At 46.3% G+C, this 65,546-nt stretch overlaps 3 protein-coding genes across 3 annotated transcripts; 1 reads left to right on the forward strand and 2 right to left on the reverse strand.

Annotated features, from left to right (window-relative positions):
- Positions 1–13,737: 13,737 nt before the first annotated feature.
- On the forward strand, positions 13,738–60,733 carry LOC140363557 (neural cell adhesion molecule L1.1-like). The gene is made up of 28 exons (XM_072450188.1): positions 13,738–13,900; positions 17,946–17,960; positions 19,214–19,316; positions 20,264–20,433; positions 20,618–20,740; positions 22,793–22,963; positions 23,937–24,051; positions 26,875–27,059; positions 28,315–28,446; positions 32,931–33,074; positions 34,130–34,241; positions 35,022–35,182; positions 35,366–35,528; positions 35,961–36,088; positions 36,194–36,298; positions 36,771–36,977; positions 37,451–37,521; positions 38,838–39,063; positions 40,322–40,428; positions 40,974–41,265; positions 42,132–42,254; positions 44,105–44,272; positions 45,187–45,300; positions 46,329–46,478; positions 47,347–47,478; positions 48,412–48,484; positions 57,720–60,519; positions 60,604–60,733. Exons 1-27 carry the CDS (start codon positions 13,774–13,776, stop codon positions 57,976–57,978), a joined length of 3,876 nt encoding a protein of 1,291 aa, XP_072306289.1. The 5' UTR covers positions 13,738–13,773; the 3' UTR covers positions 57,979–60,519; positions 60,604–60,733.
- On the reverse strand, positions 24,281–25,300 carry LOC140362536 (uncharacterized). Its single transcript, XM_072448623.1, has one exon. The coding sequence runs from the start codon at positions 25,292–25,294 to the stop codon at positions 24,281–24,283; it is 1,014 nt and encodes a 337-aa protein (XP_072304724.1). The 5' UTR covers positions 25,295–25,300.
- LOC140362537 (uncharacterized) lies at positions 51,417–53,153 on the reverse strand. The gene has a single exon (XM_072448624.1). The coding sequence runs from the start codon at positions 53,145–53,147 to the stop codon at positions 51,417–51,419; it is 1,731 nt and encodes a 576-aa protein (XP_072304725.1). The 5' UTR covers positions 53,148–53,153.
- Positions 60,734–65,546: the final 4,813 nt, after the last annotated feature.

A 65,546-nucleotide genomic window follows, 5' to 3' on the forward strand; every position in this document is an offset into this window, starting at 1 on the left:
GGGGAGGAGAGAGGGGGAGAGAGGGGGAGAGAGAGGGAGAGAGAGAGAGAGGAGAGAGGGGGAGAGAGAGAGGAGAGAGAGAGGAGAGAGGGGGAGAGAGGGAGGAGAGAGGGAGAGAGAGAGAGAGGAGAGAGGGAGAGAGAGAGAGAGAGGAGAGAGGGGGAGAGAGGGAGGAGAGGGGAGGAGAGAGAGAGGAGAGGGGGAGAGAGAGAGGAGAGAGAGGAGGAGGAGAGAGAGAGGAGAGGGGGAGGAGAGAGGAGTAGAGAGAGGAGGAGAGGGGGAGAGAGGGAGAGAGGGGGAGGAGAGAGGAAAGAGGGGAAGAGAGAGAGGAGAAAGGGGGAGAGAGAGAGAAAAGAGTGAAGAGAGAGAGAGAAGAGAGTGAGAAGAGAGGGAGAGCGGAAGGCCGAGGTCATTCTTTGAAACAGGCGGCGCTGACGACACGAGCCAGAAAACGTCATGTGTCACTTCCCGACAGCGCGAGAAGAACGATGACGGGCGACACCAGGCAATTAGACCAGAGCGTCCAGGCTGCTCGTCTCCATGGCGACAGCTCGAACTATCCGGGCAGAGCGATCACACGTGGCGACTACACCAAGACCAACACCCGGTCGTGTCCCTCTCGGTCGTGTCCCTCCAGGTCGTGTCCCTCCAGGTCGTGTCCCTCCAGCAGTCGTGTCCCTCCAGCAGTCGTGTCCCTCTCGGTCGTGTCCCTCCAGGTCGTGTCCCTCCAGGTCATGTCCCTCCAGGTCGTGTCCCTCTCGGTTGTGTCCCTCCAGGTCGTGTCCCTCTCGGTTGTGTCCCTCCAGGTCGTGTCCCTCCAGGTCGTGTCCCTCCAGGTCGTGTCCCTCCAGGTCGTGTCCTTCCAGGTCATGTCCCTCCAGCAGTCGTGTCCCTCTCGGTCGTGTCCCTCTCGGTTGTGTCCCTCCAGCAGTCGTGTCCCTCCCGCAGTCGTGTCCCTCCCGGTCGTGCCTCCCCCACAGTCGAGTCCCTCCCGGTCGTGTCCCTCCCGGTCGTGCCCCCCCCGCAGTCGCGTCCCTCCCGGTCGTGTCACTCCCGGTCGTGTCCCTCCATGTCGTGCCCCCCCCGCAGTCGTGTCCCTCCATGTCGTGCCCCACCAGCAGTCGTGTCCCTCCAGGTCGTGTCACTCCCGGTCGTGTCCCTCCATGTCGTGCCCCCCCCGCAGTCGTGTCCCTCCATGTCGTGCCCCACCAGCAGTCGTGTCCCTCCAGGTCGTGTCCCTCCAGGTCGTGTCCCTCCCGGTCGTGTCCCTCCCGCAGTCGTGTCCCTCCCGGTCGTGTCCTTCCCGGTCGTGTCCTTCCCGCCGTGCAACTCGCCGTCCAGTCGTGGAAACCCCAGAACTCATATTCACGAAACGGCGTGATCTACGGCGGCGGCGGCACTTTTGGGCCTGAACGGCGGAGAGTGCCCCTGGGCCGCGGCGCCGTCGCCGTCTGTGCGTCTGAGTGCGGAGGCGGGCGAAGGAAATGCAAGCTAATGAATAATGAAGCGGGAGTGGATTTAGGTCGAGCGGTCGACGTGGAGGTGCACGGAGGAAACTGCTCCTCCTCGTCTCGCTCCGGCTCGCCCTGAACTCCTCTTTGATCTTAAGTCCTTCTTTTATCTGAAATGACGCTGTTTCTACTGTTAGCGAAGTGTGCTAAGTGTGCGAAGTGTGCTAAGTGTGCGAAGTGTGCGAAGTGCTACATCCAACCAGGACATTCACTTCTGGCAGAGACGGGAACAATAACAATCGTTTACGTGCTGATTTTCTGTTGTGGTTGATTCCGGACCTTGACACAAAGTGGGTTTTTAGCCTTCCTGTCGCCGTGGAGATGTTGTTGTTTTGCCTGGAACGTCCCACATGAAGGCACAAAATGGCTCTTCTCTCTTTCTGCGGAAACAAGCAGACAACCTCACCAAACAAAGTCTTTTTCTGTACCTAAAACGATTGATAATGACTGAATAAAGGTGCATTTATGCCGTACTGCGGGACATTCCAGGCAAAGACAACATTGAGGGAGCCATTAAAACCCTGGTGTAAACCCTCCTCGTCCGTGCGAGTTGCGTCCTCAGCACTTTCTTTTGTCTGAACACACAGTCCTGCTCCTCCGTCTGGGCCTTTGCTTAATCTCCACATCCTCAAACGCCTCAATCCCATTCCGCAGATCGGAATCTATCAATGAATTAATTTCTCGCTCCGTCGGTCGCCGCGCATCAGCCGCTCGCACCTTAGCTCGGTTCCTCTGATCCGCTCGGCTTTGACCCCTCGGGACCAGCTGCCCCCAACCTGCCCTCAATCCACCCCCAACCTGCCCCGAACCGGCCCTTTATCTAGCCCAAACCTGCCTTTAATTTACCCCAAACCTGCCCCGAACCTGTCCCCAATTTACCCCCAACCTGCCCTCAATCTACCCCGAACCTGCATTTAATTTACCCCAAACTTGCCTCGAACCTGTCCCCAATTTACCCCAAATCTGCCCCGAAGCTGTCTCCAATTTACCCCCAACCTGCCCTCAATCTACCCCAAACCTGCTCTTTATCTATCCCAAACCTGCATTTAATTTACCCCAAACCTGCCCGAACCTGGCCCAAACCTGCCCTAAATCTACCCAAAACCTGACCTGGACCTGCCCCAAACAAGCCCAAAATAATGGTCAGTTGCCGTCCCGTCGGGGTTGTTGTTGCCAGCTCAGATTGCAGAATTTGCAGTCTTTACAGTCTTTACAGTCTTTACAGTCTTTGCAGACGGTTTACCATGTGCATTCTAACGTATAATGAATATTGCAAAACCTGCCAGAAATGTCCAATTATACATTTCCACATTCAGTCTGGAGGAGGCAGAGCATAAACACTGGCCCTTCCTCGAGGGTCTGTTCCCAGAGGACGGCCCCTTCAGCTCCAGGGTGAGATCTGTGGAACGGGGGCCAGTGTGGAGGAAATTGGCTGAGTGTGTTCAGTGTGAGCTCGGACAGAGCGGTCGCCTCGAGGCTTTAAGGACCTCCTCGCTTTAAGGATTTATCTGTTTCAATAACACTAGATCACTGCTGTATCGATCTTTAGTTATAAACTGTATCGTACAAGGACTTTCATAATCACAGTGGCACCGTGCCTCATTTAAAAAATGCCATTGGAAAATAACCTAATGATAGGACCAGGCGAAAGCAGCATGAGTCCTGGTTTTAGCCTGGTTTAGGTCTGATTACATCTGGTTTTGAGTCCTGATTTAGTCCTGCTTTACACCTGGTTTATACCTGATTTTGAATCCTGATTTTGGTCTTATTTACACCTGATTTATACATGATCTCAAGTCCTGATTTTGGTCTGATTTACACCTGGTTTACCCCTATCCGGTAATTTGGTCATGATTTTGGCCTGATTTGCAGCTTGTTCATGCATGATTTCGAGTCTGTGTTTTGTCCCAATTTAGTCCTGATTTACACATGATTTTGGGTCCTGGTTTATACATGATTTCAAGTCCTGGTTTAGTCCTGGTTTAGTCCTGGTTTAGTCCTGGTTTGGTCCGTGTTTAGTCTGTGTTTAGTCCTGGTTTACACCTGGTTTATACATGATTTTTAGTCCTGGTTTAGTCCTGGTTTAGTCTGTGTTTAGTCCTGGTTTAGTCCTGGTTTAGTCCGTGTTTAGTCCTGGTTTAGTCCTGGTTTAGTCCTGGTTTGCGCCTGGTTTAGTCCTGGTTTAGTCCTGGTTTAGTCCTGGTTTAGTCCTGGTTTAGACCTGGTTTAGACCTGGTTTAGTCCTGGTTTAGTCCTGGTTTGCGCCTGGTTTAGTCCTGGTTTAGTCCTGGTTTAGTCCTGGTTTAGTCCTGGTTTGCGCCTGGTTTAGTCCTGGTTTAGTCCTGGTTTAGTCCTGGTTTGCGCCTGGTTTAGTCCTGGTTTAGTCTTGGTTTGCGCCTGGTTTAGTCCTGGTTTAGTCCTGGTTTAGTCCTGGTTTGCGCCTGGTTTAGTCCTGGTTTAGTCCTGGTTTAGTCCTGGTTTGCGCCTGGTTTAGTCCTGGTTTAGTCCTGGTTTGCGCCTGGTTTAGTCCTGGTTTAGTCCTGGTTTGCGCCTGGTTTAGTCCTGGTTTAGTCCTGGTTTAGTCCTGGTTTAGTGCTGGTTTAGCCCTGGTTTAGTCCTGGTTTAGTCCTGGTTTAGTCCTGGTTTGCGCCTGGTTTAGTCCTGGTTTAGTCCTGGTTTAGTCCTGGTCGGTTCTCGGGTTCACAAAGTCTCTTAAAGTCATCACAGACTTGATCAAACTGAGCGTGACGAGTTTTGCCTCTTGAACGTCGCTTAACGAGTGTCGTTTAATTCAGTTCCTCTAACGAACGTGAAGCTCGTGTTTGTCGACCGTGGCACATGAACCAGAGCGTTTCCTGTGGCCGAGGTCAAGTACGTTTATCAAAGCGCCGCCACCATGAACCAAAGACCACCCTCCTCCTTCATATGTCCCAGATTAAGACTTAATTAGCTAACGAGCACCGGCCCACCTCCCCCTTTCACTCCCTCCTCCCCCTTTCACTCCACAGCAGGAGCTCATGAATATTTAAATGAAGCGAAGTCCGCGTGAATAAACTCTCCATTTTTACATCTTCACTGCAAAAAAGCCACGAGTCAACAAGACTTTAGAATCAAAAATTAAATCAAAGTTTTCAGAATATTTTGATATTTCCAGGCATAAAACCCAATAACAACGTTTGATTTTTAAATGAAGCAATTCTTTAGTTTTATCTGTTGTTTGTTCTTTTATTCTTTTTATGTTTATTTCAAGACAACATTTGCTATTTTGGGGAATTCATTTAGTTTTTATGACCAGGTAATTTGACTTGTTTAAAGGTGCACTATGTAAGGGTGTAAGGTCCAACAGCTGCTCGTCTCCATGGAGCTGTTATTGCTTTACTAGGAATGTTCCGCATTATGGCATTTAGCTTATCCATCTTAAAACTCTTTCTTACTTGTTTTTGTTTATTTCTTACTTTATCTTTATTTGTTCTTTGTTCTAAACTGGATTGATTTCGACCTCGTCTCTTTAGTTGCTTGTTCTTGACGTGCTGTTGGCGTGTTCTTGACGTGCTGTTGCCGTGTTGTTGCCGTGTTGTTTGCGTGTTCTTGACGTGTTGTTGACGTGCTGTTGAAGTGTTGTTGACGTGCTGTTGACGTGCTGTTGCCGTGTTGTTCGCGTGTTCTTGACGTGTTGTTGACGTGCTGTTGAAGTGTTGTTGACGTGCTGTTGGCGTGTTCTTGACATGCTGTTGACGTGTTGTTGACGTGCTGTTAACGTGTTGTTGGCGTGTTCTTGACGTGCTGTTGACGTGTTGTTGACGTGCTGTTAACATGTTGTTGGCGTGTTCTTGACGTGCTGTTGACGTGTTGTTGACGTGTTGTTAACGTGTTATTGACGTGCTGTTGACGTGTTGTTGACGTGCTGTTGACGTGCTGTTAACGTGTTGTTGACGTGCTGTTGACGTGCTGTTAACGTGTTGTTGGCGTGTTCTTGACGTGCTGTTGACGTGTTGTTGACGTGCTGTTAACCTGTTATTGACGTGCTGTTGACGTGTTGTTGACGTGCTGTTGACGTGCTGTTAACGTGTTGTTGACGTGCTGTTGACGTGCTGTTATCGTGCTGTTGCCGTGTTGCTGCCGTACTGTTGACGTGTTGTTGACGTGCTGTTGTCGTGCTGTTGCCGGGTTGCTGCCGTGCTGTTGACGTGTTGTTGACGTGCTGTTGACGTGTTGTTGACTTGTTGTTGACGTGCTGTTGACGTGTTGTTGACGTGCTGTTGACGTGTTGTTGACGTGTTATTGACGTGCTGTTACCGTGTTCTTGAAGTGGGTTGACGTGTTGTTGTAATGCTGTTGACGTGCTGTTGACGTGTTGTTGACGTGCTGTTGACGTGTTGTTGACGTGTTATTGACGTGCTGTTACTGTGTTCTTGAAGTGGGTTGACGTGTTCTTGACGTGTTGTTGTAATGCTGTTGACGTGCTGTTGACGTGCTGTTGACGTGCTGTTGACGTGTTGTTGACGTGCTGTTGACGTGTTGTTGACGTGTTATTGACGTGCTGTTACTGTGTTCTTGAAGTGGGTTGACGTGTTGTTGATGTGTTATTGTAATGCTGTTGTCGTGCTGTTGAAGTGCTGTTGAAGTGCTGTTGAAGTGCTGTTGACTTGTTGTTGACGTGTTATTGTAATGCTGTTGTCGTGCTGTTGAATTGCTGTTGTCGTGCTGTTGCCGTGTTGTTGATGTGTTATTGTAATGCTGTTGTCGTGCTGTTGAAGTGCTGTTGAAGTGCTGTTGACTTGTTGTTGACGTGTTATTGTAATGCTGTTGTCGTGCTGTTGAAGTGCTGTTGAAGTGCTGTTGAAGTGCTGTTGACTTGTTGTTGACGTGTTATTGTAATGCTGTTGTCGTGCTGTTGAAGTGCTGTTGTCGTGCTGTTGAAGTGTTGTTGACGTGCTGTTGCCGTGTTGTTGATGTGTTATTGTAATGCTGTTGTCGTGCTGTTGAAGTGCTGTTGAAGTGCTGTTGACTTGTTGTTGACGTGTTATTGTAATGCTGTTGTCGTGCTGTTGAAGTGCTGTTGTCGTGCTGTTGCCGTGTTGCTGCCGTGCCGTTGACTTGTTGTTGACGTGCTGTTGACGTGTTGTTGACGTGCTGTTGACGTGTTGTTGATGTGTTATTGTAATGCTGTTGTCGTGCTGTTGAAGTGCTGTTGAAGTGCTGTTGACGTGTTGTTGACGTGTTATTGTAATGCTGTTGTCGTGCTGTTGAAGTGCTGTTGAAGTGCTGTTGACGTGTTGTTGACGTGTTATTGTAATGCTGTTGTCGTGCTGTTGTCGTGCTGTTGAAGTGCTGTTGAAGTGCTGTTGAAGTGCTGTTGACGTGTTGTTGTCGTGCTGTTGTCGTGCTGTTGACGTGTTGTTGACGTGTTGTTGTCGTGCTGTTGTCGTGCTGTTGAAGTGCTGTTGACGTGTTGTTGTTGTGCTGTTGTCGTGCTGTTGAAGTGCTGTTGACGTCCTGTTGACGTGCGGTTACTGTGTTGTTGTCGTGCTGTTGTCGTGCTGTTGACGTGTTGTTGACGTGTTGTTGTCGTGCTGTTGTCGTGCTGTTGACGTGTTGTTGACGTGTTGTTGTTGTGCTGTTGTCGTGCTGTTGAAGTGCTGTTGACGTCCTGTTGACGTGCGGTTACTGTGTTGTTGTCGTGCTGTTGACGTACTGTTGCCATGACTTCACACAGAAACATGCGGTGCACACACATGTGCACACACTGTTAGCCATGCTGTTAGCATGTGGAGCGCAGTGATGCATGCTGGGACACTTTGCTCCATCATCTTTCATGTCTGGCGCATTCCCAGTGAAGGGTGGGCTCGGCGCGGCCCCCTGCTGGTGGTCGTTAGCGCCGCCTCCTGGTGCCGCCTTCTGTCCCGAGGCCGTTTCTGCGTCATTTATTTTGTAAATAAGCTCGAGCCGCGGGGGGCGGGGCCGCGGGGGCGGGGCCGCGATTGTGCAATTCCACGCTCGTAATTGACACGCGGGACGGGCGAGGGTCCGACCACAATGGGGAACAAATGGGGGTCGTGTAAGATGTTTTTACAAACGCAAACATTTGTCAAGCGAACGCAACGTCGCCCGGGGCAGAAAGTACACACAAAAGACAATAATACAACTTCATTATCAAGATGTTTACTATGTTCAGCTCAATTTAAAACTGTTATTTATAATATAAAGTATAATGTATAATATAAAGTATAATGTATAATATAATGTATTATGTATAATATAATGTATTATGTATAATATAACGTATTATGTATAATATAAAGTATTATGTATAATATAATGTATTATGTATAATATAATGTATTATGTATAATATAACGTATTATGTATAATATAAAGTATTATGTATAATATAATGTATTATGTATAATATAAAGTATTATGTACAATATAAAGTATTATGTATAATATGAAGTATTATGTACAATATAAAGTATTATGTATAATATGAAGTAATATGGTGCAGGACAAAAGGAATATCTTGTTAGTTTTTATTCAGACATATTAAGATCTTATGTCAATCCAACAGAAATGTGTAAAAACGTCTTTAAACGTGTTTGTCAAGGTTTAATTATCAAACAAATGTGAAATGTCTAAAATTCATTATAAAAGTGCAGAAATATCACCTTATACTTTTATTATCACAGCCTTTTTTTAATAAATAGACAAAATACTTCATATCAAATTTTGTTCAGAAACAATTTTCATTAAATCTTCTAAATATCGATATATTATAGTTCACTTTCACTCCACACTCATGAATAAAACACAAATACATGAATAACCCGTCAAACCAGTGTTAAACTTTTACTAAAATGACGTTTGACTTATTGTATCAAAAGTATCAAAAGCTATTTACGTATTGATTTTTAAATTAGCATCGAAAACAGAGAAGGATCTTTAGCTTCATCAAAACTAGTTTAAGTCGACACTGAAACACAAGAAAACAAGAATACTTTATGTTGAAATGTATATTTTATTGTCTTTTTCTGCTATCGTTATCGGTATTGAAACCGGTTTCAAGTATCAGGTCCACGGTATCAAAATCCAGTCTGAAACGATTATTTAAAAAAACTAAATGCATTGGAATTTCAACGTTCTCAATATTAGAGATAAAAACGTCCTTTTAAACCTTTAGTAGTTTAACTGTTCTCACATGTTCTGACGTGTTTAAAGTTATTGTGACGATTTAACCATCATTCATTTATTCGAAACAGTGTAATTTTCTTCAAGTTTGTGACCGACTTAAAATAAAGCTAAACTTGACAAAAACAGCCAAATACAATGAAGTTCTTTACATTAATGTCTATTTTTTGGGCTTTAAATTGGACAGAAAAGACTTAATCTTGCTTCTAAAATTGTCCCGATCATTCTTTTTTTTTGTTCTTGAGATTATATTGTGTGTTATCGATGAACCCAGTCACCTTGACGTCTCTACTTTGAACAGAATCTTATTGTTAAAACTAAATTAGAAGCATTTGAACTCTGATTTATGACACGTTTCTGTGGTTTCGCTCAAATGGATCCGTCACGTCGCGTTCTCGTATTGATATTCCGAGTGCGGCCCCGCGAGGACGGACTCAGCGGTCCCAGGTTGTGTAATAATTGGATGTGGGCGGGGCTCTGCGTTAGCCAGCTGTCCCCCCGGCGCCGGCCCCTCACCCGCTCGCCCCAGCTGAGCACGGCGCCTCGTAAACGGGTGAAATATGACGCGCTCTGACCTCCGTGCGCGCTCGATCCGGGAGAGCAAACCGCTGCATTCTTTGTGCGTCATTTACAGAAGTAAATGTTTATAAGACGTTAATAAGCTCTAGTTAACTGTTTATACGACGTTAATAAGCTCTAGTTAACTGTTTATACGACGTTAATAAGCTCTAGTTAACTGTTTATAAGACGTTAATAAGCTCTAGTTAACTGTTTATAAGACGTTAATAAGCACTAATACTAGTGCTTATTAACGTCTTATAAACAGTTAATATATTGTTTATAAGACGTTAATAAGCTCTAGTTAACTGTTTATAAGACGTTAATAAGCTCTAGTTAACTATTAATGAAACGTTAATAAGCTCTAGTTAACTGTTTATAAGACGTTAATAAGCTCTAGTTAACAGCTAAGCACTTACAAGTTTGTTTATAACCAATTATCTCTTGGTTATTTAAAAAGATTGAATGAACAGCTTATGAATGCATCTTGTACATGATTTATTAAAACACACTTAGTAAATGGCTTATTAACATTTATAGTGTAATAAACCATCTACAAATGCTATAAAATGCCTTATTAGTGCATAAACAAATAACGAGTGCTCATTAATGCATCACATACCTTATTTTAAAGCGTTACAGCATATTCTTTATTGTTTTTGTTGATATTTCACAAGCCTAACGTGTGCGTTTGTGGTTTGCGGGTGTTATTTTTGGCGAGCCACGCGTGTTCGCCGTCGTCACGGGTCAGCGCTCGAGTCAGCGGGCGAGGACAAAGAGGACGAGGAGGACGAGGAGGACGAGGAGGACGAGGAGGCGACAGGAACCCTCCCCAAACCTGATGTCTCTGTAACGCGATTAGAAGACGCTGTTTCCTGATCAGATCCGTCTCTATCTGTGACCTCATCCTCCGGGCGCGGCACAAAAGGACAAAAGCGCGGCTTGAATAAGACACTCGGGATTCGTCTTCATTAGAGGAGATCTGACGTTTGCAGTGTGTTATAATGTCGTTAATCATCAGACAAATGTGAAATGTCTGTGGGATTAATCACCCGAAAAAGCAGAAATATCAGTTTAAACTCAACTCTTTTTAGAGCATTTATTTTACTATAAACAAAACAAAACTCTAAATTTGACATATCTTAAACGCAGCATTTACAATATTATCTACCTTTATTATCTGCAAGAACATTTGATATATTTCCAGGTCTATTGTTCTTACTAATCTGCTAAAATAAATCACCTCATCAAAAGGATGGTAAATGAGACCTTTCCTGGACAGTTCTAGAACAATGTCATTCTATATATGATTATTATTATTATTTTATTATTCAGTGTTTTATGTTGCACCTTAACACCGATGTCGGAATGATCTCGAGCTTTATCAGAACCAGTGTAACCAAATGGTGACGGAGAAAGTGCTCTTATTTAGTGATGAAAATGACAATTTACTTTCTAAAATCAAATCAAAATCAGTGTCGAGAATCGAGCATTTTCAAGTGTCAAAGTCGAGTCAAAACGTGAAACAAGGAAAACTTTCAAAAGAGAATAAACATCGCACTGAAGACGGAAATCTGAAGTGTTTGTGGAAGTGACGTGATACGCTCTACTGCCATCTGGAGGACAAACGTTGCATGTTCACGGTGTCTACTGCCATCTGGAGGACAAACGCTGCATGTTCACGGTGTCTACTGCCATCTGGAGGACAAACGCTGCATGTTCACGGTGTCTACTGCCATCTGGAGGACAAACGCTGCATGTTCACGGTGTCTACTGCCATCTGGAGGACAAACGCTGCATGTTTACTGTGTCTACTGCCACCTGGAGGACAAACGCTGCATGTCCACTGTGTCTACTGCCATCTGGAGGACAAACGCGGCATGTTTACTGTGTCTACTGCCATCTGGAGGACAAATGCTGCATGTTCACTGTGTCTACTGCCATCTGGAGGACAAACGCTGCATGTCCACTGTGTCTACTGCCATCTGGAGGACAAACGCTGCATGTCCACTGTGTCTACTGCCATCTGGAGGACAAACGCTGCATGTTCACTGTGTCTACTGCCATCTGGAGGACAAACGCTGCATGTTCACTGTGTCTACTGCCATCTGGAGGACAAACGCTGCATGTCCACTGTGTCTACTGCCATCTGGAGGACAAACGCTGCATGTCCACTGTGTCTACTGCCATCTGGAGGACAAACGCTGCATGTCCACTGTGTCTACTGCCATCTGGAGGACAAACGCTGCATGTTCACTGTGTCTACTGCCATCTGGAGGACAAACGCGGCATGTTTACTGTGTCTACTGCCATCTGGAGGACAAATGCTGCATGTTCACTGTGTCTACTGCCATCTGGAGGACAAACGCTGCATGTCCACTGTGTCTACTGCCATCTGGAGGACAAACGCTGCATGTTCACTGTGTCTACTGCCATCTGGAGGACAAACGCTGCATGTTCACTGTGTCTACTGCCATCTGGAGGACAAACGCTGCATGTTCACTGTGGGCTGTTTCTCTTCTGTCACGCCCCCAAAGACCCCGTTTGTCCACAAATGTGTGACTGTGGTCAGGAGGGGCCAGTGGACTCACAGAGGTCGTTAGCAGCTCATGCTAATGCTAGTGGCTATGCTAATAAACGTTAGCCTACTGCAGACAGTTTTAAGGAGCCTCATTTCCAACTGTCCAAGAGTTATATTTTAGGATCAGACACAAGGTCCGTGCTCTTGACAGCTCAGAGGGCGTGTCCGGTGCAGAGGGCGTGTCCGGTGCAGAGGGCACTGAAACACATTTATAGTCATAATCACAGTCTTATTTTTTGATCATTGTATTCGTTCTCTGGACTAAACAGAGTCTAAAACACTAAAGACCTTTTAATAACAAAGACAGTGACATTATTAGACCAAAATGGTTTCAGATTTCCACCATAACTCACTTTATAAGATCTTTTTTCATGCTTGAGTTCATTAGCAGCAGGTCGCGCGGCCTCCTGCCAAGTCAATCTATAATGAATCTAAATCTGGCTCGTTATCATCTATTCTAATGAACCCCTTTCTTTTTGTGTGACGATGCTTGTCAAAGTGTCCCGGTCCGATCGTCTTACCCGCGACGTGATTGGCTGACGGCTGTGCACACATGACCCTGGAGTTAATTAGGTTTCTGTTTGATCTTTGACGCTTTAATTCGAAATAATTATTTGTCTGGCGATGTTTGATAAAGAAAACCAATATTATTGTTCTTTAATTGTCTCTGCTCTGCTAAGTCGATGTTTTTCCTTTTGTGTCACCGCATTATCAGCAGAACGAGTGATTTTATCGAGATTACGGCGATATTTAACATGAATACGTCTACTTTTTGGAACATAAATGACACTTCTTGACGACATATTTCACCTTTAAGTGTGCACGTTTGATTAATATAGTTGTTCCTGAAGTCATTATTTATATGCGTTATCAATATTATTGCGATATTTTAAAATGCTTTTCACAATAATTTCAGTTGTACTAACAAAAATTAAAACAAAATTAACAAAATTAAAAGCACATTTAATTTACTGGTCAAAAAAATAAAAAATAAAACTTTAATAGAGAAAAATTCAAGATTAATCAAGGCTAATTTGAGCCTTAACATTAAAAAACATGATTCAAACCTGTGTTTAAAAAAAAAAAAAAAATACTAAAATACTACAAACTATGATGGTTATTTTGTGTTTTTGTCAATTTTTTTTTAATTTATTTTTTTACATCGAATCTAGTAAAAATATTCATTATATATAAACATGATAAAACTTTTTTTTCATTTGATGTAGAAAAATAAATAAATGTCAAATAAAAAAAAATAAATTAAAACACAAAATAACATACAGTATATTGATGTATCTCGGATGTGAAACTCCTGCAATGGACTCGATGGATGGATCCGTGTGGAATGTTCTTTCCTCCAGTGACGAGGTGTTTGGACGATTATAAAGGACGGACACAAAAAGGACATAAGACTTTTTGTCATGTCGTTCTCTCTGTGTCTAGATTCTCATAGTTTTCTATTTGTTCTGTTTAACTATAAAGAAAAAACATAAAACTGTATATTTCTGTCAGAGCGAGGACCTTATACGATATATTTAGTTTGAGCGATACTTTTGTGATATATTTAGTTTGATCGATACTTTTGCGATATATTTGGTTTGATCGATACTTTTGCGATATACTTGGTTTTGACGATACTTTGGCGTGATACTTTTGCGATATACTTGGTTTTGACGATACTTTGGCGTGATACCTTTGCGATATACTTGCTTTTGGCGATACTTTGGCGTGATACTTTGGCGATATATCGTGCGTCCCTCGTCCACGTTGTTCCTGACCTCTTTTCTTCCTCTTTTTCCACAGATTCCTCGGAGAGAAACTGAACTTGTGAAGTATCGGAGCCTGAACTCGTATCTTCGGCCGTCTTCGGTCTCCGTGGCGACCGCACACACGAGGTGGAGAGGTCGCGTTTAGTCCTTTTGGATGGGACTTTGAGACATGGGTGCACCACAGCGCTGTGGGAGGAGCCACGGGAGCCACGCCTCCTTCCTCCTGCTCGTTCCTCTGTCGTTCCTCTGCTGCACGCCACAAGTCGCTCAGGGATCCCTCCACATTCCCCTGAACTGTGAGTCTAGAACACAAGCACGGTCTGTGAGTCTAGAACACAAGCACGGTCTGTGAGTCTAGAACACGAGCACGGTCTGTGAGTCTAGAACACAAGCAGGGTCTGTGAGTCTAGAAAACGAGCAGGGTCTGTGAGTCTAGAACAAGCACAAGCACGGTCTGTGAGTCTAGAACACGAGCAGGGTCTGTGAGTCTAGAACACGAGCAGGGTCTGTGAGTCTAGAACAAGCACAAGCACGGTCTGTGAGTCTAGAACACGAGCAGGGTCTGTGAGTCTAGAACACGAGCAGGGTCTGTGAGTCTAGAACAAGCACAAGCACGGTCTGTGAGTCTAGAACACAAGCACGGTCTGTAAGTCTAGAACACGAGCACGGTCTGTGAGTCTAGAACACAAGCACGGTCTGTGAGTCTAGAACACAAGCACGGTCTGTAAGTCTAGAACACGAGCACGGTCTGTGAGTCTAGAACACGAGCACGGTCTGTGAGTCTAGAACACGAGCACGGTCTGTGAGTCTAGAACACAAGCACGGTCTGTGAGTCTAGAACACGAGCAGGGTCTGTGAGTCTAGAACACGAGCACGGTCAGTGAGTCTAGAACACAAGCACGGTCTGTGAGTCTAGAACACGAGCACAAGCACGGTCTGTGAGTCTAGAACACGAGCACAAGCACGGTCTGTGAGTCTAGAACACGAGCACAAGCACGGTCTGTGAGTCTAGAACACGAGCACGGTCTGTGAGTCTAGAACACAAGCACGGTCTGTGAGTCTAGAACACAAGCACGGTCTGTGAGTCTAGAACACGAGCACAAGCACGGTCTGTGAGTCTAGAACACGAGCACGGTCTGTGAGTCTAGAACACAAGCACGGTCTGTGAGTCTAGAACACAAGCACGGTCTGTGAGTCTAGAACACAAGCACTGTCTTTGAGTCTAGAACACGAGCACAAGCACGGTCTGTGAGTCTAGAACACAAGCACGGTCTGTGAGTCTAGAACACAAGCACGGTCTGTGAGTCTAGAACATGAGCACGGTCTGTGAGTCTAGAACATGAGCACGGTCTGTGAGTCTAGAACACAAGCACAAGCACGGTCTGTGAGTCTAGAACACGAGCAGGGTCTGTGAGTCTAGAACACGAGCACGGTCTGTGAGTCTAGAACACGAGCAGGGTCTGTGAGTCTAGAACACGAGCACGGTCTGTGAGTCTAGAACACGAGCAGGGTCTGTGAGTCTAGAACACGAGCACGGTCTGTGAGTCTAGACGCTAAAGCTAATCCTAAAGCTAATGCTAATGCTAATGCTAAAGCTAAAGCTAATGCTAAAGCAGGACAAATAAGCTTAAAGGTGTTATGGACGATTTTTCGGCGATTTGAGAACTCAGGCGGAAGTGCACATGCCACTCCCCCGTGCACATGCCACTCCCCCGTGCACATGCCACTCCCCCGTGCACATGCCACTCCCCCTGCACATGCCACTCCCCCGTGCACATGCCACTCCCCCGTGCACATGCCACTCCCCCGTGCACATGCCACTCCCCCTGCACATGCCACTCCCCCGTGCACATGCCACTCCCCCGTGCACATGCCACTCCCCCTGCACATGCCACTCCCCCGTGCACATGCCACTCCCCCGTGCACATGCCACTCCCCCGTGCACATGCCACTCCCCCGTGCACATGCCACTCCGTGCAATGTGAAATAATGCTAGAAAGTTGGTAAAGCTATACAATAACTGATAATGTTGCATTGTTATTGTGCTAATGGCTTAGGCCAACAGGCTGTTAGCTTGCTCAAATCTTATAAAACGCATACACATGTCACATCAAATTAAAGATAGAATTATCTATCTTTAATTTGAATGGAGAGTTAGCTCAGTGTGTTAGCTTCAAGTTAGCTACACGTTAGCTACACGTTAGCTACAAGTTAGCCTAAGTAGCTAATGGTTAATGTTCTGAGTCGCCAAACGTTTACTCATTTAACGTCATAATCTTTGGTTTCCGTAAGTAAACTGAGGCGAGTCATGTTAAATTTAGCTCTGGTTACGGTATTTAATCTAGCTCTGTTTTATCATTTATTTATACGTTTAACCGCTAATGTTAGCTAGCTCTTATGTGTTTTTCTCCTGGTTTTGCTATAGTTAGGCTTGTTTTAAGAGTTAACTTTAATCCTGGTTTATGAGGTAGTCCTGGTTTAGTCCTGGTTTATGAGGTAGTCCTGGTTTAGTCCTGGTTTATGAGGTAGTCCTGTTTTAGTCCTGGTTTATGAGGTAGTCCTGGTTTAGTCCTGGTTTATGAGGTAGTCCTGTTTTAGTCCTGGTTTATGAGGTAGTCCTGTTTTAGTCTTGGTTTATGAGGTAGTCCTGGTTATGTCCTGGTTTATGAGGTAGTCCTGGTTTAGTCTTGGTTTATGAGGTAGTCCTGGTTATGTCCTGGTTTATTAGGTAGTCCTGGTTATGTCCTGGTTTATGAGGTAGTCCTGGTTTAGTCCTGGTTTATGAGGTAGTCCTGGTTAAATCCTGCTTTATGAGGTAGTTCTGGTTTAGTCCTGGTTTATGAGGTAGTCCTGTTTTAGTCCTGGTTTATGAGGTAGTCCTGGTTATGTCCTGGTTTATGAGGTAGTCCTGGTTTAGTCCTGGTTTATGAGGTAGTCCTGGTTAAATCCTGCTTTATGAGGTAGTTCTGGTTTAGTCCTGGTTTATGAGGTAGTCCTGGTTAAATCCTGCTTTATGAGGTAGTTCTGGTTTAGTCCTGGTTTACGAGGTAGTCCTGGTTATGTCCTGGTTTATGAGGTAGTCCTGGTTTAGTCCTGGTTTATGAGGTAGTCCTGGTTTAGTCCTGGTTTATGAGGTAGTCCTGGTTTAGCTAAACTTAGGCTTGTATATTTTTTGTCTGTGGTTTAGTTTGAATACTAGTTAGTATGTTAAGATAAGATAAGATATTCCTTTATTGTCCCACATGGGGAAATTTCATTGGTGCAACGCAGGTAGATACAGAGGTAGATCCAGAAGAACAGATCACTTATAGGAAGTCTGAAAAACACTTTCAGTAGAAGATCTCCTATAAATAAATAAAAAAATAAAAACTCCATTAGTTGCATTTTCTTTTCTGACTCCACAGTTTCCTTAATATTAAATAATCGAGTAAATCGTCGTCCAAGTTTAAGAGCTCATTTTGGACAAATAAACAGATTATCACGGCAGACACGTAAATGCACTCAGCTCAAATGAAGTTAGGCCGACCTTGACCCCGTGAGGTGAAGTTCAAAGGTCGTGAGTGTGTTTGGTTTGGTGACGTCCTGAAGGAGGAGACGGGGGAGGATGAGGAGGAGTCGTGTTTCATCATCTGACCTTCACAAGGATCTCCTGCTCCTCTGGGTGTGGCCCAGACCAGACGTGACCAGAGGGAGACAAACAGGGAGGGGGACACACAGGTTTAGTCCTGGTTTAGTCCTGGTTTAGTCCTGGTTTAGTCCTTGTTTAGCCCTTGTTTAGTCCTGGTGCTTACCTGGTTTAGTCTTGGTTTAGTCCTAGTTTAGCCCCGGTTTAGTCATAGTTTAGCCCTGGTTTAGTCCTGGTTTAATCCTGGTTTAGTCCTGGTTTAGTCCTGGTTTAGTCCTGGTTTAGTCCTAGTTTAGCCCTTGTTTAGTCCTGGTATAGCCCTTGTTTAGTCCTGGTTCTGACCTGGTTTAGTCTTGGTTTAGTCCTAGTTTAGCCCTGGTTTAGCCCTGGTTTAGTCCTGGTTTAATCCTGGTTTAGTCCTGATTTAGTCCTGGTTTAGTCCTGGTTCCGCCCTGGTTTAGCCCCTGGTTTAGTCTTGGTTTAGTCCTGGTTTAGTCCTGGTTTAGACCTGGTTTAGTCCTGCTTTAGTCCTGGTGTATTGAGTGGATGTAAATTGATCCTGTGTGTCTGATCCGGAGGCGGTGGATGTTGTGGGTCGGTTTAACTTTGCAAAAGGTTTTTAATCTGTTTTAGTCTGTTTTAGTCTGTTTTTACTGCATGCGCACTAACCTTTCTCTCTTCTCTGCTGTTTTCTCTGCCTTCGTTTGGACAATTAGACACATTTCGAGACAGTAAGTACAGTAACATCCTCTGTAGACGTGGCTCTGGTTTGAACCTGCTGTGTTTGTGCCCTTTGCCATCGCTAACGTCTTCAACCAACAACAAAGACGGATCAAACGTCTTCCGTTCAATGACTAAACTAAACTAAACTAAACACAACAACATCGTTAAGACATTTCATTAGACCCTTTCAAATGCTGTGTCATCAGGATGTTTAAAATTTCAGATCGAAGGCGACATCAGGCCAAATGAAGCAACATCAACATGCAAAAACAACAAAGCAACACGTTAGAGTTTCCAGGGTAGAAATGTCATTATTTGTTTAGAATTGTACTTGAGCTTCATAAAAACTGTGGTTGTGGTTAAGTATGTTATGTATCTGTCGACCAGAACTGAAATTTAGAATTTTGATCAAAAGTGCCACTAATCTCCTACTAAACAATATAAACTCCAGTGTTGGATGTGTGTGAACCTGATGTTACTTTCACTTTCTGAGGTGAATCCCAGTTTCACCAGTGAAATCACATTATGTTCTACTCAAACCTTTGCCTCTGTTATATTTGTACAAACCTTTAACGGGTCAATACCACAGGAATAATGAGAGATAGACCTGGTTCAGAGCCTGTTTTAGTCCTCGGTCAGTCCCTGATTCAGTTCCTGGTTTAGTCCCTGGTTCAGTGCCTGGTTCAGTCCCTGGTTCAGTGCCTGGTTCAGTGCCTGGTTCAGTGCCTGGTTCAGTCCCTGGTTCGATTCCTGGTTCAGTCCCTGGTTCAGTGCCTGGTTCAGTCCCTGGTTCGGTGCCTGGTTCAGTCCCTGGTTCGATTCCTGGTTCAGTCCCTAGTTTAGTCCCTGGTTCAGTCCCAGGTTCAGTCCCTGGTTTAGTCCCTGGTTCAGTCCCTGGTTCAGTCCCTGGTTCAGTCCCTGGTTCAGTCCCTGGTTTAGTCCCTGGTTCAGTCCCTGGTTCAGTTCCCGGGTCAGTTCCCGGTTTAGTCCCTGGTTTAGTCCCAGGTTCAGTCCCTGGTTTAGTCCCTGGTTCAGTCCCTGGTTCAGTCCCTGGTTCAGTCCCTGGTTTAGTCCCTGGTTCAGTCCCTGGTTCAGTTCCCGGGTCAGTTCCCGGTTTAGTCCCTGGTTTAGTCCCTGGTTTAGTCCCTGAATCAGTTCCTGGTTCGGTCCCAGCTCGTAGATAAATGTAGAAACACACGTTGAAACAAACGCTGCCATGCACAGATCGGTGACTCTGTTTGTGTGTTTGGTGTCGGTTCAGTACCAGAGCCGCCGGTGCTGCTGGAGACGCCCGAGTCCTTCACGGCCTTCTCCCAGAGCGACATCAACCTGCCGTGCGAGGCCAGAGGAAACCCCACGCCCACGTACGTATCACAGACGGTATCGCTGACGGTATCTCAGACGGTATCTCAGACAGTATCTCAGACAGTATCTCAGACAGTATCTCAGACGCTATCTCAGTATCTCAGACGGTATCTCAGATTCTATCTCAGACGCTATCTCAGACGGTATCCCAGACGGTATCTCAGTATCTCAGACGGTAGCTCAGACAGTATCTCAGTATCTCAGACGGTAGCTCAGACAGTATCTCAGACAGTATCTCAGACGGTATCTCAGTATCTCAGACGGTATCTCAGATGCTATCCCAGACGCTATCTCAGACGCCATCTCAGACAGTATCTCAGACGGTATCTCAGACGGTATCTCAGACAGTATCTCAGACAGTATCTCAGACAGTATCTCAGACAGTATCTCAGACGGTATCTCAGACAGTATCTCAGACAGTATCTCAGACGGTATCTCAGACAGTATCTCAGACAGTATCTCAGACAGTATCTCAGACAGTATCTCAGACGCTATCTCAGTATCTCAGACGGTATCTCAGATTCTATCTCAGACGCTATCTCAGACGGTATCCCAGACGGTATCTCAGTATCTCAGACGGTATCTCAGTATCTCAGACGGTATCTCAGATGCTATCCCAGACGCTATCTCAGACGCTATCTCAGACAGTATCTCAGACGGTATCTCAGACGGTATCTCAGACAGTATCTCAGACGCTATCTCAGTATCTCAGACGCTATCTCAGACGGTATCCCAGACGGTATCTCAGTATCTCAGACGGTAGCTCAGACAGTATCTCAGACGGTATCTCAGATGCTATCCCAGACGGTGTCTCAGACGCTATCTCAGACGGTATCAAAAATGTGCTTTCCCGTCTCAGTTTCGTCAAACGCTGGTCTAGAATGGCAGCACTAGTGAACCAGTTTCATCTCCTGCGCCGCTGACATCCTCCCGTGTGCGTTTTCAGCTTCCGTTGGGTGAAGGACGGCGAGACGATGGAGCTGGACCTCGTCGGCGCCGGGACCATCCGGGCGGACAAGAACGACAGCCTGGACCTGTACCACGGCTCGTACCGCTGCTACGCCTCCAACACGCTGGGGACCGCCGTGACGCAGACCGTGCACGTCATCGTAGAGCGTGAGTCCCGGAGAACACTCCACACCGAGCTTTAGGAGAACATCCGAGTCACGTCTGGCGTTTGCGCTGCGGCCGTGTGAGGACGCGGGAAGCCTGACCGTGCACTCGTCTGTAGTTACCGTGGAGACCGGCACTGGGCGAAGAGTTTACGCGGCGTGTTTGTGTGTGTGTGTGTTTCTTGTAGGTCATCCGGTTCTTCAGAAACAGCAGAAGATCTACAAGCGAGCGTTTGAAGGAGAGAGCCTGGTGCTGTCCTGCAGTCCTCCTGAGAGCTCCACGCCGCCGCACATTCACTGGATGGACAAGAGTAAGTCTGCGGGCTCGACATTCATCTTATCGAGCGCCGCCATCCGACATAATCCTTCTTCTGGTTGTATAAGTGAGCACAGGGCTGCCGACTGCCGGGGAAAATAATTGGCCCAGGGCATCGGTGCGTTGTTGGCGATGTGTGGGTCACATGAACATTGGACGTTTTACACAAATCGAGCAGCTTTAAAGCGTGTTCTAGAGGCCAGACTTTTCCCTCCTTCTCCACTTAAGCCAACGGAGTTCCCGCTGGACCGGAAGTGTCATTACAACAGAAGTGTCATTACAATCCGTGGCAAAAAGAGGAAAAAGTGAGCGGAAACGGCACTACGCTGTTAAAAAACGAACCAGATTGAGAAGAGTAATCTGACTATTTTCAGGTTGTTTTGATACCATTAAACATCTGATCCGATACTGATATTTGGCCCCACTTTCTGTTCAGTTCCAATCAATTCACTTACATTTGGAATATCGCAGAAGGTACTGATAAGATAAGATATTCCTTTATTGTCCACACGTGCGGAAATTTCGTTGATACACTGCAGTAGATCCAGAGGAAAAGGACAGATTATAGGAAGTTTCAAAAAAACACTCTTAATTAAAGAACTCTTATGAACAAAACAAAAAACTCTTATTAACAAAACTCCTCTCATATCTTAATAGGGAATAGAGGGGGGAAAAAATAAAATAAAATAAAATAGATAAATAAAACAAAAAGATAAAGATAAAACTAAGATAATAATAAAATAATAATAAAATAAAATAAAGTAAAAATAGCTAGCATAAGACTAAATAATACTAAACATCTTATTTATATCAGTTGTACGCACACGAATATGGCCTTAATTGCTTGTGAGTACGACAGTAATTGCACATGAATATGACGGTATTGCACATGGTTAAATCAGTATTGCACGTGTTCGGGGCAGTGTTTGTTATAAAGTCTGACAGCAGCAGAAGGAAAGACCTGTGAAACGTCTCCTTCACACAGCGAGGGTGGATCAGTCACTGAAGCTGCTCTCCAGAGTGGACAGAGTGTCCTGCAGGGGACAGAGTGTCCTGCAGGGGGCGAAACTCATGGTCCAGCATAGATGTGAATCTAGCCAGGACCCTTCTGTCCCCCACCTCCTGCACCGAGTCCAGAGCACAGCCCAGGACGGAGCTTTGTCCAGCTTCTTCCTCTCCCTCTCTGTGATGCTGCTGCTCCAGCAGACCACACCGTACATGTACACCGTGATGTAACTGGTATTTATACATGTAGACCCTTCCAGCGGTGACATGAAGCTGTGAGAGCTTTACTGTGAGTGGAAAACGCAGACGAATGTTTCTTGTTTATGAAGTTCGTCAAAAACACGTCCGTTTCCATGAACTTGTGTTTGTTTCTGCTGCGCTAAACGTCTGTAGAGAGACATCAGCCAAAACTACACATAAGAGCCTGGGTCACTCCTGGTAAATGCATTTATCACACTATAAACGCTAAACCTTTAAAATGTCTTTGGTTTAACATTAGGCTAACTGAAAATTCTATATCATGTCAATCCCAAGCTCTATATTATTAGATCTAACAACGAGTAATAACTGACAATATCCAACTTCAATCTCCACGTTCTAAAGTTCACTTATTACTGAAGGATTTGTGGCGTTTGGTTGTTAGCGTGTATACTAATTTCAACGCTATCTACACAAAACTCTTTTACACGTGGTCATATTTTCTAACTCTGCTCTGGTGTTACTCTCGTGTGGTCGAGCGGTTTCCGTCGCCAAAACAGCTGTGATGTTTGTAGGCTAACGCTAACTCTGAGGTTAATGCTAACGCTCCCATTTTAAAATGCATTGGTGCTAACTCCTACAGCTAATGGAAAGCAGCGTTTTGTTTTCAGACACTGGAAGGGTCTTTATAACTTATTCTTTCCTATTTGCAGGGTATTTTATTTACAGAAACAATGACAAGCGGATGAATAAAATAACCGTTAGTTGCAGCGCTTTTATTGTATTCATTTTCAAAACGCATAGGGTTTTCAGATGTGAACATGTTGTGTGCTTGTTTTTCCAGGGATGGTCCACATAAAGCTGAGCGAGAGAGTCACAGCTGGTCTGGACGGAAACCTGTACTTCTCAAACCTCCTGAAGTCCGACTCCAGGTCCGACTACATCTGCCACGCCCAGTACACGGCGGCCATGACGGTTCTGCCCGACACCGCCGTCGCCCTCACCGTCATGGCCAGTGAGTTCATGAACCAGGACTGGACCAGGACTGGACCAGGACTGGACCGGGACTGGACCAGGGCAGGACCAGGACAGGACCAGGACTGAACCTGGACTGAACCAAGACTGAACCAGGACTGACCCAGGACTGGACCAAGACTGGATCAAGACTGAACCAGGACTGGGCCAGAACTGGGCCAAGACTGGGCCAGGACTTGACCTGGACTGGACCAGGACTGGGCCAGGACTTGACCTGGACTGGACCAGGACTGGACCAGGACTTGACCTGGACTGGACCAGGACTGGACCAGGACTGGACCATGACTGGACCAGCACTGAACCTGGACTGGACCAGGACTGAACCAGGACTGAACCTGGACTGAACCAGGACTGAATCTGGACTGAACCTGGACTGGACCTGGACTGGACCAGGACTGACCCAGGACTGGGCCAGGACTGAACCAGGACTGAACCAGGACTGGGCCAGGACTGGGCCAGGACTAGGCCAGGACCAGGACTGAACTGGGCCTGGACCAGGACTGAACCTGGACTGGACCAGGACTGAACCAGGACTGAACCAGGACTGACCCAGGACTGGACCAGGACTGGACCAGAACTGGACCAGGACTGGACCAGGATTGAACCAGGACTGGACCAGGACTGACCCAGGACTGAATCAGGACTGGACCAGGACTTAACCTGGACTGGACTAGGACTGGACTAGTCCAGGTTAAGTCCTGCTCCAGTCCTAGTCCAGTCCAGGTTAAGTCCTGGTCCAGTCTGAACCAGGACTGACCCAGGACTGGACCAGGACTGGACCAGGACTGACCCAGGACTGACCCAGGACTGACCCAGGACTGACCCAGGACTGAACCAGGACTGACCCAGGACTGGACCAGGACTGGACCAGGACTGACCCAGGACTGACCCAGGACTGACCCAGGACTGACCCAGGACTTAAAGGTCAGTGTTGAGTTGTGTTGTACTTTCAGGTAACAGTGTGCTCCACGGCAGAAAGCCCCGCCTCTTCACGCCGTCTGGCCTCCGCAGTTCCGTGCTGGCGCTGAAGGGGAACAGCCTGACCCTCGAGTGCATCCCCAGTGGACTGTGAGTCTCCCAAACCAGTCAAAGATGTCCATGTGAGACGTTTGTGTCATGGTAACAGTGCTGGAAAGAAACTTTTTTTGTGGTGTTTGCAGTGATCTGTTGTGATCATGTGACATTTGGGCGACTCCATCATAGTTATTGATCACGTGACCAGTGTAAAAAGAAATACAAGTCATGATTATTAATGCTGGTGTTTTTTATTTTGCACTTTCGTCTCACATGCAGAGTTTCACAGCGTGAAAAGGAGGAATCCTGAAAGTGACCTGAGGTTGTCCGGGTCGTCATGAATCATGTAGTTAGCAGGAAGCCTCATGTAGAGGACGTCTCCCTCCTCCATCTGGATGATCCTGGCATTTGAATAATTTGCCTGATGGGAATAAATACCCCTGTTTAAAAGTAACCTCTCCTGGTTGTGGTACATCCATATGGCGGTGCTGGTATTAATATTGTATTTGAAAGCATTGAAGGTGAAGTAGTACACGCCTTTGACGGGAGCAGTGAAGACGCCTGTCACTGAGTTATAACCTTGGCCCATGTTGTAGAAGACCTTTTCATAGATCAGAGTAGTCTCCACGTTGAAAGGCCCCATGGCCCCACGGTCTGTGAGTCCGACAGAGAAGGCCACTTTGGGCTCCAGTTTGGCCTCCATCGTGGACACTCTGGACTCTGCTTCTGACAACTGTGACCTCAGGACCTCCAGCTCAGACCCATGCTGCTGCTGGGTGGACTTCAGTTCCTCTTGAGTGGACTTCAGTTCCTCTTGAGTGGACTTCAGTTCCTCTTGAGTGGACTTCAGTTCCTCTTGAGTGGACTTCAGTTCCTCTTGAGTGGACTTCAGTTCCTCTTGAGTGGACTTCAGTTCCTCTTGAGTGGACTTCAGTTCCTCTTGAGTGGACTTCAGGTCTTCTTGAGTGGACTTCAGGTCTTCTTGAGTGGACTTCAGTTCTTCTTGAGTGGACTTCAGGTCTTCTTGAGTGGACTTCAGTTCTTCTTGAGTGGACTTTAGAAGTACGTCGTGTTCAGTCAGTTCGCCCCTCAGTATTTGCATTCCCAGACGCTGCTCGATCACCATGTCTCTCAGCTCCTTCAGCTCAGACAACAAGTAACTGAATATGTCTTTGCTTTGCTGCTCTTCCTTCTCATTTTCCTGAAAGCCGCCTGACCTTTGAGGCTTTTGGTCGACCTCTTGCTCAGATCTCTCAAAGAGAAACAGCAGCAGCACGAGCAACGCCGAGCTCTTCATTTTGAGTTGTGTAGTGTCCGTCGGATCAGAAGGCTTTATATAATATGAGATAGTGTGAGAGTGAAGCTGGTGATCGGAGCTACAAACCTGTAAATGATTGAACACGGCGTCGCTTCACAGTCATTTGCCGCTGTTTGTGGGTCTGATTGGCTTTTATCCAAGCGCAGATGGTAACGTTCATCTGGCGTGCAGCAGATCCACTCTCAGGGCCCAGTATTTGGAACGACTGGAGGAGGTGAAGGTCGAAGCGTGAGCCGGAGTCGTGTGCCGCTCTTCTCAAAGCAAAATTAAACAAAAGCAATATCGTTACAGTGCCTCTGGTTCACGCTCACCTTTTTCAAACAATTCCTATGCTCTTTAAACGCTGCTTACATCAAGGACGCGCAGCAAATTGTCGCATTCTTTCGTTTAGTCGAGTCTTTGTTGATCTTTATATGTCGACTAATTGTTTGAATAGTATTTATATGAAGAAGTGGATGACTCAAACCTCACAGACGATCAAGGACGGGACGGATATTGTAATAAACATCAGTTGTTAAAAACGACATTCGGATTAGAACCAGACCGTACTCATCCTCGGATCCTCTGAGATCCATAAAAATATTGTATAAATTGTATTTCTGACGCCCATAAAATTTATTTGATTTATTTGTTTTATAGCCCAATGCAGCTTTTCTTTTTTTATTTGTTGTAATATACACACAATAAAAACAAGAATAAGAATAATAAAACAAAAATAAACAATGACAAATAAAATGAAGGCACAGTAAACACAGTCAAGTCCCATTTAGTCCAAAGTTGATCAAATTTGTCCATTTCCAAACTTAATCCGAACTTAATGTCAGATCTGAGCCGGACGCCGGTCAGACTTTGCCGAATGTGCAGATTCGTTGACGTCGGTTTATGATTCATATCTCCCTAATAACCGGGCCGGTCCACGTCAAACAAAAACTGGCACAAAGCTCGACGTAAATAAAATAAATAAAATGGCAGCGTTTTTAAACCAGTTGTAAGGACTTTAAAATGTCCGTGGAGCCGATCACGAACGAATAAAGACTTGTGTTCAACGTTTGGATCCTGAAGTTTAGAGATTTAGTTGAAAAAAAGCGATTCTCCCTTTACATATAGGCTCCGCCCTCTAGACTATACGTTCACGACATAGTATCATTGTCTCATGAATACTCGCCTTTTTAAATATACATTTCTTCTGAGAGTGTCTTCAAAAACCCTTCACTTTTAAAAAAAAAAACTTAGAACATGTTCAATCATTGACCATTTCACTTGATGGCGTTTTCTCACAACCTGTTTATTTAAGACTGATTATATTCACTTTGAGTCATCGGGAAACTCTTCAAATACATGTGTTTTGCAAAATTAACTATTTCACAACGTCATGCTGATATTATAGTCCTGAAAATACGGTATTGAGGATAGAAAAGTTTCCTCAAGATTGTGTAGAGTAAAAAACAAAAGTCAGGCTCTGATGTCATCTTCATGGGCCAGAACCGCCTGGATTTGTCATGATTTGTGATATTCTGAGGTGAAATCACAGCATGTTCCTCTTCTGTTCCTGAGTTTAGACCGACTCCAAAAGTGGAATGGACCAAGAAGGACGGGCGCCTGGAGGACACGTCTGCGGAAGTGTCCAATCAGGGCCGCTGGCTGCACTTTGAGAGCGTGGAGCAGAGCGACGACGGAGAGTACCAGTGTCGAGCGCACAACGAGCACGGAGACACCAGCCACGCCTACACCGTCACCGTGGAAGGTACTGGGACTGGACCGAGGACTGGACCGGGGCTGGACCAGGGCTGGACCGGGGCTGGACCGGGACTGGACCTGGACTGGACCGGGACTGAGGCAGGACTGGACTGGGACTGGACCGATTGCTGGACCGGGACTGGACTGGGACTGGACCAGGACTGTGGCGGGACTGGACCAGGACTGGACCTGGACTGGACCGGGGCTGGACCGATTGCTGGACCGGGACTGGACCGGGACTGAGGCAGGACTGGACCGGGACTGGACCAGGACTGGACCAGGGCTGGACCGAGGACTGGACCGAGGACTAGACCGAGGGCTGGACCGGGACTTGACCGGGACCGAGGCAGGACTAGACCGGGACTGGATCGAGACTGGACTGAGAACTGGACCGAGGGCTGGACCGAGACTGGACTGAGACTGGACCGGGACTGGACCGAGACTGGACTGGCACTGGAGCGGGGCTGAGGCAGGACAGAACCGGGGCTAGACCGGGACTAAACCAGGACTAAACCGGGACTCTCTTAGGACTCACTCAGGACTCTCTCAGGACTCTCTCAGGACTCTCTCAGGACTCTCTCAGGACTCTCTCAGGACTCTCTTAGGACTCACTCAGGACTCTCTCAGGACTCTCTCAGGACTCTCTTAGGACTCTCTCAGGACTCTCTCAGGACTCTCTCAGGACTCTCTTAGGACTCACTCAGGACTCTCTCAGGACTCTCTCAGGACTCTCTCAGGACTCTCTCAGGACTCTCTCAGGACTCTCTTAGGACTCACTCAGGACTCTCTCAGGACTCTCTCAGGACTCTCTTAGGACTCTCTCAGGACTCTCTCAGGACTCTCTCAGGACTCTCTTAGGACTCACTCAGGACTCTCTCAGGACTCTCTCAGGACTCTCTCAGGACTCTCTCAGGACTCTCTCAGGACTCTCTTAGGACTCACTCAGGACTCTCTCAGGACTCTCTCAGGACTCTCTCAGGACTCTCTCAGGACTCTCTCAGGACTCTCTTAGGACTCTCTCAGGACTCTCTCAGGACTCTCTCAGGACTCTCTTAGGACTCACTCAGGACTCACTCAGGACTCTCTCAGGACTCACTCAGGACTCTCTCAGGACTCTCTCAGGACTCTCTCAGGACTCTCTCAGGACTCACTCAGGACTCTCTCAGGACTCTCTCAGGACTCTCTCAGGACTCTCTCAGGACTCTCTCAGGACTCACTCAGCAGTAGAAACATGTTTGAAGTGTGTTAAATGTGTTGTGTAGCGCCTCCGTTCTGGGTGAAGGAGCCTCAGGACCTGATGTACGCCCCTGGGGAGAGCGTCCGTCTGGACTGTCAGGCTGAGGGCTTCCCGACCCCGACCATCACGTGGAGCATGAACGGACTCCCGCTGTCAGGTGAACCGCACCACGCAACGGGACACACCTTCCCACGATGCACTGCTCCGCGCTGGTCACTAGGGTCAGCATAGTCCAGGACACATTGGGAGAGCGTCAGACACGACTGACCTGAGCTTGATCTGTAAAAACATCTCCATCTCAGACCAACAGCTAAAGAATCCAGTCTGTTTGATGTTTAATGTGAGATCCATGTGAAATAAAGCGTGTATGATAATTATTAGTCCATAAACTGGTGCATTTCAGACAAATTTGAGCAAATGAAAATCCACTGCTCGTCACAGTCTAATATCACTATCGTACAATCTAATATCACTATCGTCACAGTCTAATATCACTATCGTACAGTCTAATATCACTATCGTCACAGTCTAATATCACTATCGTCACAGTCTAATATCACTATCGTCACAGTCTAATATCACTATCGTCACAGTCTAATATCACTATCGTTACAGTCTAATATCACTATCGTTACAGTCTAATATCACTATCGTTACAGTCTAACTATCGTCACAGTCTAATATCACTATCGTTACAGTCTAACTATCGTCACAGTCTAATATCACTATCGTTACAGTCTAACTATCGTCACAGTCTAATACCACTATCGTCACAGTCTAATATCACTATCGTTACAGTCTAATATCACTATCGTCACAGTCTAATATCACTATCGTTACAGTCTAACTATCGTCACAGTCTAATACCACTATCGTCACAGTCTAATATCACTATCGTCACAGTCTAATATCACTATCGTCACAGTCTAATATCACTATCGTCACAGTCTAATATCACTATCGTCACCGTCTAATATCACTATCTTCACAGTCTAATATCACTATCGTCACAGTCTAATATCACTATCGTTACAGTCTAATATCACTATCTTCACAGTCTAATATCACTATCGTTACAGTCTAATATCACTATCTTCACAGTCTAATATCACTATCGTCACAGTCTAATATCACTATCGTTACAGTCTAATATCACTATCGTCACAGTCTAATATCACTATCTTCACAGTCTAATATCACTATCTTCACAGTCTAATATCACTATCGTCACAGTCTAATATCACTATCGTCACAGTCTAATATCACTATCGTTACAGTCTAATATCACTATCTTCACAGTCTAATATCACTATCGTCACAGTCTAATATCACTATCGTTACAGTCTAATATCACTATCGTCACAGTCTAATATCACTATCGTCACAGTCTAATATCACTATCATCACAGTCTAATATCACTATCGTTACAGTCTAACTATCATCACAGTCTAATATCACTATCGTTACAGTCTAATATCACTGTCGTTACAGTCTAACTATCGTCACAGTCTAATATCACTATCGTTACACTCTAATATCACTATCGTCACAGTCTAATATCACTATCGTCACAGTCTAATATCACTATCTTCACAGTCTAATATCACTATCGTTACAGTCTAATATCACTATCTTCACAGTCTAATATCACTGTCGTTACAGTCTAACTATCGTCACAGTCTAATATCACTATCGTTACACTCTAATATCACTATCGTCACAGTCTAATATCACTATCGTCACAGTCTAATATCACTATCTTCACAGTCTAATATCACTATCGTTACAGTCTAATATCACTGTCGTTACAGTCTAACTATCGTCACAGTCTAATATCACTATCGTCACAGTCTAATATCACTATCATCACAGTCTAATATCACTATCTTCACAGTCTAATATCACTATCTTCACAGTCTAATATCACTATCATCACAGTCTAATATCACTATCTTCACAGTCTAATATCACTATCGTCACAGTCTAATATCACTATCGTTACAGTCTAATATCACTATCTTCACAGTCTAATATCACTATCGTCACAGTCTAATATCACTATCGTCACAGTCTAATATCACTATCTTCACAGTCTAATATCACTATCGTTACAGTCTAATATCACTATCGTCACAGTCTAATATCACTATCTTCACAGTCTAATATCACTATCGTTACAGTCTAATATCACTATCGTCACAGTCTAATATCACTATCTTCACAGTCTAATATCACTATCGTCACAGTCTAATATCACTATCTTCACAGTCTAATATCACTATCGTTACAGTCTAATATCACTATCGTCACAGTCTAATATCACTATCGTCACAGTCTAATATCACTATCTTAACAGTCTAATATCACTATCGTCATAGTCTAATATCACTATCGTCACAGTCTAATATCACTATCTTCACAGTCTAATATCACTATCGTCACAGTCTAATATCACTATCGTCACAGTCTAATATCACTATCGTTACAGTCTAATAAGATAAGATAAGATAAGATATTCCTTTATTGTCCCACATGGGGAAATTTCATTGGTGCAACGCAGGTAGATACAGAGGTAGATACAGAAGAACAGAACAGATCACTTATATCACTATCGTCACAGTCTAATATCACCATCGTAACAGTCTAATATCACTATCGTCACAGTCTAATATCACTATCTTCACAGTCTAATATCACTATCGTCACAGTCTAATATCACTATCGTTACAGTCAAATACCACTATCGTTACAGTCTAACTATCGTCACAGTCTAATATCACTATCGTTACAGTCTAATATCACTATCGTCACAGTCTAATATCACTATCGTTACAGTCTAACTATCGTCACAGTCTAATATCACTATCGTCACAGTCTAATATCACTATCGTCACAGTCTAATATCACTATCGTCACGGTCTAATATCACTATCGTCACAGTCTAATATCACTATCGTTACAGTCTAATATCACTATCATCACAGTCTAATATCACTATCGTCAGTCTAATATCACTATCTTCACAGTCTAATATCACTATCGTTACAGTCAAATACCACTATCGTTACGGTCTAATATCACTATCGTTACAGTCTAACTATCGTCACAGTCTAATATCACTATCGGTACAGTCTAATATCACTATCATCACAGTCTAATATCACTATCGTCACAGTCTAATATCACTATCGTTACAGTCTAATATCACTATCATCACAGTCTAATATCACTATCGTCACAGTCTAATATCACTATCGTCACAGTCTAATATCACTATCGTTACACTCTAATATCACTATCATCACAGTCTAATATCACTATCGTCACAGTCTAATATCACTATCTTCACAGTCTAATATCACTATCATTACAGTCTAATATCACTATCGTTACAGTCTAATATCACTATCGTTACAGTCTAATATCACTATCTTCACAGTCTAATATCACTATCGTCACAGTCTAATATCACTATCGTCACGGTCTAATATCACTATCGTCACCGTCTAATATCACTATCGTTACAGTCTAATATCACTATCGTCACAGTCTAATATCACTATCGTCACAGTCTAATATCACTATCTTCACAGTCTAATATCACTATCGTTACAGTCAAATACCACTATCGTTACAGTCTAATATCACTATCTATACAGTCAAATACCACTATCGTTACAGTCTAACTATCGTCACAGTCTAATATCACTATCGTTACAGTCAAATACCACTATCGTTACAGTCTAACTATCGTCACAGTCTAATATCACTATCGTTACAGTCTAATATCACTATCGTTACAGTCTAATACCACTATTGTCACAGTCTAATATCACTATCGTAACAGTCTAATATCACTATCATCACAGTCTAATATCACTATCGTCACAGTCTAATATCACTATCGTCACAGTCTAATATCACTATCGTTACAGTCTAACTATCGTCACAGTCTAATATCACTATCGTTACAGTCTAATATCACTATCGTCACAGTCTAATATCACTATCGTTACAGTCTAACTATCGTCACAGTCTAATATCACTATCGTTACAGTCTAATATCACTATCGTCACAGTCTAATATCACTATCGTCACAGTCTAATATCACTATCGTCACAGTCTAATATCACTATCGTTACAGTCTAATATCACTATCGTTACAGTCTAATATCACTATCGTCACAGTCTAATATCACTATCGTTACAGTCTAACTATCGTCACAGTCTAATATCACTATCGTTACAGTCTAATATCACTATCGTTACAGTCTAACTATCGTCACAGTCTAATACCACTATTGTCACAGTCTAATATCACTATCGTCACAGTCTAATATCACTATCGTCACAGTCTAATATCACTATCGTCACAGTCTAATGTCACTATCGTCACCGTCGTTACAGTCTAATATTACTTTGAAGAGGAGTTGTGTCACCTGTGTCTGTCATGACGCCGCTTTAGATCAGTTTACAACAAACTAACGGTTACGCTGCAGTTGAATACAACGTACCAGAAAAAAGCGTAATACGTAAAACATCTTGCACTCTCGACTCTGTCACTTCAGACCCATGAATAAATACTATGTCACAGAAACACAATAGTCCCTCTTACCCTGGTGTGATTTCCGTCCCGCAGAAGTGGACGCGGACCCTCGGCGCAGCGTGTCGGGCGGCGTTCTGAAGCTGATGGACGTGGAGGTCTCGGACACGGCCGTTTACCAGTGCGAGGCCAAGAACAAACACGGCTCCGCCCTCCTCAACACCTACATCAACGTTGTGGGTAAGAACCGGGAACGCTTCAGGTTCAGTGTTTTCATGGTGTAACGGGCAAATGACTCCTTCCTAATTGGAAAACGATATTCAGATGATGTTGTGTCAATCCAATCTTTAAATGTATTCATTATCAGACAAATGTGAAATGTCTGTATTTCAAGGTCTTTAATCTGATCTTTTTGTATCATTTTTTAAAATTAATTATGCACTCAACATTCAACATTTTGCAAATCTTCAAAACAACAAACACGATAATATCTTCAGACCTTGGAGTGACGTTTCCGCTGGGTGTTCCAGTCGTCAAGTAAAAGTAAAACTATGAACAGTTCCTGGACAGTAAAGACAATATAAGTTATCTGGACATTGTTGTTATAGTCACAGGTTCTAAATGAAGGTCATCAACATTAAATAAGAGACCATAAGAGAGCGTTTGTATCTGCAGAAGCTCAGCGTACACCATCACGAGGCTCAAAACGGTTCAGTAAGTGCGCTGTTAGCATGCTAGCTGTTATTAGCTTCACGGTACAGCCCCTTGAACTCAGCTGAGCTTCTCCATGACTAAACCCATCGCTCCACCAGGACTTGACCGTGACCAAACCCATCGCTCCACGAGGACTTGACCGTGACCAAACCCATCGCTCCACCAGGACTTGACCGTGACCAAACCCATCGCTCCACCAGGACTTGACCGTGACCAAACCCATCGCTCCACCAGGACTTGACCGTGACTAAACCCATCGCTCCACCAGGACTTGACCGTGACTAAACCCATCGCTCCACCAGGACTTGACCGTGACTAAACCCATCGCTCCACCAGGACTTGACCGTGACTAAACCCATCGCTCCACCAGGACTTGACCGTGACTAAACCCATCGCTCCACCAGGACTTGACCGTGACTAAACCCATCGCTCCACCAGGACTTGACCGTGACTAAACCCATCGCTCCACGAGGACTTGACCGTGACTAAACCCATCGCTCCACCAGGACTTGACCATGACTTGACCATGACTAAACCCATCACTCCACCAGGACTTGACCATGACTTGTGTGGTGTTTCAGAGCTCCCGGCGCAGATCCTGACTCCTGACGAGCTTCAGTACAGAGTCACAGAGGAAGGAGACATCACTCTGCAGTGTGAAGCCTTCGGCTCCCCACAACCGCACGTCACATGGTACAGAACGCAACCACACGTCACATGGTACAGAACGCAACCACATGTCACATGGTACAGAACACAACCACATGTCACATGGTACAGAACACAACCACATGTCACATGGTACAGAACGCAACCACAAGTCACATGGTACAGAACGCAACCACATGTCACATGGTACAGAACGCAACCACATGTCACATGGTACAGAACACAACCACATGTCACATGGTACAGAACGCAACCACAAGTCACATGGTACAGAACGCAACCGCACGTCACATGGTACAGAACACAACCGCACGTCACATGGTACAGAACACAACCGCACGTCACATGGTACAGAACACAACTGCACAACCGCACGTCACAGAGTGAAGCTGCTGTGAGCATTGACTGTATTCACACTAATGTGACACAATGACTCGTTTGAGTCAGGACATGAAGAGTTTGTCTCTAAGATCAGCTTAAACTATAAAAGCAGTGATCTCATGTTGAGTTTGAGCATAAACATGTTTCATGTCAGAAATCATATCAACAGTCCATGTTCCTGCTAATGCTAATGCTAATGCTAATGCATGACTCAGTCTTTCACCTGCTGCAGATTTGTGAAACTGTTCACATGGAACTATTACTAGGCTGTATAAAGCTATTTCTTGTGGATTTATAGTTTACATCATGTTTGACCCTGAGTTTGACCCTGATTTAAATCCAAACCAGGTCTGGACCATGATGGAATCAGGACTAAACTGGATGAAAGGAGTATTTCTTAAAGTCTGTGGTTGTGTGTTCCAGGGACAAACAGGGCGCGGCTCCTCTCCTGTCTCACTCTCACGTGTCTCTTCTGACCGACGGGACGCTGGAGGTGTTCAACGTGAGCCGGGACGACAGTGGACTTTACACCTGCTCAGTGCAGGAGAGCAACATCAGCATCAGCGCTCGCCTGGAGGTCTACGGTGCGTCTGACCCTGCGCCGCACGGTCCAGAGAAAACACACTTCACAAAATCACGACATCTCCAAGTGTGAACGACGGCGCCCCCTGTCTGTAGACGCTCCTCCTGCAGGACAAACCACACAACCCTTTTCGTTGTTGGTTGATCTAATCTCCGTGTCGCCGTTGTCTTTCGTGTCTCTTCAGAGCGGAGCGCGATCTTGACCGGTCCAGAGAGCGTCCGAGCGGTCAGAGGCTCCACGGCGCTGCTCCACTGCGAGGCGTTCACTGACCCTCGCCTCAAACACGACCGGCAGATCGTCTGGAGGAAAAACGGGCTCAAGATCCAGGAGTCCTCCTCAGACGACAAGTACGCCCACCCAATACTGCCTTCCATTCCAACTCGTGCAAGCTTACACTCGGTGTCGGTTTGGATCATTTTTGTGTGTGATTATTTGACCTGGATTTGATCTTTCTTTGATTTATTTGCGATTCAGTTTCGTAGAACATAACAATACGTTAAAGTCGCTGCACTTGAACATTTTTAGGTATTTGCAGCAGTCCAAACTTAACCCTCACTTTCTCACGTGATCGGAGCACGTTTCACAAGTAGTATCACGATAGAGCTAGTGACGACAGCTAGCATGCTAACAGCGCACTTCCTGTTTGTCAGAGAATAAAACGCTGTATAATTGGACGCAGACGACATGCAGTGGTTTCATTTTTACCTTAAGAGCTGCTTTTACAACATATCTGTACTACATAGAGATGTTCAGTTAGTCTGTGCTCTGGCGTGTCGCAGGTTCACCGTGTTCGAGAACGGCACACTGAGAGTGAGCGGCGTGACCACGGACGACAGCGCGGTCTACGGCTGCGAGGTCATCACCGGCCTGGACCACGCCCAGGCCAGCGGCGCCATTAGCGTCGTGGGTTCGTACACACTTTGTCGTTAAACATGCCTCCCAGACTTTAGGCGGACGACGGGGCGACGGACGACCTTCAAACCGTCTTATTCTAACATCGTTGTGCCCGCAGCGCCTCCGGACCCTCCCACCGACCTGTCCCTGTCCGAGGCCGACGCCCACACGACCGTGACCCTGGGCTGGACGCCGGGGTTCGACCACAACAGCGCCATCACAGGTACGGCGCGTGAAGTCACGCTTGGACGTTCATCGGCCGCGCCGCGCTTATGTTTTAGCCACAGCTGTCCCGGGGCACGTGGAGTTTGCCGCCCGTGGCCTAGCGGACAGCACGTTTGCCCGCAGTGTGTCGACCATTAGCTGCGTGTCGTTCCCCATTTCTCGCTGCGCTGTCCGGACCGATGACGAGCGTGTAGAGTCGTGAAAGGTTCACAAACTCTTGAGAATCCATCTTTGTTGTGATTGGTCCTGAAGCTCCAGTGGTGCACAGACTGGACCAATCACAGCGCAGCAAGTACTTCTGCGCATTCTGGCAGAAAAACTGACTCGAGTACTCGTTCTGCAGTTGTGGCCCCTTTACGCAGACGCTTGACGTTAATATTACGAGGTTTTTAGATTGTTTTGTGACCTCATTGCCGCTTGCGATTACACTTGAGCGACCCGTCGGATGAACAGCGCGCCGGTGTGTGCAGAGTTCATCGTGGAGGCCCGCGAGGAGCAGCACGCGCCCAGGTCCCGGTGGAGGTGGGAGGAGCTGAGGCGGGTCCCCGGCGACGTTGCGGAGGTGGAGCTGAAGCTGCGCCCGTTCTGCACCTACAGCTTCCGGGTGACCGCCGTGAACGACCTGGGCCGGGGCGAGGTCAGCCAGAACTCGCCGGAACACAGCACGCCGCCCGCAAGTGAGACCCCGCCTTTTTTCAATGTGCTTTTGCGTTTGTGCAATCCAGCTCACGATTACAATGATCAAAATGTGACTACGATCAGGATAAAGATGGAATCGCAAGCTCGTTCCTGCGACAATCTGTCATTTTGGTCAAATCGACACATCGTGATTCAGAAAGTCTGTTTTAAATGTGTCAAAATGTAAACAGACCATAAAATGAACCAAAAAAGTGCAGAAATATGGCTTTAACCTTCTGCTTTCTGGTCTAATTTTAGCATATTTCCAAAACAACAATTGTATCGTGATCAAATTACTCGTTACAGCTCTACTTGTAGTTCCACTTGTTGGTCTTGTAAAACTTTTAGATGATTGAGAAGTTTGTGAATTTAAAAGCAGTCTTTGCAGTAACACCTGAATCTTTTCTAAATGCCTTGTTTGTTTGTTTGTTTGTTTGTTTGTTTGTTTGTTTGTTTGTTTGTTTGTTTGCAGTTCCCAGCGGTAACCCGACCGGCGTCCGCAGTGACTCCACGGAGCCGGGGACCCTGGTCATCACGTGGGATGTGAGTGACCAGAACTGCAGCTGTTCATCCTCTTTTGTCTGCGGAGAGTTTATTTTAGCCTGATGCGATGGACGAGAAGAACGGCCACTGGAGATTTAAATATAAACTGACAAACTGACAAACTAAACCGGACAAACCGAGTGTAAAACTGACCCAGGACGAACGGGAGGAATAAAGCATCACATGGTTTGAAATACAGAGGAACTAATACTATTATACTTCTATTAGGACGCGTTCACACACATCGTTACTTGGTCCTAACTTGAACTCATTTTAGACCTGGTTTAGTCCTGGTTTAGTCCTGGTTTAGTCCTGGTTCATTCCTGGTTCATTCCTGGTTTAGACCTGGTTTAGTCCTGGTTTAGTCATGTTCTAGTCCTGTTCTAGTCCTGGTTCAGTCCTGGTTTAGTCCTGGTTTAGTCCTGGTCTAGTCCTGGTTCATTCCTGGTTTAGTCCTGGTTCAGACCTGGTTCAGTCCTGGTTTAGTCCTGGTTTAGTCCTGGTCTAGTCCTGGTTCATTCCTGGTTTAGTCCTGGTTTAGTCCTGGTTCAGACCTGGTTTAGTCCTGGTTTAGTCCTGGTTTAGTCCTGGTTTAGTCCTGGTTTAGTCCTGGTTCATTCCTGGTTTAGTCCTGGTCTAGTCCTGGTTCATTCCTGGTTTAGTCCTGGTCTAGTCCTGGTTCATTCCTGGTTTAGTCCTGGTTTAGTCCTGGTCTAGTCCTGGTTTAGTCCTGGTCTAGTCCTGGTTCATTCCTGGTTTAGTCCTGGTCTAGTCCTGGTTCATTCCTGGTTTAGTCCTGGTTTAGTCCTGGTCTAGTCCTGGTTTAGTCCTGGTTTAGTCCTGGTCTAGTCCTGGTTCATTCCTGGTTTAGTCCTGGTCTAGTCCTGGTTTAGTCCTGGTTTAGTCCTGGTTTAGTCCTGGTTTAGTCCTGGTTTAGTCCTGGTTTAGTCCTGGTCTAGTCCTGGTTCATTCCTGGTTTAGTCCTGGTCTAGTCCTGGTTTAGTCCTGGTCTAGTCCTGGTTTAGTCCTGGTTTAGTCCTGGTTTAGTCCTGGTTTAGTCCTGGTCTAGTCCTGGTTCATTCCTGGTTTAGTCCTGGTTTAGTCCTGGTTTAGTCCTGGTTTTGTCCTGGTTTAGTCCTGGTCTAATCCTGGTTTAGACGCCTCGCGTCGTCACCCGCTCATTATCTGTAGATGTTCTTGCTTTGCCCACAATGTTCCACAGTACGGCATGAAACTCATCCATCTCCGTGGAGACGAGCGGGTCATAACTCTTCTTCTGCTGAGCCTCACCCTTTCCCCGCTTTGCCCCGGTGCAGGAGATGGAGAAGCGCCTCCATAACGGCCAGGGCTTCATGTACAAGGTGTGGTGGCGCGAGGCGGGCAAGAAGGACCAGCGCTGGAACAACAACTCCACCAGCGCGCCGCCGTTCGTGGTGACGGGCTCCGGCACCTACACGCCGTTCGAGATCAAAGTCCAGGCCGTCAACGCCATCGGGGACGGGCCCGAGCCGGAGGGCGAGATCGGGCACTCTGGAGAGGACGGTGAGGGATAGAAACGCACTACACACAGGTCAAATCACCTGGATCAGGGAGGTGACATTTGTGTGTGGCCCGTGTGTGCACTCCGGGGCCCGTGTGTGCACTCCGGGGCCCGCCCGTGTGTGCACTCCGGGGCCCACGTGTGCACTCCGGGGCCCGCGTGTGCACTCCGAGGCCCGCGTGTGCACTCCGGGGCCCGCGTGTGCACTCCGGGGCCCGTTTGTGCACTCCGGGGCCCGGTGTGTGCACTCCGGGGCCTGTGTGTGCACTCCGGGGCCCGTGTGTGCACTCCGGGGCCCCGTGTGTGCACTCCGAGGCCTGTGTGTGCACTCCGGGGCCTGTGTGTGCACTCCGAGGCCCGGTGTGTGCACTCCGGGGCCCGTGTGCGCACTCCGAGGCCCCGTGTATGCACTCCGGGGCCCGTGTGTGCACTCTGAGGCCTGTGTGTGCACTCCGAGGCCCCGTGTGTGCACTCCGGGGCCTGTGTGTGCACTCCGAGGCTCCGTGTGTGCACTCCGGGGCCTGTGTGTGCACTCCGGGGCCCGTGTGTGCACTCCGAGGCCCGGTGTGTGCACTCTGGGGCTCGTGTGCGCACTCCGAGGCCCTGTGTGTGCACTCCGGGGCCCGTGTGTGCACTCTGAGGCCTGTGTGTGCACTCCGAGGCCTGTGTGTGCACTCTGGGGCCTGTGTGTGCACTCCGGGGCCCCGTGTGTGCACTCTGAGGCCTGTGTGTGCACTTTGGGGCCCGTGTGTGCACTCCGAGGCCCACATGTGCACTCCGAGGCCCGTATGTGCACTCAGGGGGCCGTGTGTGCACTCCGAGGCCCGTGTGCACTCCGAGGCCCGGTGTGTGCACTCTGGGGCTCGTGTGCGCACTCCGAGGCCCTGTGTGTGCACTCCGGGGCCCGTGTGTGCACTCTGAGGCCTGTGTGTGCACTCCGAGGCCTGTGTGTGCACTCTGGGGCCCGTGTGTGCACTCCGAGGCCCACATGTGCACTCCGAGGCCCGTATGTGCACTCAGGGGGCCGTGTGTGCACTCCGAGGCCCGTGTGTGCACTCCGAGGCCCGTGTGTGCACTCCGAGGCCCGTGTGTGCACTCCGAGGCCCGTGTGTGCACTCCGGGGCCCTCGTGTGCACTCCGGGGCCCGCATGTGTCACAGTTTACAAGACGGGGCCCTCCATCTTAAAACTTTCATCGTTCCTCTGCAGATACATTTCCAGCGTGTATGTTTTGTTGGTATTCAGACCCTCTGCTCCACAGTGCCCCTGGAGGCCCCCGGTGGAGTCGCGGTCACAGTGATGAACAGCACAGTGCGAGTGAAGTGGAACGAGGCCCAGAACGTGCGCGGCCTGTTGCTGGGATACAAGGTGAAGCTTTCTCTGAGCACTCTTCTACTCAAGTCTTTCTCTCAAGCTGTGTTTATGTGTTTATTCACGTTTATGCCATTTTGATTCTCCTGCATTTAAGACGTGAATGTACGTTTTCCCTCTGCTCTGGATTTTCTTAACCTTTGACGTGCTGTAGACTTTTTCTGGCACAAATCCTCGGCTCGTGATCTTCAGCGTTCCATATTCGAGGCCAGACAGACTCTAAAACGCGTGAGAAAAGACATTATTTAGCAAAGACAGTGACATTATTCAATCCAAATGTCAAAAGAGGATAAACTATTTCTCATTTTCATCTGTAATGCACTTTATATTTACATTTTATCTCTCTCGAAGCCTCAGTCGCCACATTTCAACCTTCATTTGGATCATCTATGACTGGTTTGTTTATTATAACTGCATAGATTTTTTTTTTTTTTATGAAAGGACAAACCCATTTACAACTTTAAATATCATACTTTCTAAATCCAGTATGTTGTATTTGTGGTTTATGTTTAAATAGTCATAAACGGATCCTTTCTTCACAGATCTACATTCAGAGGCTGGGTCCCAAAGCAGAGCGCCGCCGCAGGTCGCTGGGAGAACTGCAGTTTGAGGCGATGCAGCAGCAGCAGGAGGAGGAGGCGGGGCAGGAGGCGGGGCAGGAGGCGGAGCAGGAGGAGGAGAATGAGAGGGTGGTGGAGGTGCGAGGCATGCAGACCTCAGAGGAGATCTCCGGCCTGAAGCTTTACTCTCTTTACAAACTCTCCATCGCCGCGTTCAACGGCAAAGGTCAAGGGCCGCGCTCCGACCTGCACTACTTCGAGACGCCTGAAGGGGGTGAGCGCGCGGCCGGCGGCGAGGACGTTTAAATAAAGGTTTAATAAACCTTTATTTAAACAGGAAAAAACACTCTGAGATTGGTCCTGAAAGCATTTTATAAAGTGTTACCTCTGATAGTGCCATGTTTAAAATCCTTCAATTCTACAAACAAGTATTAAATGTTAAGAGTAATGGCCTCAAATTTTATTATTTATAATTATTTGTATTAAAAATATTTATTGTAGATCCACTCGTGTAAGTCTGTATTTGTATATTGCATTAAAATATTAGAAATTAGTGTTTTTTAAATTACATTTAATTTCAAAAAGCATTAAAAGAGGGTTTTTTTTCCAATCAAAGCTGGATTTACCCTAAAATAAAATTGTTGTAAAAGATTAAAACAATACAATATTTAAAAGCACAAACAATCTCCATAAAATTCTTACTCTTTTTTTTAGACAAACAAACACACAAACAAACACACAGACAAACAAACAGACACACAAACAAACAAACAGACAAACAAACAGACACACAAACAAACAGACAAACAAACAGACACACAAACAAACAAACAGACAAACAAACAAACAGACACACAAACAAACAGACACACAAACAAACAGACACACAAACAAACAAACAGACGCACAAACAAACGGGTTAGTTTTTTATTTTGTTATTAATAAAGTTGTATTTCATAAAGTTGTTCACAAACTTGAGGATTAGTCCCATGTTTGACGGTGAAAATGAAAGAACATTAGAAATACCACAGTTTGGTCTCAGTAAGTGTGAGTGATTGTTAAATCGTGGTGTGTTTTTTTTCTCACAAAAGTGCTAACATTACATATAATAAAATCTTGATCTTGTCCTGGTGTCCTCAGCTCCTGGTCCTCCTGCATCGCTCACGTCTGAAAGCCCCACAGACACGTCCCTCTTTCTGATCTGGAGCCCTCCTGTGGAGCCCAACGGCGTTCTGCTGGGCTACATCCTGCAGTACAAACAGGGTAAGAATACTCTCAAACTCACAAACGCTTATAGTCACGCGCTCAGAACTCACGCATGACTAAAACACAGTCAACACCGTTATATTTACTACGAAATGCTGCAACCAGACTGTAAACAAGAGCCAGAAATTGACCTTCTTGAGCTCATTTTAACCTTGTTCTCTCGCCAAAACCTCACCTGGAGTTTAGCGTTGTGTAAGTCCTCTTTCTCTGAGCCTCAGAAAACACTCTGTTCCATAGTTTCGTCTCCCGGGCTGTGTTTGAGTCCATAACTCATCACCATTGTGTCCGGGCAAGCTAGCTTTTGTTTATCTCCTCTTTTTATTGTCCCACTGCAGCCAGTAGACGGAGCGCTAACGTCATTGCTGTCGTTTGGAACGCCTGACTGATATGAAGTCATGTGGTTATTTAAAGTTCTAAAATATGAGATGTCAAAGTACAAGAGTTTAAAGGACAATAACACAATACAATAATACAATACACATATTTATAACGCTTGCACTTTTTGTTTGTGTGTTGTTCATGTGTTGTTCATGTGTTGTTCATGTGTTGTTCATGTGTTGTTCATGTGTTGTTCATGTGTTGTCCATGTGTTGTTCATGTGTTGTCCATGTGTTGTTCATGTGTTGTTCATGTGTTGTTCATGTGTTGTCCATGTGTTGTTCATGTGTTGTCCATGTGTTGTTCATGTGTTGTCCATTTGTTGTTCATGTGTTGTTCATGTGTTGTCCATTTGTTGTTCATGTGTTGTTCATGTGTTGTCCATTTGTTGTTCATGTGTTGTTCATGTGTTGTCCATTTGTTGTTCATGTGTTGTCCATGTGTTGTCCATTTGTTGTTCATGTGTTGTCCATGTGTTGTCCATTTGTTGTTCATGTGTTGTCCATTTGTTGTTCAGTTGTTGTTCATGTGTTGTCCATTTGTTGTTCATGTGTTGTTCATGTGTTGTCCATTTGTTGTTCATGTGTTGTTCATGTGTTGTCCATTTGTTGTTCATGTGTTGTCCATTTGTTGTTCAGTTGTTGTTCATGTGTTGTCCATTTGTTGTTCATGTGTTGTTCATGTGTTGTCCATTTGTTGTTCATGTGTTGTTCATGTGTTGTCCATTTGTTGTTCATGTGTTGTCCATTTGTTGTTCAGTTGTTGTTCATGTGTTGTCCATTTGTTGTTCATGTGTTGTTCATGTGTTGTCCATTTGTTGTTCATGTGTTGTCCATTTGTTGTCCATTTGTTGTTCATGTGTTGTCCGTGTGTTGTTCATCTGTTGTTGGTGTGTTGTCCATGTGTTGTTCGTGCGTTGTCCGTGCGTTGTCCGTGTGTTGTCCGTGTGCTGTCCGTGTGTTGTCCGTGTGTTGTTTATGTGTTGTCCATGTGTTGTTCATATGTTGTTCATGTGTTGTCCGTGTGTTGTTCGTGCGTTGTCCGTGTGTTGTCTGTGTGTTGTCCATGTGTTGTTCGTGCGTTGTCCGTGTGTTGTCCGTGTGTTGTCCATGTGTTGTTCGTGCGTTGTCCGTGTGTTGTCCGTGTGTTGTCCGTGTGTTGTCCATGTGTTGTTCGTGTGTTGTTCGTGCGTTGTCCGTGTGTTGTCCGTGTGTTGTCCATGTGTTGTTCATGTGTTGTTCATGCGTTATCCGTGTGTTGTCTGTGTGTTGTCCATGTGTTGTTTGTGTGTTGTGTTGTTCATATGTTGTTCATGTGTTGTTCATGTATTTGTCCCACAATGGGAAAATTCAAGTGTTACAACACAGAGTACGAACAGAAGTATAATAATGAAAAACAGATAACTAATTAAAAAAAAACTCATATACTTGTTTGTGTGTTGTTCATGTGTTGTTGTTGTTGTGCTGCAGAGGAGGGCAGGGACCTGGAGTACGTGCGCATCGACGACCGCAGCACCACTCGCATAGAGCTGCAGCCTCTGAACTCCAGCTCGTATTACCTGTTTTACGTGAGGGCCCGCACGGCCGCAGGAGACGGGCCGGCGACCACGCTCCGGGCCGCCACGCAGCTGGACGGAGGTGAGCCGAGCGGGCCACGCCCTGTGGGGCAGGGCTGTAGCGGTTTAGAGTCCATGTGACCGGTCAGACGGCACATTTCACCAAAACGCACTGAACACATTTATATTTAAGGTTTGACTAAACGTTTGTCCCAGTTTGACCGTTTGTGTAAAGTTTATAATTGTACTTCCTGGTTGGACGTGAGCACAAATATGACACAGATAGGTGATTCCACAGCTGTTACCATAGCAACCAGACTGTAAACAAGAGCCAAACCCCACATAAACGACACAACAGTTCTGATCTGACACACAATAACACCATAAAACACCTTTATTTAGTCCAACCATGGTTTAAACTGTCTCTGTGTCGCACACTGATGACATCACAGAGGGACTCAGCTCCACTTCCTGTCATTTTAAACTCTTAACAGAAGTAAAACTGTGATATACACCATCAAACTAAGTCAGAATTAGAAAAAGCATAAGAAACGTCATGTGGACTTTAAGTAAAAGTACAGATACTTATGTCTGAGGGTCACATATGGCCCCCGAGCCACTCTTGTATGCACTGTATCAACAAATGTTCAGATAATATGAGAGGTTTTGGAAATTAAATACTTGGGCTACAATAATTAATCAACCAATCATGTAAAATAATAACTGTCATATTCTGATCATTGTAATCATTATCTGTACTATACAAACTCTACGTGTAAAAAAAAAACGTATATAACTAAAAAAGTGGCATAGTTAAATCCAAAATGTCAAAAATGAACTAACTATTTTAGATTTGTAGCCATACTACACTTTATTAGTAATTACTCTGTCTAGAAGATTTGTTATTTGCAGTAAATAGTCTCGTGACTCTGATTGGCTGATCCAGATCGTCTTCAGACCAATGAATGAATCACCTTCTGTGCTCTTGTTTTCCAGTTCCTCCATCAAACGTCACCATGTTCTTCGGAGACACGTACCTGAACCTGAGCTGGGTCCCGGGGCCCCGAGACCGAAACCACGGCTTCCACATCAACTACCTGCGAAAGAGCGGTGCGGACCCTTATGTCACATCACGCTCATGTCACATCACGCTCATGTCACATCACGCTTATGTCACATCACGCTTATGTCACATCACGCTTATGTCACATCACGCTCATGTCACATCACGCTTATGTCACATCACGCTTATGTCACATCACGCTTATGTCACATCACGCTTATGTCACATCACGCTTATGTCACATCACGCCGCACTATTATGTTCATAAACGCCTCAACATACCCGAGTCAGCGTGAACATCCTGCCACTTTGAGTCTGATCGGTCCAGAGAACGACTATCAAAATAAAACTATGATTATTTATAGTCGATTGGTCATGATCCAAGGGCCCGTGACAGGTTTTTACGGTTTTCTAATTTTGACTTTATTTGTTGTATTTATACCTGTCGTACATATACATGATAGTTTTACACCGATCAAGCAGGTATTTGTGGACAAAACGTAGACAAATGAATGAAAATTTGTTGAAAATGACATTCCAGTCAACGTTTATGCAGAATTTACACAAAGAAACAACTTTTTTTGACTCTCTAAGCATTAATTCAACAAAATAAAGTCGCTCTCATGTATTTCTATTCGTCAAATAAAAACAATGTGTTTGCTGGGTAATTTCCTAATGTGATGTCATCAAGTACAAACAGGAAGTGAAATTATAAACCTAAAAATGTGCTATTCTGATATGTTTTTAAAAAATATTTTTTAACTAAATTCAAAATATATTTATCTTGCAAATTAGTTCAACGAGTCGTTCGACCTGTGGGGGGCGCTGTAAGCCTTGTTCACTAGATTATTTTTTTCAACCTGATTTACCTCCCAGAGTTCAGGAGGCGTGGCTCGGTGTAATTGTCGAGTCGCAGCTGAAAACCTCCAGTTGTGAAGTTCCAACAACTTTAGCTCAGCCAATCAGAGCAGCCGACAGTGAAGGGTCCGTTCCCTTCAGTGTGCGGCTGGTCCTGATGAGTGTGCGTAGGTGGTCAGTCCCCCGTCTGATCCTCTGGTGTGTCATCGTTTGGCAGCTGGAGAAACGTGGCAAGAGTCCGAGCAGGTCAACTCCACCCAGGGCTTCTACGCGCTGATGGGACTCGAACCGGGGACCACGTACCACCTGCGCATCCTGCACCACAACAACACGCAGTGGGAGCAGATCGTGCAGACCAAAGGACCAGGTCAGTACAGAGGGGGACGCACGGCTACAGGAGCGCAAAAGTAAAGACAAAGCAGTAATCACACTGGACCTTTGTCACTGGTCACTGGTCACTGGTCACTGGGCACTAGAAACTAGACCCTGGACACTGTACACTGGACCCTGGACACTGGACCCTGGACACTGGACACTGTACACTGGACACTGTACACTGGACACTGTACGCTGTACACTGATCACTGTACACTGTACACTGTACACTGATCACTGATCACTGTACACTAGACCCTGGACACTACAATGATCACTGGACACTGGACACTGTACTCTGATCACTGGACACTGGACACTGTACATTGATCACTGGACACTGTACACTGGACCCTGGACACAGTACACTGGACTCTGTAAACTATACACTGGACCCTGGACACTGTAATCTGATCACTGGACCCTGGACACTGTACACTGATCACTGGACACTGTACATTGATCACTGGACACTGTACACTGGACCCTGGACAATTTGCACTGGACTCTGTGCACTGTAATCTGATCACTGGACCCTGGACACTGTAATCTGATCACTGGACCCTGGACACTGTAATCTGATCACTGGACCCTGGACACTGGACCCTTTTCACTGGACCCTGGTCACTGGACACTGGACACTGTACACTGGACTCTGTACACTGATCACTGGACCCTGGACACTGGACACTTGTCACTGGACCCTGGTCACTGGACCCTGGTCACTGGACACTGCACACTGTACTCTGTACACTGGACACTGGACCCTGGACACTGTAATCTGATCACTGGACACTGGACACTGGTCACTGGAAATATCTGTAGTCCGGCCTGTTTTCTGACCCTTGCGTGTGTTTCAGAGCTGTCGGAAATGCCTGGCGGGTTCGCGACCCAGGGCTGGTTCATCGGGCTCATCAGCGCCATCTGCCTCCTGCTGCTGATCCTGCTCATCCTCTGCCTGGTCAAGCGCCGTAAAGGAGGGAAGTACGCAGGTGCGGTCAGAAACACTTTAATCTGCCTTTTCAAGAGTCTGGGTCACTTCAGTCGAGCGGCTTCTTTTCAGTCAAGCGGCTTCTTTTCAGTCGAGCGGCTTCTCTTCAGTCGAGCGGCTTCTCCTCAGTCGAGTGGCTTCTCTTAAATCGAGCGGATTCTCTTCAGTCGAGCGGCTTCTCTTAAATCGAGCGGCTTCTCTTTAGTCGAGCGGCTTCTCTTAAATCGAGCGGATTCTCTTCAGTCGAGCGGCTTCTCTTCAATCGAGCGGCTTCTCTTTAATCGAGCGGCTTCTCTTCAATCGAGCGGCTTCTCTTCAGTTGAGCGGCTTCTCTTTAGTCGAGCGGCTTCTCTTCAGTCGAGCGGCTTCTCTTCAATCAAGCGGCTTCGCTTTAGTCGAGCGGCTTCTCTTCAATCGAGCGGCTTCTCTTCAGTCGAGCGGCTTCTCTTCAGTCGAGCGGCTTCTCTTCAGTCGAGCGGCTTCTCTTCAGTCGAGCGGCTTCTCTTCAGCGAAGCGGCTTCTCTTCAGTCAAGCGGCTTCTTTTCAGTCGAGCGGCTCGAGCGGCTTCTCTTCAGTGAAGCGGCTCGAGCGGCTTCTCTTCAGTTTAGCGGCTGGAGCGGCTTCTCTTCAGTTTAGCGGCTCGAGTGGCTTCTCTTCAGTTTAGCGGCTCGAATGGCTTCTCTTTAGTTTAGCGGCTCGAGCGGCTTCTCTTTAGCTTAGCGGCTCGAGCGGCTTCTCTTCAGTTAAGCGGCTCGAGCGGCTTCTCTTCAGTTAAGCGGCTCGAGCGGCTTCTCTTCAGTTAAGCGGCTCGAGCGGCTTCTCCTCAGTTTAGCAGCTCAAGCGGCTTCTCTTTAGTTTAGCGGCTCGAGCGGCTTCTCTTCAGTTTAGCAGCTCGAGCGGCTTCTCTAATCAAACACGTTCTTTTTCCTCTCAGTTAAAGACAAAGAAGACAAAGAAGTGGATTCGGAAGCTCGGCCGATGAAAGACGAGACATTCGGAGAGTACAGGTCAGTGAGCGCTTGACCCGTTCCAAAGCGGCTTTTGTCACCAATTGAACTTCATAAACATCTAGGAACAACGTTGAAAAAACTCACGTCAGAACTCTCGGAATCCAAGCGCTTTAATACGACACGGTGAAGATACGACTCGTGAAAAATCGATACGACGGAAACGAAATGACAAAGTATTGATCGAGGCGTTCAGAGTTGGTCTCGTGCTGCCTGGAAACGCTAAAAGCTAATGCACGATTTCAATGGAACTTTGCATCTAATTGATCTGAAGCTTTTATCTCCCTCATTTGCATAATGTGTTTGAAATGGATGATTCTATTGGACAAAGTGTGCTCTCTGTTTCTCTTCTTCCTCTTCTGCTTCATCTCCACGTCTTATGTTACGTTTCTTATTTCTCTACTTTCCATGCTCTCCTCATAGATCTCTGGAAAGGTGAGACAAACTGTGCTGTGTGTGTCCTGGTTTAGTCCTGGTTTAGTCCTGGTTTAGTCCTGCTTTAGTCCTGCTTTAGTCCTGCTTTAGTCCTGCTTTAGTCCTGGTTTAGTCCTGCTTTAGTCCTGGTTTAGTCCTGCTTTATTCCTGCTTTAGTCCTGGTTTAGTCCTGCTTTAGTCCTGCTTTAGTCCTGGTTTAGTCCTGGTTTAGTCCTGCTTTAGTCCTGGTTTAGTCCTGGTTTAGTCCTGGTTTAGTCCTGGTTTAGTCCTGGTTTAGTCCTGCTTTAGTCCTGCTTTAGTCCTGGTTTAGTCCTGCTTTAGTCCTGCTTTAGTCCTGGTTTAGTCCTGGTTTAGTCCTGGTTTAGTCCTGCTTTAGTCCTGCTTTAGTCCTGCTTTAGCCCTAGTTTAGTCTTGGTTTAGCCCTGGTATAGTCCTGGTTTAGTCCTGGTTTAGTCCTGGTTTAGTCCTGCTTTAGTCCTGGTTTAGTCTTGGTTTAGTCCTGGTTTAGTCCTGGTTTAGTCCTGGTTTAGTCCTGGTTTAGTCCTGGTTTAGTCCTGGTTTAGACCTGGTTTAGACCTGGTTTAGTCCTGGTTTAGTCTTGGTTTAGTCCTGGTTTAGTCCTGGTTTAGTTCTGGTTTACTCCTGGTTTACTCCTGGTTTAGTCCTGGTTTAGTCCTGGTTTAGACCTGGTTTAGACCTGGTTTAGACCTGGTTTAGTCCTGGTTTAGTCTTGGTTTAGTCCTGGTTTAGTCCTGGTTTAGTTCTGGTTTACTCCTGGTTTACTCCTGGTTTAGTCCTGGTTTAGTCCTGGTTTAGACCTGGTTTAGACCTGGTTTAGTCCTGGTTTAGTCCTGGTTTAGACCTGGTTTAGTCCTGGTTTAGTCCTGGTTTAGACCTGGTTTAGTCCTGGTTTAGTCCTGTGGAGCGTCCAGCCGGCAATGGACTAAATATGAAGAATTTTTGAACTATTTGTGAATGAAAAACGACTTGATGTTGATGAAACTAAATGATAAGAACAGCTTAAGTTTAGCAGAATAAAGATAAAACAAAGTAAAACACATCAATAGAAACATTTGATAGTTTAATTGTTTTGATGCATGTTACTGTGCAGTGGGTGTTTCTTCTGCTTCTTGTTTACAGTCAGTCTCTGTTTTTACTCCAAGCTGTGAACTGTCCTCTGGGGGGCGCCATGGGGTCACTCTAGGTCAGCTGTCCCAAGTAGATTCCATCATCTTCAGGTTCATCTTCAGGTTCATCTTCAGGTTCTTCTTCAGGTTCATCTTCAGGTTCATCTTTAGGTTCATCTTCAGGTTCATCTTCAGGTTCATCTTCAGGTTCATCTTTAGGTTCATCTTCAGGTTCATCTTTAGGTTCATCTTCAGGTTCATCTTCAGGTTCATCTTCAGGTTCATCTTCAGGTTCATCTTTAGGTTCATCTTCAGGTTCATCTTCAGGTTCTTCTTCAGGTTCATCTTCAGGTTCATCTTCAGGTTCTTCTTCAGGTTCATCTTCAGGTTCATCTTCATGTTCATCTTCAGGTTCTTCTTCAGGTTCTTCTTCAGGTTCTTCTTCAGGTTCTTCTTCAGGTTCATCTTCAGGTTCATCTTCAGGTTCATCTTCAGGTTCTTCTTCAGGTTCATCTTCAGGTTCTTCTTCAGGTTCATCTTCAGGTTCTTCTTCAGGTTCATCTTCAGGTTCATCTTCAGGTTCATCTTCAGGTTCTTCTTCAGGTTCATCTTCAGGTTCATCTTCATGTTCATCTTCAGGTTCTTCTTCAGGTTCATCTTCAGGTTCATCTTCAGGTTCTTATTCAGGTTCATCTTCAGGTTCATCTTCAGGTTCTTCTTCAGGTTCATCTTCAGGTTCATCTTCATGTTCATCTTCAGGTTCTTCTTCAGGTTCATCTTCAGGTTCATCTTCAGGTTCATCTTCAGGTTCATCTTCAGGTTCTTCTTCAGGTTCATCTTCAGGTTCATCTTCAGGTTCATCTTCAGGTTCTTCTTCAGGTTCATCTTCAGGTTCTTCTTCAGGTTCTTCTTCAGGTTCATCTTCAGGTTCATCTTCGTGTTCTTCTTCAGGTTCATCTTCAGGTTCATCTTCAGGTTCATCTTCAGGTTCTTCTTCAGGTTCATCTTCAGGTTCTTCTTCAGGTTCTTCTTCAGGTTCATCTTCGTGTTCTTCTTCAGGTTCTTCTTCAGGTTCATCTTCAGGTTCTTCTTCAGGTTCTTCATCTTGCAGCTCAGACCACATATGGTCTCCAGTCTTGGTTGCACTTGGCCTGTAGTTGTTTCCAGTTGGGAGAGATGAAGGTTCTCTCTGCTGCGTTGCTGGAGGTCTCGTGGTGGCTTCCTTTGGTTCATCAGGGACTTAGGCATCAAAGTGCACAGTTGGTTTGGTGTCTTCCTGCTCAGAGGTCAATGCTGTTGGTTTTGGTAGTTTCTTCTCATTAGCTCAGGCGCCAAGACACGCTTGTTGTCAAATCATGTAAGTTTCTACTTCAATTTTTCTTTTTCTTTTTCTTGTTGCGTTTTTTCTTTTCAGAAGTTTGTACCTCTGCTTTGGCTTCTGTGGAACCTTCATCTTGGGGCGTGTCTCGAGCACCTTGTTCTCCCTCAGTCGTGCAGATGGAAGAACTCTCCTGCTCAGGCTTCTGTGTTTGGACCTGAGCTGCTTGAGTCTCAACTGTGTGAGATTGACAAACTTCTGTCGTACTCTTGTGATCTCTCTCTTTCAGAGTCTGGAGCTCCTCTTGAACGCTCAAGATCTTCTCTTCCAGATGGCTGTTGGTCTCATCTCTCTCTTTCAGAGTCTGGAGCTCCTCTTGAACGCTCAAGATCTTCTCTTCCAGATGGCTGTTGGTCTCATCTCTCTCTTTCAGAGTCTGGAGCTCCTCTTGAACGCTCAAGATCTTCTCTTCCAGATTGCTGTTGGTCTCATCTCTCTCTTTCAGAGTCTGGAACTCCTCTTGAGCGCTCAAGATCTCCTCTTCCAGATGGCTGTTGGTCACATCTTTATCTTTCAGAGTCTGGAGCTCCTCTTGAACGCTCAAGATCTTCTCTTCTAGATGGCTGTTGGTCTCATCTTTATCTTTCAGAGTCTGGAGCTCCTTTTGAAGGCTCAAGAGCTTCTCTTCCAGGTGGCTGTTGGTTGCATCTTTTTCTTTTAGAGTCTGGACCTCCTCTTTAAGCTCAACGATCATCTGGTCCTTGAAGCTGATAGTCCTTTTATTGTCATTGAGAGCCACCTTCAGTTCTTGGTTCCTCTCGCTCTCCTCCTTCATATTCTGGACCATCTCTAGGTGCTTCTTGTTCTGCTCCTCCAGCTTGTTCTGGGCTGAGGACAGATCTGTATCCAGGTGTTTGTTCTGCTCCTCTTTAAGGTTGAGCTCTTGTTGAAGCTGGTTCATCAGCTCATCCATGCTCTGCTCCATATTTACTAAAGCCTCTTTCACTGTCTGGAAATCTTCTGCCATTGCCTTTTCCTCGACCTGGTATCTTTCAATGAAGTTCTCCAGACGGTGTATGACCTTCTCCAGCTCTCTGTTCCTCTCTCCCTCCTCCATCTTCTCCTCAGTGTACTTCTTGGCCTGCTCTTCAGACCTCTCGATCACAGCCGTCTGAGCTTGTATCTGCTCCTGGAGTCTGCTCACTTCCTCGTCCAGGCCACGGCTTTTCTCTAGGTCTTCGCTCTGCTTTTTGATGAGCTGGTTTTGGAGCTCAAGTTCCTTCTGGAGGTTTCTGGAGGCGTCGTTGGCCTCGTATCTCTCTCGTTGGAGCCTGCAGACCTCTTCCTGCAGTCCTCGGCTCGTCTCTCTCTCCTCGCTCAACGTTTTCTGAAACTCCTTGATCCTACACTCCTTCTGAGCGTCGACCGTCATCATGTGCTGAGTCGTCTCCTTCATGAGCTTCTGAAAAATGGCCTTTTCCTGCAGGAGTTCGAGCACGTTTTCTTGGAGTGTTTGGACTTCTTTCTCCTTCTTGTCCAAAGCCTTTTCTCCTGTTTGTTTGCTCATCTCCAGTTCTGCCCGGAGCCTGGCAGTTCTCTGGTTCATCTCGTCTTGGATGGATCTGGAGGTGTCTTTGTCCTCCTGCAAAGCTCTCTCAAGGGCGTCCTTGTCCTCGCTCTCCTTCTCCACCTCCCTTTGCAGAGCCTGGATCTCCTCCTCTGCTGCACTGAGTTGGCCTCTCAGTTCTTTCACCAGGATGGCCTTTCTCCTGAAACAGTCCATGTTGAAAACGTGTTGAAACTCTTGTCTCGTATTTGGAGCTCTTCTGAAATGTGGCCGTTTGCGACGTTCAAACAAATAGTGACGTTCTTCTTCCTCCTCTTCTTCTTTGTTGTTGTTGTTGTTGTTGTTGTTGTTTTATGGCGGTTGGCATCCAAGTGTTGCATTACCGCCAGACTTTATTCCTCAGACTTTGTCGTAGTCCTCAGACTCTGTCGTAGTCCGTAAAAGTACTCCTTCCATTGCTTTGGTGTTACAAAGCCCATGAGGTCATGATATGTCTTTGTGACTAGAATAGTTGTTGTTGTTGTTGTTATTCCAGGGAGACTCTTCTTCATCTTCCTCTCCTTCTTTGACGTTCGGTGCTTCCACCGTACAGCGTTAGGCTTCATTCTATAGGCTTTAATATGTCCACTGATGTCGCTGCTTGGTAGCCGTGCGTCTACGAGACTGGGCGAGGACAGGAGACCACCCCCACCCCCATCTCGTCACTCTGATCACTCTGACTCCCCACAAGCAGACCCCCATCACTCCGACTCCCATTTAGCGCCTTTAGCCTGTTTTCTATATCTGCCCAATCAAGCTCCTTTGTTCCAAGGAATCTCCCTGCAGCTTTAGCAATGATCCTGATCCTTTCAGTTCTGCTTTGAGTCTGAGCAGCACAGTTTACAACATCCACCATAAAGAGTACAAAATCTTCTCTATCCACAACCAGGGTATTCTCATTAATTCTGGAACCTGCACACTTGGGACCTCCACTCTTGAAACCTTCACACTTCTTGGGAGCCACGCTGGCCTTTCTCATTTCGCCCTGGCTGGGAGCAGCGCTGGCTCCTCTCTCTGTATTTACTCTAAACTCGTTACTTGAAACTTTCTTGACTGCATCTGCATAGGATATACCTTGAGAGACCTTTATTTTCTGCACCTCAGCAGCTCTTTTGCTAAACCTGCATCCCCCGAAGGCAGAGCTATGTTCTTCCCCACAGTTACAGCACTTCAGTTTTGCACCCACGTCACACTTCCCATACTCGTGGTCTCCTGCACATTTACCACATCTTTGCTTCCCTCTACAGACCGCTGCAATATGCCCAAAGCGCTGGCACTTAAAGCAACGCAGGGGCGGCGGAACATATGGCCTGACGCTATAGCACATGTACCCAATGAACACCTTACTAGGCAGGCACCTGCCTTCAAGTGTTACCATTACCGACAAGCTGTCACATCTTACCCCAAACCGGGTCACCTTCAAACGCCTAGCGTCCACCACCGTAACTCCAGTCAAATTCTCCTTAACTTCATCCACAGACGTCGCCGTAGGGACACCTACGATAACTCCTCTGACCGTGTTTCTTTCAGCATCAGACACAAGAATGTCCTTTCCACCCAGACGTTTAGCTCCAATCGCCTTCCGTTGCTGAGCCGCGTCCTTGCACACGACCAGCAGCGAGCCATCTCTAAGGACACTCGCACTCTTGATCACTCCCACAGCTACAGTTAGGCTCTTTGACAATGCCACTGAATTCCACTCCTTAAAGGATGCACTATCCTGTGCAAGCTTTATGATCACCTTACAGTCTCTGCTCTCACCCCGGATATCAATAGCTTCAGCCTCATCCTGCTGCTCATTCCCAGAACCCTCGGACGAGCTAAGGGACTTTTTACGTTTCCGGGCACGTGCAGGCAGAAAAGGCTGCTCCTCCACGCCGTCCAGAATGTCTTCCATCCCCGATCCACTCTCCTCCGCCATCTCCCGTCTCTCCAGACCTTTGGTGTTTACACTACCACCACCTACTGTAGTTAGACTTTATTCCTTAGACTTAGACTTTATCCTTTAGAGTCCTTTCACTTGTCTCTTTGGTGTAATAGTGACGTTTGGAACACGAGAGGTTTATATTTACTCTGTGCCTTTGTGATGTCATTAGAGTTATGGCATATGGAACTGACGCTCGGTCGCCGCGGAGACGGAGAGAGCTCCAGGTTCAATGGAACTCCAGGGCGGGTTCTCTTCTGTCATTAGACGTTTTTACAACTGCACTAACCACTCTGCCACCGCACACACATATAAATGATCTAAAAGAAGAGGAAATATTGCATTTCCATCTCAGAACAAATGTCACTCTTCTATGTTTCAGTACTAAGCATTAGTACATGTTTGTACTTTTAGAATATAGTAATCCTTGTACCTGCAGTGTTTTCAGTATTTTCAGTACTATGTTGTAGTATTTATTGTAGTACCACATTGTAGGTCTTTTCTCTGTGTTTCCTTGTTTTTGTTGTTGTTGTTGTTGTTGTTGTTGTTGTTGTTAATGGCACCTGGCAGCCAACTGCAAAGGTCCACCCTTGCTCAGCCCCTCCCCTTTCTCCCCCTGGTGCGTGTGAGTATCCATGGCAACGCAGCGTGTGAGAGAGAGAGACAGAGTCTAAAAATGGTAAAGACAAGGTTCAGACCAAGTCCCCCACAGGTCCAGATGAAGTCAAGGGTCCGAACCAGTTCCCGACCAGGTCTAAACCATGTCCAGACTTGGGACCAGGTCTAAAACATGTCCAGACTTGGGACCAGGTCTCAAATCATCAAATCAAATCAATTTATTTTTGTAAGGCCCAAAATCACAACAACAGTTGCCTCTGAGGGCCACAGGGAGAAATGAATCAACAATGTCTGTGGTGGCGAGGGACGATGTCCCAGGGTCCTCTGTCCTTAGACTCTCCTTCTCGGCCAGGAAAAACTACAAAAAAACCTCTTTGGGAAAAAAGCGTAGAAACCTGGAGGAGTTCCAGTGAAGGAGAGATCCGACTCTCACAGACGGACAGACGGACACGAGGAGACTGGAGCTGGACCCACTCTTCAGGCAGATGAGGGACCGACTGAGGCGAACTGGACCCACTCTTCAGGCAGAAGAGGGACCGTCTGAGTCGAGCTGGACCCACTCTTCAGGCAGATGAGGGACCGTCTGAGTCGAGCTGGACCCACTCTTCAGGCAGATGAGGGACCGTCTGAGGCGAACTGGACCCACTCTTCAGGCAGATGAGGGACCGCCGGAGGCGAGCTGGACCCACTCTTCAGGCAGATGAGGGACCGTCTGAGTCGAGCTGGACCCACTCTTCAGGCAGAAGAGGGACCGTCTGAGTCAAGCTGGACCCACTCTTCAGGCAGATGAGGGACCGTCGGGGGCGAGCTGGACCCACTCTTCAGGCAGATGAGGGACCGTCTGAGTCGAGCTGGGCCCACTCTTCAGGCAGATGAGGGACCCTCGGAGGCGAGCTGGACCCACTCTTCAGGCAGATGAGGGACCCTCGGAGGCGAGCTGGACCCACTCTTCAGGCAGATGAGGGACCGTCGGAGGCGAGCTGGACCCACTCTTCAGGCAGATGAGGGACCGTCCACACAGGGCAGGGACCACTTCACCAGGAGAGGGACATCTGGGTCCACAGGTCCTCAGGAGTGAGAGAAAGAAAAAGAAGGCGGTGAACAGTTTGCAAGTGGAATTAAAAAATAAATATTGTTTGATAGCATAAGTCAGAAGAGGAGGATAGTGCTCAAGCTGACATACTTCCCCCAGCATAGTTACTCCTAGGGCAGCGTAGCTAAAGCTGTGGGTTTAGCTACGCCTCCAGTTCAACGAGGTCTAAACCATGTCCAGACTTGGGACCAGGTCTAAACCATGTCCAGACTTGGGACCAGGTCTTACCAAATCCAGACAAGGCCCAAACCAAAAATAGTTTGGAGCAAAGACCCGAGTCTCAAATAAAAAAAAACAAATTTGGGGTTTTCAAAATAAAAGCACTGTAAAACAATGTTTTTGAGTCCCAGTCCTTCACAGTGCTATGATAAGCTATTGCAGTAATGCAGTCGAAGTACTTTGGGTACTACCTTCCCAATAAAAGCGCTGTAAAACAACTTTTTTGGGGGTTTTCAGTGTAAAAGCACTGTAAAAACAATCTTTTTGGGCTTTTCACAGTGAAAGCACTGTACTTGTGACTTTTTAAAAGTTCGTTATTTCTGTGTTCTCTCATTTTGTACTTCTAAAAAATATATTTTAGTACTTTTTTTAAAAACTTTTATTCTCATTAAAAGTCATTTTTGAGAATTTTCCACCCAAAATTTGGACCTTCCGCAGTCACTTGTGGCTTGTTACCATTGCACAGCATCTAGTTATTATTATTACTATCAAACACTTTAATAACTACACCTTAATTAGCCTTTACAAACTATGAACAAAGACTTAATTCATAATGGGCAAATAGAGTTTAAGCTTCGTAACTACTTAATTAATACCCAAACTCTAACTCGTTATCCGAGAATAATCCTGACTAGAGACTATTAAAATGATAACTGAATAATGTCATTGTTATCTGGATTATACAGATTCTAAAACATACATTACATTATATTTTCCATCTAGAAGCCTTCATTCACCATGTATTTGGTTGAATACATATTTTAAATGGTTTGACTCTCGTATCGCTAAACCCCGGGGCAGTTGCAGCTATCGTCGGGTGCATGTTTTAATCTGCAGCCGCACGACGGCCTGTGCGGGTGTGTTTTGACTGAAGTGTGGCGTCCCTCCTCCTCAGCGACGGCGACGAGAAGCGCTCGGACAGCCAGCCGTCGCTGTGCCCCAGCAAACTGGGCAGCGACGACTCCCTGGCGGAGTACGGCGACAGCGTGGACATCCAGTTCAACGAGGACGGCTCCTTCATCGGGCAGTACAGCGGCAGAGTAGCGGCGCCGCACGGCCCAGAGAGCTCGGGGCCCGCCTCGCCCGTCGCCGCCACCGCCCCGCCGCCGCCCATCACCCCCTCCATGTCCTCCGTGCTCAACCGGCCCAGCTAAACTCTGCCACAGCGCCGCCGCCATCGCCGCCGCCGCCGGGGAAACACTGCGACACGAGCGCCGCCACGCCCGGATTCAGAATGTTCATCTGCGTTTGAGGAGTTTGAACTCTTTTACTCCACGTCTTTGTTTCAGTGTTTGAGTTTATTACGCGCTCGTTTGAAACACTCAGCAGAATGTCGACGTTACAAAATGGAGGCAAAGTCAAGTCGAACATAAACTGACGTCAGATCTTTGGTGTTTACGACAACAAAGAAGATATAAGTTTGAATTTGAAGTGCATGAAATGTCAGTAAGTTCGATTTTCTATGGCAAACGATGGGAAAAAGACAAATTTCACCAATCGTATTAAGTACGTAAATGATGCATTAGACAGTGGTGTGCAAGAGTGTTTGCCCTCCTGATTTATTTTTTTGTCACACTTAAATGTTTCAGATCAAACACATTTAAATATTAGTCAACGACAACGTAAGGAAACAGAAAATGCAGTTTTTAAATGAATATTTTTTATCATTAAGGGAAACACAATCCAAAGGTCCTGTGTGAAAAAGTGTTTCCCCCTTGGGTTTCTCTAGCCACGCCCAGGCCTGATGCCACGCCCAGGCCTGATGCCACGCCCAGGCCTGATGCCACGCCCAGGCCTGATGCCACGCCCATAACAATAAATGCCTTTTTCCTTGAGTTGTCTTTGATCGATATTTAAATTTGTTTGATCTGAAACGTTTAAGTGTGACAAACATGCAAAAGAAAACCACACCACGAAAAACGATTGTGGGCTGGACATTTCTGTGAGTATTACTAACTATCAAAATTGCAAAGAGTAAAACACATGTTAAGGGTGTTTAAAGCCGCTCTGACGTCACTCACACACGTCTGAGGCTTTTACTTTGAAAAAACCTCCTGCATTGTTCAGGTTTTGCGACGTTCTGACATTTATCCCAGTTTTTCCAGTGAAATCACGATGTTCTACTTCACTTTTGCCTCCATTCTGGGATTTGGAATAATTTTGTTTACTAATGTCAAGTTGATTCAAACCGACAAACTTCTGGTCAGTGGGCGTCTCTACCCACTGTGATACTGAACTGAATCATGTGTTTTGGATATTTCTACTTAATTCAAGTTTAAAAAGAAACAAATTAGTAAGAAAAGGCACTTGGCTGATGTTTTTTCCTGAAATAAAACGATAAAAAATAATATAAAGCTATAATAAGTGCTGAATTTGAGCTTAAAACCCATCAAATCAAATCCGTCAAAACCATCGAGACTCGTCAAAACGTCTCAAGTCTGCGTCGTTTTCTGGATCCGAGTGATTCTTTTCCACATTCCACGTCAATAAAACCAACACGGAACACGTAACCGCGGCGATGGCGTCGTTAGCGCGCTGATCCTCCGTGTTTTTACTCCAAAATTCGCGTTGACGTTCCCCTTCGATGTCGCTCGTTCGTGTCTTTGTCTGAGTCACGTTGCGGCGTGCGTCCGGCAGGGATTTTGTGAAACCGAAGATGCAGAAATCATGTACGAAACGCTCCACGCGGCGATGCAAAAGTCTCAAATGTGTTTCAGAAACCCAGATGAAGTCGTGATGTGTGTGTGTGTGCGCGCGTGTGTGTGTGTGTGTGTGTGTGTGCGTGTGTGTGTGTGTGTGTGCGTGTGTGAGTGTGTGTGTGTGCGTGTGTGTGTGTGTGCGTGTGTGTGTGTGTGTGTGTGTGTGTGTGTGTGTGCGTGTGTGTGTGTGTGAGACCTGAAGCCTTAAGAGTCCCGTGTGTCTCCGCTCCTCCCTCTTTCTCTCAGCTCCTCCAGAATTTAATAAATATAAATTAGAAATATGTTGCGGGCCGGATTAAAACATCTGGGGGGCCGGATTTGGCCCTCGGGCCGTGTCTTTGGCACCCCTGATTTAAATGAACAACGTGCAGCAGGTCTTTGTAGCAGAACCCGGCCTCAGACCCAGACCAGGCCTCAGACCCGGCCTCAGACCCAGACTCAGACCCAGACCCGGCCTCAGACCCAGACCCGGCCTCAGACCCAGACTCAGACCCAGACTCAGACCCAGACCCGGCCTCAGACCCGGCCTCAGACCCAGACCCGGCCTCAGACCCAGACTCAGACCCAGAACCGGCCTCAGACCCGGCCTCAGACCCAGACCCAGACCCAGACCCGGACCCAGACCCAGAGAGAAAAAGGGAGGACGGACTAAATATTAAAGGATGAAGAGAATCAGCTGTACTTTTCTCTGAATGTAAATACAAACTTAAAATTGTCATTTTTTTTAATTTTTATGATTATTTTATATGATGAAGATGAAGAAGATGATGATGATCATGAAATTGTAAATTTTGTATTCTTTGTTGCACTGTTTGATTTGTATTTCTGGTCCAGACTCAGGTCCGGTCTCTGGTCCGGTCTCTGGTCCGGTCTCTGGTCCGGTCTCTGGTCCAGACTCAGGTCCGGTCTCTGGTCCAGACTCAGGTCCGGTCTCAGGTCCGGTCTCTGGTCCAGACTCAGGTCCGGTCTCTGGTCCAGACTCAGGTCCGGTCTCTGGTCCGGTCTCTGGTCCAGACTCAGGTCTGGTCTCTGGTCCGGTCTCTGGTCCGGTCTCAGGTCCGGTCTCTGGTCCGGTCTCAGGTCCAGACTCTGTCTTTGTCTCATAATCTCACTATTGTTGACCTTTATTCTTTCGTAGTCCAGAAAAAATAGAAACATCTAGAACAAGTTTATTTTCAGTGAAATGTGATTAAACTTCATGTAAACTCGACTGACCCAGGAATGCTTTTTAAACGTTTGATTCACTGAGCGGCGCTGAAACGTCTCACTGTTCTGGAATCTTCTGGAGGTTCCATCAGACGCTTGAACCACAAACAGACTCTGAAGAGACCAAAGCTTTTACTCATCAAAAGACAATTCGACAAAAGTGTCTTCCCAAAAGTGAAACGAGGGAAATATTCACAGTAAGAGTTGTTTTTCTTATTTACTTCTTCTTTTCCTGAATTCCTCGGGTTTTTGTCGATTTGGAACAAAGAAAGCTCCACTTTCCGACCTGAGGAACAGAAATGTGCAACTGGGAAAGTTTGACTTTTAAAATACATATATTTATACGTTTCTGTTGTTTTCAGGTTTCAGAAGCAGGACCTGGTCTGGACCTGGACCTGGACCTGGACCTGGACCTGGACCTGGTCTGGGTCTGGGTCTGGGTCTGGGTCTGGGTCTGGGTCTGGGTCTGGGTCTGGGTCTGGGTCTGGATCTGGACTTGGTCTGGACCTGGTCTGGACTTGGATTTGAAGTCAGACTCACAAGTTTTAAATGAAATATGAAAAATAAATCTATATTTGATCTTGAACTTTCTTTCCCAGTTGAACATTTGCCCAGATGAAAGTGACGCAGCTCTGGCGCCCTCTGCTGTTTGAGACTTAAAACTCTTTTAAACGGAGCAAAGGATCATGGGACATGTAGTTCTTCTGCCTGTTTTCACCAACTCAATTCACTGCAAAAGAACATCGAGCCTTGAATTCAGAACATGAATCTTATTTTGAGCAGAAGAAATTTAAAGCTCGTGTGACGTGGAAAATGTTTCTTTATCAAGAAAATATGTCTTGAAATAAGGTCATAAACATCATTAAACGAGTGAAATAATCGAAGTAAATATATTTTAACTCATCAAAGTGATTGAAATTAACATGAATGTCCTGAATTCGAGTCAATTCAATGTTTTTTTTGCCGGTTTTTGACTCTGAACAATCGTGGTTTTCTGTACTAACCCGTGATATGTGCGATTGTGGATTGTCTGGACTCTGGTCAGATGTTTGACCGCTCTCGTTCGGTCATTTGTTTGACCGCTCTCGTTTGGCCAGACGTTTGACCGCTCTCGTTCGGTCAGACGTTTGACCGTTCTCGTTCGGTCAGACGTTTGACCGCTCTCGTTCGGGCAGACGTTTGACCGCTCTCGTTCGGGCAGACGTTTGACCGCTCTCGTTCGGTCATTTGTTTGACCGCTCTCGTTCGGGCAGACGTTAGACGTTTGACCGCTCTCGTTCGGTCATTTGTTTGACCGCTCTCGTTCGGGCAGACGTTTGACCGCTCTCGTTCGGTCAGACGTTTGACCGCTCTCGTTCGGTCATTTGTTTGACCGCTCTCGTTCGGGCAGACGTTTGACCGCTCTCGTTCGGTCAGACGTTTGACCGCTCTCGTTCGGTCAGACGTTTGACCGCTCTCGTTCGGTCATTTGTTTGACCGCTCTCGTTTGGCCAGACGTTTGACCGCTCTCGTTCGGTCAGACGTTTGACCGCTCTCGTTCGGTCAGACGTTTGACCGCTCTCGTTTGGCCCGACGTTAGACGTTTGACCGCTCTCGTTCGGTCATTTGTTTGACCGCTCTCGTTCGGGCAGACGTTTGACCGCTCTCGTTCGGTCAGACGTTTGACCGCTCTCGTTCGGTCATTTGTTTGACCGCTCTCGTTCGGGCAGACGTTTGACCGCTCTCGTTCGGTCAGACGTTTGACCGCTCTCGTTCGGTCAGACGTTTGACCGCTCTCGTTCGGTCAGACAAGACGCTCTCGTTTGGTCAGACGTTTGACCGCTCTCGTTCGGTCAGACGTTTGACCGCTCTCGTTCGGGCAGAAGTTTGACCGCTCTCATTCGGTCAGACGTTTGACCGCTCTCGTTCGGCGGACGTTTGACCGCTCTCGTTCGGTCATTCGTTTGACCGATCTCGTTCGGGCAGACGTTTGACCGCTCTCGTTCGGTCAGACGTTTGACTGCTCTCGTTCGGTCATTTGTTTGACCGATCTCGTTCGGTCATTCGTTTGACCGATCTCGTTCGGGCAGACGTTTGACCGCTCTCGTTCGGTCAGACGTTTGACCGCTCTCGTTCGGTCATTCGTTTGACCGATCTCGTTCGGGCAGACGTTTGACCGCTCTCGTTCGGTCAGACAAGACGCTCTCGTTTGGTCAGACGTTTGACCGCTCTCGTTCGGTCAGACGTTTGACCGCTCTCGTTCGGGCAGAAGTTTGACCGCTCTCATTCGGTCAGACGTTTGACCGCTCTCGTTCGGTCAGACAAGACGCTCTCGTTTGGTCAGACGTTTGACCGCTCTCGTTCGGTCAGACGTTTGACCGCTCTCGTTCGGTCAGACGTTTGACCACTCTCGTTCGGGCAGAAGTTTGACCGCTCTCATTCGGTCAGACGTTTGACCGCTCTCGTTCGGCGGACGTTTGACCGCTCTCGTTCGGTCATTCGTTTGACCGATCTCGTTCGGGCAGAAGTTTGACCGCTCTCATTCGGTCAGACGTTTGACCGCTCTCGTTTGTGTCTTATTATAACTGAACTAACGAGTCTCAGAATGTAACTCTGACTCGTCGCCGCCGCTCGCTCCGCCCTCTTTTTTATACTAATCACTTCAGAACACGTCAGCTCCGCCTACTTCTGTGGACCAAACAACGCCGCCCATTTAAAATGTTGCCATGGAAACGCTGGGTAATTAAGGCCTAAATGTAGCTTCACAGGCCTGGCTGTTTGGCCTTAGTCCTGGTTTAGTCCCGGTCTAAACCTGGAATAGACCGGGACTAAACCAGGACTAAATCTGGACCAAAGTAAAGATCAGGATTAAAATGGGCTCAATTTTAGGACCAAATAACGACTAGTGTGAACTCGCCCTTAGACTAGTCCTGATGTAGACCCGGTCCAGACCCGGTCCAGACCCGGTCCAGACCCGGTTCGGATGTGGGCGGAGTCACTGAACAAACTAAAGTGTCTTTGTGAGTTCTTCTGCTCAGAGCTGGAGGACGAGGCTCAAACTAAACCTGCTTCTGATCTTTGTGCTGAACTGTATCAAACTAACTTTACACTAATCCAATAAACATGGACTTATCCTCAACAGCCTCTTCATTTCAACGAGTCACTTTAAATGATTCACTTCAAACGAGTCACTTCAAACGAGTCACTTCAAACGAGTCACTTTAAACCATCCATCCATCCATTTTCTACCGCTTGTTCCCTTTCGGGGTCGCGGGTGACTGGAGCCTATCCCAGTGACTTCGGGCCTTAGGCGGGGTACATCCTGGACAGTGGCCAACTTGTCGCAGGGCCAACACAGAGACACAGACATTACAGACAGTTCACTCTCACATTCATTCACTAGGGCCAATTTAGAGTCACCAATTTTACCTAACACATGCATGTCTTTGGACGGTGGGAGGAGCCGGAGAACCCGGAGAGAACCCACGGTAACACAGGGAGAACATGCAGACTCCACCCAGAGAGATCATGTGATGTTGGTCTGGTCCGGGAATCGAACCCATGATCTCCTTCTTGGGAGGCAAGAGCGCTAACCGCCTTTGCCACCGTGCACTCGAAACGAGTCACTTTAAACGAGTCACTTCAAACGAGTCACTTTAAACGACTCACTTCAAACGAGTCACTTTAAACGAGTCAATTTAAACGAGTCACTTTAAACGAGTCACTTTAAACGAGTCACTTTAAACGAGTCACTTTAAATGATTCACTTTGAACGAGTCACTTTTCAATTAAATATATTTTTGGAACACACAAAACACCGGTTTCCTCGAAGGACGACAGTGAAAAACAGATTAAACAATGTTCAGAGTCCTCTGTCCTTAGCTCCTCCTTCTGTCCTTAGCTCCTCCTTCTGTCCTTAGCTCCTCCTTCTGTCCTTAGCTCCTCCTTCTGTCCTTAGCTCCTCCTTCTGCAGGAAAAACTACAAAACCTCTTTGGGAAAAAGTATAAACCTGTAGGAGTTCCAGATGAAGGAGAGATCTGACTCTCACAGACGAGAGAGAGACAGGGGAGCTGGAGCCACTCAGGAGGAGAAGCAGTTCTTCAGGAAGAGAAGCAGTTCTTCAGGAGGAGAAGCAGTTCTTCAGGAGGAGAAGCAGTTCTTCAGGAAGAGAAGCAGTTCATCAGGAGGAGAAGCAGTTCTTCAGGAAGAGAAGCAGTTCTTCAGGAGGAGAAGCAGTTCTTCAGGAGGAGAAGCAGTTCTTCAGGAGGAGAAGCAGTTCTTCAGGAGGAGAAGCAGTTCTTCAGGAGGAGAACCAATTCTTCAGGAGGAGAACCAGTTCTTCCAGACAGATGAAGAACCGTTCTTACGGAGTAGAGAGCGTTTCTCCAGGGACTCAAGGAGCATCTGGAACTACAGAATTAAAAAGCACTGGCTTCAAAGACAGTGAGGAGAAGATTCTGAGCAGGACAAAAGAGTGAAAGAGACAAACTGTTCAAAAAGAAACACCAACATTAAAGAGAAACAATGGTTTATGATTCAACCTTCCTGTGGTTTACAACAGTGTCTTGAAACCCTGGAGAGGTCGCCGCCCATAGCATTCTGATGCTAATGTTACACAGGAGGAGAGAGAGTGAGCCAGGGACAATAGGAGGCTGATGGCCCAATAAAGGGCTGATAATGGGCCCAGTGGGCGGGGCCAACTCAGTGTATGGTAAATATCTGAATTCCCGGTCTTGATTCGCAGATTGAGAATGACTCACGGAGTCGAGACGCATAGTTGTTTTCATAAAAAACAGAGTCCAGATGAAACAACTGAATCTTTATTTACATAAAGAGT

This window comes from Eucyclogobius newberryi, unplaced genomic scaffold (genome assembly GCF_026437365.1).
Source record: "Eucyclogobius newberryi isolate DKJ021-1_F unplaced genomic scaffold, fEucNew1.0.hap1 SCAF_17, whole genome shotgun sequence".
Taxonomy (NCBI): Eukaryota; Metazoa; Chordata; class Actinopteri; order Gobiiformes; family Gobiidae; genus Eucyclogobius; species Eucyclogobius newberryi.

Bases quoted from the DNA above. Each gene is read 5' to 3' on its own strand.
- LOC140363557 (XM_072450188.1), top strand. From the start codon at position 13,774: ATGGGTGCACCACAGCGCTGTGGGAGGAGCCACGGGAGCCACGCCTCC. The intron at 36,089-36,193 runs GTTCGTACACAC...TTGTGCCCGCAG, and splicing joins CGGCGCCATTAGCGTCGTGG to CGCCTCCGGACCCTCCCACC. The intron at 36,299-36,770 runs GTACGGCGCGTG...CGGTGTGTGCAG, and splicing joins CCACAACAGCGCCATCACAG to AGTTCATCGTGGAGGCCCGC.
- LOC140362536 (XM_072448623.1), bottom strand. From the start codon at position 25,294: ATGAAGAGCTCGGCGTTGCTCGTGCTGCTGCTGTTTCTCTTTGAGAGA.
- LOC140362537 (XM_072448624.1), bottom strand. From the start codon at position 53,147: ATGGACTGTTTCAGGAGAAAGGCCATCCTGGTGAAAGAACTGAGAGGC.